The 69025-nt window shown below is 47.8% G+C and overlaps 4 protein-coding genes and 2 non-coding genes across 7 annotated transcripts; 3 read left to right on the top strand and 3 right to left on the bottom strand.

The window, feature by feature from the left end:
• Positions 1 to 11716: 11716 nt before the first annotated feature.
• PNLDC1 (PARN like ribonuclease domain containing exonuclease 1) lies at positions 11717 to 34834 on the bottom strand. Its single transcript, XM_068985306.1, has 19 exons — positions 34759 to 34834; positions 34293 to 34350; positions 33942 to 34015; positions 32063 to 32102; positions 31193 to 31316; positions 30927 to 31015; positions 29684 to 29784; positions 27992 to 28068; positions 27196 to 27339; positions 26612 to 26681; positions 23422 to 23507; positions 21088 to 21143; positions 17331 to 17395; positions 16880 to 16933; positions 16643 to 16685; positions 14842 to 14941; positions 14198 to 14373; positions 14014 to 14112; positions 11717 to 11853 (listed from the first exon to the last, which is right to left on the bottom strand). The coding sequence occupies exons 1-19, from the start codon at positions 34832 to 34834 to the stop codon at positions 11790 to 11792; spliced, it is 1596 nt and encodes a 531-aa protein (XP_068841407.1). The 3' UTR covers positions 11717 to 11789.
• Positions 34835 to 36845: 2011 nt separating this feature from the next.
• Positions 36846 to 42114, bottom strand: MRPL18 (mitochondrial ribosomal protein L18). Of its 2 annotated transcripts, none has more exons than XM_068985445.1 (4): positions 41981 to 42114; positions 41280 to 41466; positions 37694 to 37925; positions 36846 to 37144 (listed from the first exon to the last, which is right to left on the bottom strand). In XM_068985445.1, exons 1-4 carry the CDS (start codon positions 42030 to 42032, stop codon positions 37073 to 37075), a joined length of 543 nt encoding a protein of 180 aa, XP_068841546.1. In that variant the 5' UTR covers positions 42033 to 42114; the 3' UTR covers positions 36846 to 37072. The 2 variants fall into 2 exon arrangements, with proteins under 2 accessions (XP_068841546.1, XP_068841547.1); XM_068985446.1 differs by having other exon boundaries at positions 37843 to 37925.
• Positions 42115 to 42978: 864 nt separating this feature from the next.
• Positions 42979 to 53539, top strand: TCP1 (t-complex 1). Its single transcript, XM_068984850.1, has 12 exons — positions 42979 to 43220; positions 44541 to 44626; positions 44832 to 44960; positions 46025 to 46122; positions 46494 to 46604; positions 46908 to 47089; positions 47475 to 47601; positions 51467 to 51642; positions 51969 to 52092; positions 52375 to 52567; positions 52662 to 52825; positions 53264 to 53539. Exons 1-12 carry the CDS (start codon positions 43157 to 43159, stop codon positions 53478 to 53480), a joined length of 1671 nt encoding a protein of 556 aa, XP_068840951.1. The 5' UTR covers positions 42979 to 43156; the 3' UTR covers positions 53481 to 53539.
• On the top strand, positions 46283 to 46419 carry LOC138090038 (small nucleolar RNA SNORA29). The gene has a single exon (XR_011145861.1). It is a non-coding gene; the product is annotated as a small nucleolar RNA SNORA29 (small nucleolar RNA).
• LOC138090037 (small nucleolar RNA SNORA20) lies at positions 52154 to 52283 on the top strand. Its single transcript, XR_011145860.1, has one exon. It is a non-coding gene; the product is annotated as a small nucleolar RNA SNORA20 (small nucleolar RNA).
• On the bottom strand, positions 53385 to 63366 carry ACAT2 (acetyl-CoA acetyltransferase 2). Its single transcript, XM_068984851.1, has 9 exons — positions 63250 to 63366; positions 62384 to 62518; positions 60043 to 60224; positions 58493 to 58610; positions 56888 to 57031; positions 55971 to 56093; positions 55159 to 55313; positions 54592 to 54702; positions 53385 to 53868 (listed from the first exon to the last, which is right to left on the bottom strand). Exons 1-9 carry the CDS (start codon positions 63302 to 63304, stop codon positions 53698 to 53700), a joined length of 1194 nt encoding a protein of 397 aa, XP_068840952.1. The 5' UTR covers positions 63305 to 63366; the 3' UTR covers positions 53385 to 53697.
• Positions 63367 to 69025: the final 5659 nt, after the last annotated feature.

Here is a 69025-nt window from a genome sequence, read left to right as displayed (position 1 = left end):
AAATGGATCCAACTAGCCTTGCTCCCATTGTTTGAAAACAACCCATACGACAAGCTCATTATTGGTAAGTCAATATGTGTATGTTGCCCCCAAGTAGGACACTCTGCGGTGTCTGCAGCCAGAAGAAAACAATAGTTAAATGTCTCCTGCAACCATGGCTGGGTTAGACCTACTCAGCTGCCCCGTGCTTGGTTATAAAAATTGTATCAGACAAAAACACAAGTGTCCAGCTTAAAGTTGGGACAAATTAAGGCTGATTTTATTTATTTTGCCTAACTCACACCAGAGGTCTGAGGTCACGGTGCCGGCAGGGTCAGTTCCTCCTGAGACCTCTGTCCTTGGCATGCAGACAGCCGTCTTCTCTCTGCCTCCTCACGTCACTCTGTGTGTGTCTGCGTCCTAATCTCTTCCCATAAGGACCCCAGTCATCTGGATCAGGGCCCACCCTGAGGACCTCATTGTAACTTAAACACCTCTTTAAGAGCCTTGTCTTCACATACAGCTATATCCTGGGGTGCTGGGGCTCCGACACATCAATCTGGGGGATGTAACTCAGCTCGCAACAGTGACCAGTCAGGTAAGGCCCTAAACTGTCACAGGAGAGGCCTCTGGGCAGGGGCGGGGGGGTGGGGTGCTTCAGCAGCTGACCACCTTGATCCTGTCCTGGAGGCCCTGGCTCCCCAGCAACACCCTGTGTCCCAACAGCCCCCAAGCCCTCCCTCTGGCCCCCAGCCTTCACCTGTTCACCTCTGAGCAGCCCCGGGACGCATCAGCAGCTCCTCACACAGTTCTTGTGTTTATCCCTGAAAGTAGTTGCCGCTGGGTTAGGATTCCGCATCTCCACTCCTTCCAGATGGAGATGGGCAACCTAGGTTTCCCCCACGTGAGATGTCTCCCAGGGGCATTAAGGACACACAACCGTCCAGCATCTTTGGGAAGTTTCATTAAATCTCCCCAGTCAAGGCCGTCTTGGGAGCAGTTGGTGGATGGTTCTAGATCTCCACCCTTCCCTGGCTGAGGCCCATACTGTGTGCATCACCCCTGTGTGAGAGGATTCTTCTAGCAGGAGGCCCATACCCTGAAATGTTAGGAGTCTGGCCCAGGGGGAGCCCAACCCACACAGGACATGTGGCCTGGGCAGACACATCAGTGCATGCCCAGGCTCACGCTCCCAAGTCCCTCCGATAACCAGTGTGGACAGACAATACCTGTGCCGTGCTGTCTCGAACCGTCAACTCCTAAGTGTCCCTAAAGTCAATATCGCCCTCTGGATATAGCAGTCTAGAGGCGTTCAGCGTGACCACATCCTGCCCTCTTGGACCAAGAATTCTCAGCAGTCTGCAATCATCACTGATGTGTCCAGAACAAGGAGCATTTATCAAGAGGAAAGGCCACCCTGGACCAGGGCTGTGCAGCACTTAGGTCAACACCGCCTTCTATTCTACTCTAGTTTGCAGTGAAATGTTGAGGCTCCTCGGAGACACAAGCTTTCCTAAGGCCCTCAGCTCTGGGCCACCTCACCTACATCCTCCTCCATCTCCTGCCCTGGCTGAAGCAGGCCAGAGCTGCCCGGGGCCATGCAGGGCTCAGTTTTGCAGTGGGGCTCTCTCCCTGGTGGCTCAGACAGTTAAGAATCTGCCTGCAATGCAGGAGTGTCAGTGTTAGTCGCTCAGACTTGGGATTGATCCCAGGTCTCCTGTGTTGCCCTGGAGAAGGGAATGGCAACCCACTCCAGTATTCTTGCCTGGAGAACTCCATGAACAGAGGAGCCTGGTGGGCTACAGTCCATATGGGGCCACAGAGTCGGACACGACTGAGCACACAGAGACAGCCCCCACCTCAGACCGTCAGCATCTGCTTTGGTTTCAGTGAGCAGTCATGTGAGGGGACCACGGCCAGTCCTTACCACAAAGACAGCCCTATCCTCATCCTCTTGCAAGCAGTTTCTAGGGGCCCTACTTGAAGACTTAGGAAATCTAATGTGGGTTCAAGTTTCACGATCAGACAGACTGATACACAAAACCTTCTCTCTGGAAGACCTCTATTTTGGTAATTTTTATGCTAAAATATACATAACATGAAATGTACCATTTTAACCATGTTTGAGTGTACAGGTCATTGGCGTTAAGTACATTCACCTTGTTGTGCAACCATCCATCTCCAGAATGTTCTTCATCTTCGCAAACTGAAACCCTGCCCCTTACACAAAGGTTCCCCATTAGCCCTTTTCCCCAGGCCCCGGCTGCCATCCTTCTACTTTCTCTTTCCATGGATTTGACTGCTCTAGCGACCTCACACACATGGAATCGTACAATACGTGTCCTTCTGGGTCTGCACAATGTCCATCCTGGCATGAGGTCTTCAGGAGCACCCATGTTGTCGCGCGTGTCAGAACTCCACTCCTTTCAAAGGCTGCATAGTGTTCTGTGTGTGGAGGGGAAGGTGTGTGCAGGACGTTTGATTTCTTCATTTTGGAAAATGTCCTTTTTAAGAATGCTGCATTATAAATCAAAACCCAAATACCCTTTTTCCTACCCAGTTCTCAGGCACATACCTGCAATCAATAACCTGGAAGGCTTCACTTAAAACTACACAGAAAGGGGGCCTTCCCTGGTGATCTACTGGTTGAGAATCCACCTTGCAATGCAAGAGACACTGGTTCGATCCCTGGTCCGGGAACATGCCACATGCTGTGGAACAACTAAGCCCAATCGCCCCTACGACCGAGCCAGCCCTCCAGAGCCTGGGAAAGCAACTCCTGAAGCCCGTGAGCCCTGGGGCCCGAGTTCCACAAGAAGAGAGGCCACCACAAAGAGAAGCCCGTGGACCACAACTAGAGGGGAGCCCCTGCTCGCTACAACTAGAGAAAGCCCATATGCAGTAACGAAGACCCACCACGGCCAAAAATAAAAATAAATTTAACAAAAAAGAAAACCACACAGAAGCTACTTCGCAGGCACTTCTAGCCCCTAAATTCCACGTGTGCCCAGGGAGCTGTTATCAGTCTGGTTTCTTAACTGGCAAACAACAGAAACAGACTCCAGCTAATCTGAGTAGAAAGGCGATTTATTAAAAGCACATTCACCAACTCACAGAATCTCCAGGAGGACAGAAAAATCCAGGCTAAGTTAAAGATGCCAAAAACAACTGCGCGACGCTAAAATCGTGTGGCAGAATTAGCTCCATCAAGACACGCCACTGCCTCCGCCAAGCCCTGGCGATTCCGTTCTTCCCTTGCCCTCACAGCCCTGATGCTGCTGCCCTGGGCTCTGGGTCCTCCCCTCGGCACCTGCCCCCACCAGAGGGGACTCTCAGTGTCCACCCTCCTTGTCACCAGCAGCCGAGGCAAAGCCCAGGCAGGCTGAATCTGGCTGACTGCTCTCCAGGGTCAAATCTCTCAGCCCACTGGAAGGGAGGCTGGGAAGGGGCAGCCTCATGAGGCAGGGAACCCTCCTGGGGTGGGGGGGGGGGGTGGGGTGGCCAGGGACCCAGATTCTGCAGGGCCAAAAAGAGAAACAGGGATTCAAGTCAGGCTGATGGCTTCTCTAGCCCTTGCCCCATCTCAACACAGATAACAGTGGTCCCCAACTGTCTTATACTGCCCTAGGCCTGAGAAGTGGGCCCCCTACCCCAAGCTCCACATTTTAAAGGCTCCAGTGACCCGCCCCATCAGGTCCCAGCCAACAAAGTTCACAGCCACAGGCCCTGGGCCAGCCTGAAGCCATAGGCCGTGCTCTAAGCGCCCAGGACCTGGGTGCTCCGGGTCAAACAGCTCTGAGCCTGCCTCCAGGGCCCGGCCCCACCTCCACGAGGGTCAACCATGCTGCCAGGAGCCCTCATGTGGGGCGAAGGGCATCTACACGGCCGTGCATGAGGCCCCTCAGGGTCAGGGATGGGGCCCAACGCAGGGAGAGAGGAGAAGGCTGACCACAGGTCAGGGCCCAGCTCCCCAGTGTGGCCGTGTTCCAGCCCAGAACTCCAAGGAGTCCACCAAGTCTCAGCTTGAACCCAGCTGGCCTTCCAGTTGTTACTGAACTATATTTGTCAAGGTCGAACAACAGAACACATTATATTGGACAGTTTGGTACCTTGTGTTTTTTTGACGTGGTTAAATATGCATGACAGAAAATGTACACTTGAATTTAAGCGTACAGTTCAGCAGCACTAACCGCAACCAACAGTACTGTGCAGACGTCACTATTTCCAGTGCTTCTTCATCTTCCCAAACTGACACCCTGTACCCACTGCACACCAAGTCCCCACTGCTCCCTCCTCCAGGCCCTGTAACCTCTACTCTGCCGAGTTTCACTGCTCTGGAGACCTCATGTGAGGTACACCTCATGTAAGTGAGTCACACAACACTGGTCTGGAGCTGGCTTATGTCACTTAGCATGATGTCTTGGTTCTTGTTCGCTTTTCTGCTGTGTGGCAAGTGGAACCTGAGTTCTCTGACTAGGGATGGAACCCGCTCTCCTGCAGTAGAAGCGTGGATTTTTAACCACTCGACCACTACGGAGGTTCCAGCTTGATGTTCTTCAGGTCCATCCAGGCTGTACCATGTGTTGGAATGTCCTTTTCTTCTTCTTTTGCCCCCTAGAAGGCCCTTTTCAAGGCTGAATCATATTCTATGGATAGCCCTCATGGTGTTGAGCCATTTGGCAGTTGTTCCCAGGTGGACGAGTTTGAGCAAGCTCCAGGAAACGGCGAAGAACAGGGAAGCCTGGCGTGCTGCAATCCATGGGGTCGCAGAGAGTCGGACAGGACTGAGTGGCAAAGCAACACAGTCCTGGAGGCCAGAAGCTTGAGATCCAGGCGCACCCAGGGCCTGCGGCCCACGGAGGCTCTAAGAGAAAGGCCTCCTCCAGCTTCTGGGCCCCCAGCACCCTCTGCTCCCTGCCCCTGTCTGTGGCCTCCTCCCGTGTCTGTCTCTTAGGAAGAGACCCTCAGGGATTCAGGGCTGTACTTTAATCCAGGGTAACCTCAGCTTGACCCTCAGTTACATCTGCAAAGACCTTATTTCCAAATAAGTTCACATCCCAAGGCTCTGTGTGGACGTGACTTTGGGAGGGACACTGTTCAACACACTCTAAGAAGGAATTCCCCTCCCAAAGCTCCATCCCACTAGCAACACAGAGCCAGCCCATTACAAAGGAGCTGCTGAGGTGAGTGGTCACTGGGGCGCCCCAGATTCACAAGTCAAGAGCGACCTGGACAGGGCCCCGTGAGCAACGAATCAGGTGTAGCTCGATTCCCTGACTCAGATATGGAGAACTACATCCCTTCTGAATTTTCCAGAGCCGAGCATGAACTCCCAGAACCGCTTTGTTCTGGAAACATCCTTAATTTTGGCGCCTCGACTGTACTCATCGCTTCAGGTTTAAAGAGCTTCTTTCGGGTATGGAGGCAGTTAAGATGCTCAGCTCAGCCATTTCGATGCCCACCCAGTCCTTTCCTCCCTCCCGCTCTGCAGAGTGGATACAGCGCTGCATGTAAGGGCGGCTCTGGGACCTCAGGGTGTCAGAAGTGGGTGTGAGCGCCCCCCTCTCCGGCCTCTGAGAGGCAAACGAGGTAGGATTCACATTCAAGAACCGTGTGAGGGGAGATGCCTGCAAGAGACGAGAGGGGAAGAGAGCAGCCGCTGGGAGGCGCCAGACCCCGGTCGAGTCTCACCCTGAGCGAAGGGGCGGGAGGACGGCTGGCGGACGCGTCTGATCCGCCTGCAGAAGGCCCGGCGGGGCATCCTGCAGCGCCAGCTGGCTGCCAGGGGAGACCCCGACGGGGAAACTGCTCAGGTTTAGCTAGGAGCAGCCTCAGGGAGGCGGGCCTGGGGCGCACACGGAGGTGAACCCCCGGCCCCGGACCGTGCCCTCCCCACAGCCCTCCCCTGAATGCTGGCTCCGCAGGGCCCCCTCCTGGCCTGGCTCTGGGACGTCTCCCTGCGGCACCCTACCTCCACCCCCAGCGCTGGTTCTCGCCCTGCACAGTAAAGCAGGAGGTCATCCGCCCCCCCAGCCAGGGAGGAAGCAGCGTGGGGCCACCTCTCTGGGGGACCCTACCCTTGGGGTCGGTGACAAGTGTCCCCCAATCTGCTGCCCCCCACCTTCCCATACCCTGGGCCAGCTCTGCTAGGACTTCCTGGCCGGCACTAGCCCCCGAGAGTCTGCAGCCTGTCTTAAAACCAATCCTCTAGCCTATGGTCCCCCAGACCTGCGGGCGTTCACGGCCCCGCCTTCAAGTTCCCCAGAAGCACCCCCATCACTGAGCCGCCCCTTTCTAAGCGGATTTCAACTCCAGCCTGGACAACGGTGTCTGTCCTAGGGAGGGGATGAGGGAGGCACAGGTAACAAGCGCTTCTGAGAACAAAATACATCCAAACATTATTTCAAACAATAGCATCCCTCCTCCCTCCCGCTGGGAAAAATGACGTTTAAACGCCTCCTTGGTCAGCAGTGGGAAGCCCTTCTGGGCTTCTTACTCTTTGGTGCCATCAAGTGGTGATTCAGGTTATTACAAAATGGAGATCATTCTAATGAACATTTTTATTCTTCTGTTGCCCTGTTTCTACAGGATGTTGGATTTTTATCTCTTCAACAGTTATTTTAAGGGAATTTTCCCCAAAAGACAAGGGAAGATTCCTTTACCTTGTATGTGTGCGCTTAATTGCTCAGTTGTGTCCGACTCTTTGTGGCCCCATGGACTGTGGCCCACCAGGCTCCTCTGTCCATGGGATTTTCCAGGTAGGAATACTAGCGTGGGTTGCCATTTCCTTCTCCAGGGGATCTTCCCGACCCAGGGATCGAACCCACCATGTCTCCTGTGTCTCCTGCATTGCAAGTAGATTCTTTACCCACTGAGCCATCACCCCAAATTAAATTTTAAAAGTCATGACAGACATTCTGAATTTCTACGAGGCAGCACTCAAAGGGATTCTAATGAAGTTCCTTTGTTTTCTGCCCAAGATAACATCACAGTATTTAGGCACCACCCACACTGCTCCTCCAGCCTTGTGGGTCTCTGCCCTTGAACTTGTTCCGAAGGTCAAGTAGAGATTGGAGCGCTGACGCCCTCAACCACCAAAAAGTTCAGAATGATCTTCAAGGCAAATGCTGATGCCAGAGGACTTAAACAAAATACTGGACAAAACAGATCAGAAATTTCACACGTTGTATTTATCAGAAGACGCAAAACCAGAGTATCTGGCTCCAAACGAGCGCGTGGCGATCTTAAAGGTAAGACTGGCTCATTTCCTCTAGGAGTGGAAAGTGGAGTTTTCAGGTCTTCAGGTAAATAAGACTCTACTTGGCCAAATAAGCCCACAGTTCTGGTTGTGCATCAGTCCCCTGCCTTCTCATCCCCAGCTCTCCTGGGGATCCCTGTCTGCTCAGACCCGTAAGAATATTAGTCCTGTTTCCACAGCAGTTATATTGCTGCAAGGAGTAGGGAGGGTACCCAGTGAAGTCCTATAGACACGAAGTTGTAAGAAATGTCCATCCATAAATATTTACTACTTTGTTTTTTTTCCCCTTTTTTGGGGCTGTGCCATGTGGGATCTTAGTGGTCTGATCAGGGATCGAACCTGGGCCCCCTGCAGCAGAAGCACAGAGTTTCAACCACTGTACCGCCAGGAAAGTTCCTTACTGTTCTTAATTACATAAAACATTCTAGAGGACTTGCATGAATTCTCATAACAAATGATAAAGATAAAATTAAGATCTTCTAATATGGTCAACTAGTATTTGTTAAGGGAGCCAAGAACATATAATGGGGAAAGGGCTGTCTCAACAAAAGGTGTTAGGAAAACTGAATACAGCAGAAAAATGAAATGAACCCCTTATCTTACACCACACACAAAAAGCAACTCAAAGGGGGTCAGACTTAAACCTAAGACCTGAAACTATCAAATTCCTAGGAGAAAAATATAAGGAGGAAGCCTCTCAACATTGCTCTTGGCAATGATTTTAGCATATGACACCAAAAGCACAAAGAAGAAAAAAAAAACCAACACGTGGGGCTACATCACATTTAAACATTTCTGCGCAGCAAAACGGACAATCAACAAAACGAAAAGGCAGCCTACAGAATGGCAGAAATACCTGTACAACCATGGACAGATCTCCCTCACTTTAGGTTTTAAGCCACTTTGCTTTTACAAAAGGCCTACATTAGTACCTGATTTTCCTAGCTGAAAGGAACCAAGTTTTTTCATTTTTATGGCAAAAGATAAAAAGCAGAGACAGCATTCAGTATTTGTTTTGCAGCAAGACGTCCTAGGGGCAGCGTCACCTCAAGAGCAAGACTGGCGTCACCAGGCTCCTCCCCCAGGAGCTACACTCTAGCACCTCAGCACCCCACTCTATGGTTCGCACTGTCTCTGAGCACCTGTGCTTTATCCCTATCTATCCAGACATTTTACGAGCAACATGTGTCCTCAGGTAACTGCTTCTTCACTTTGCTCCACTGGGGCTTTCAGAAGGTTTCATAGGAAAGCTCTGCTTTCAGAGAGTGGGGGAAATCTGTATCAGATAAGGGGTTAACACCCAAAAATATATAAAGAACTGACATAACTCAATGAAGAAAAAAACAAACAGTCTAATTTTAAAACAGGCAGAGAAACCAAACAGACATTTTTGCAACGAAGACTTTCAAATGACCAACAGGTACATGAGAAGTGCTCAGCACCACCGATCGCTGTTCGTTGTTTAGTCGCCAAGTTGTGACAGACTCTTTTGCGACCCCGTGGACCGTGGCCCACCTCTGTCCTCTGTTCACGGGATTTCCTAGGCAAGAATACTGGGAGTGGGTTGCTATTTCCTTCTCCATAGGATTTTCCTGACCCAGGGACTGAACCTACACCTTCCGCATGGCAGGTGGGTTCTTTACCACTGAGCCACGTCAGAGAAATGCAAAGCAAAACCACTCACAATGAGAGAATCCCCTTGTCGGTCCAGGGGTTGGCATTCAGAACTTGACGCTTTCACTGCCAGGGCCTGGGTTCAATCTCTGATCAGTGAACGAAGATCTTCCAAGCCAGTGGCACAGCCAAAAAACAAAACCAACCAACCCACAATGAGACAACGAGATAAACTCACATCTGTAAGAATGGCTATACTCAAGAAGACAACAGGTTGTATTGGCAAGGATGAGGGGAAAAGGGAACCCATGTGCATTATTGGTGGGACTGTAAACTGGTTCAGTCACTATGGAGGACAACGTCGAGGTTTCTCAAAAAATTAAAAACGAAACTACTGTATGATCCAGCAGTCCCACTTCTGGGTATATATCCAAAGGAAACGAAAACAGATTATCAAAGAAAGATATGCACACACACAAAAAAAAAAGAAAGAAAGATACGCACACATACACACAAAAGAAAAAATGATATGCACACCCGCCGTTCCTGCAGCATTATTCCCCGCAGCGAAGACACGGAAACAGTGGAAGTATATCAGCAAACGAGTGGGTAAGGAAGACGTGAGATACACACACACTCGTATGTACACACAGACTGGAGGGGAGTCTGGTTTGTTTCTCGCTTTGGTTCTTCCCTTTGATGATGGGGAAGGCGCGGCAAAAGGTGCACCGATGTGAAGAACTAGCTGAGCTGAGGAGAGGGCGGGGGCAGGAGCCCCAGAACTGCCCCCCAACGCCCCAAGGCTCTGTCTGGGGACACAGGCTGGGAGGTGGTACGAGCAGGGCGCTTCCTGGACTCGGCACCTCCAGCGCGGCACCCGTGGAGAAGCCTCAGGGAAGTTAGTAAAGGGAAGCTGATTGAGGTCATGAGTTGAGCAGCTCAGATTCCACCACCGAAGCCTCCTCCAGGAGGGACAGCAGACCATGCAGCCAGCCAGGGTCCCCATGGACGGAGAGACAGCAGGACGCTGACCGCAGCATGGAGGCCCTGCTGAGGGTGTCCGAGGCACGGACTCCGCAACAACTTGCGAAGAGACCAAGAGTTAAAGAGCAAATGAGTAACGTCTGATAAAACCACTACAGGGTCTCTTGCTCCAGAACTAAGACAGCTCAGTGCCCTGACGCCAGGAGGTCAACATGGCCACTGCACAGGCTCAGCTGAGAAATCTGTTTTCACTTCTCAGGTTTGCTTATTGCCTACACGGCTCACATCCATGAGACGGGGTCCCAACAGCTCATAAACAGTGGGAATTTTCTGTAGCATACACAAAGGAATATCCAACAGGAAGACAAAAACAAAACAAAACCCCCCCGGGACTTCCATGGTGATCCAGTGGCTAAGACTCAGTGCTATCAATGCAGGGGGCCTGGGTTCGACCCCTGGTCAGGGAACTAGATCCTATGTGCTGCCAACTAAGACTCCCTGCATGCCACAGTTAAGACCTGGTGCAGCCAAATAAATTAAAAAAAGAAAAAAATTCCCCTAGGATGCTGTGTGGACAGATGGACAAAGCTCCCTTCCCCCGACCGACCGAGGGAAGCGTTTCACTGGTCTGAACACAAGAGCTGCCCAGAAGGCTGTAGGGACAGCAGCCCATCGGTCAGCGTGTCACTCACACCCCAGGACGACAAGGGTCTTCTGGAATGGCAGCTTCCAAACTCTTCTTCTGGGTGACTGCCATCTCTAAGACTTCTGCTTTTGCAGAGGAAAAAACCTCTTTCGCACAGAGCTCAAGGCTTTGCTGAATAATGAAGTCAAGATCAAGGCTGAGCACACAGCACAGCCAAGTTCAACCCTGTTCTCTGGAACAGCTCCCGATAAAGCCAAGTGAAGTGCACGGCACTGCTGAGGCAGGAAAAGAATCTGATCCTACCTGTCTCGGGACACACACCTGCGCTACAGGTCACTTTGTTTCCAAAGTGAATATTAATGCTTTAGGGTTTATAACGTTTATCTCAAACGTGGACCATAAAACCTTAGTCTGCTCTACCCCTATTTATCTGAGGGGAAACTTCTTAGCAAAACATCAGGGGCCATGTGTAATTTTATAAATGGCAATCCAATTAGAAAACAAAAACTAAAGGACTATCACCGTAAACATCCGAAAGACACGTTCTAACATCTTAGGCATCACAGAAGTTCAATAAACATCTGCTGAATTAGAGAACAAATGAATGAGAAGGAAAATCAACCTGCCTTTCCACTCGCTAGAGCTGAACTACACAAATCTGATGATACGATGTCCTGTTTACTTATTCTACATGGTATTTTCCATGATTCTGATATTAACTGTTCTCTTTTCTAACCTATGAAATACTATATTCTGCAACTTAAACATAAAATTTTAACTACAAGTAGCACATTTGTAGGCTGGAGTCTTTTCTCCTCAGTAAAAGCTATTTTTGACCCAGCAAACAAACAAAAAAAAACCCAAAGCAAAACCCCAAATAAAAACAGACCAACACCTGTGCAGTGGACACTTGGCTTTACTTTTCCCCTTTACTAAAACTGAGGCTATTTCTTAGGCCTAAATCCCTGTTAACTGATTGGCTAATGATTTCTCTCCCAGAGATAACAGAGCCTTTGGCTCGCTCAGGGGCCAGCTCCGCTGGATGCCTAGCTGTCTGTTCAGAAGACATTCTGGAACGTGAGCTTAAACGCCCAGGAGACATGACTTCTCCTCAGTCATTTATAGAAAGAAACGTTTGGGCCACAAAGAAAGCACTTACAGGTGATAATATTTACAGACTTTTTCATGTTGAAAACAGAACACAGTTCCCTGTGAGGACGGTACCGATCCATCTGCACGGATGATGTGAGGCAAACAAACAGGGGGTCGCGTGCAGACAGCACGGAGCTGCAGGCGGCCTCGCTGCCCTCAGGGGCCAGCTCCTCCCAGGAGAAACGCGATGAAGGCCCAGGTGGTAATGACACCGCAGACTCTGCAAGACAAGGACCCGGCTCAGCGGCCTGGCCCGCGCAGAGGCCCCGGCCGGCCCGGCGGGAGAGGCCGGCGCGGGCTCCGCCCCCTCTCCCCTCCCACCTTCGCTGCCCAGATGCCATGTGCGCCTCCGCCGCCCACGTTCTCTCAAGGCTGGAACGGCCCTGGGACACAGAGGGCATCTTCCCTGGTGGCTTACGTTGGAGGAAGAAAGGCAAAGGGGCTGCTGAGCAGCCAAGCATTTTTTCTCTCTCCAGAATTTTCAGCATTTATTTTAATCGGACTTTGTGTGAAGATTTCATTTAAACTTAGTCGTCAACAAAATATCTTGCCTGTTTTGCTAGTTTCATTGCCTATTATCGAAACATTTGCCCAGGCTTCCATCTCTTCAGATTATATTATTTTCCCATGGTTATATTATTTAACGTATCTTTAATTTCATATGTGTAGATGCTCAAAAGGAACATCTACAAATATGATATCTTTTTCATACGACATCTATGACATCTACAAAAAAAGACATCTTATTTCAAAATAAGAAAGGTTTAATTTATAAACAAACAACAAGTAGTATCAATGCATACACAAGCCACAGCGAATAGTTTCTTGGGATTATAACAAAGAACTACTTATACGCCGACGGTGCGGCTTGCATGGAGAAGGGAATGTCAATCCACGGCAGTATTCTTGCCTGGAAAATCCCATGGGCAGAAGAGCCTGGAAGGCTACAGTCTATGGGGTCGCAAGAGTCGGAGACGACTGAGCGACTCCACCACCACCATCACCATGCGGTTGACACAGGAGTTTTTATGCCAACTAGACGACGACGACGTGGTTTTCAGTGGATCTGGCCCCTAACAGGAATCTGAAACCTTTGAAGCTCAGTTAAGAGCAGTCCCATCTTCCCAGTTGCTCGGGCACCACACCCTGGATTTAAACTTGACCTTGCTCCTGTCTGTCGGCTCCCACTTCCACCACTCCCATCACTCCTCTGTCACCAAGGGGCCCAAGCTGCAACGGAACCATGTGTCCTGGTGGCCTGGCTTCCTGAAGACTCCTGTCCTGTGTCCCCCACTGTCTTAGTGAGGAGCAATGCACCACTGCTCTGCCAGGACTGTCGATGGAGACCCAGCTTCCCCAGGTCCTCACCCAGCGCCCTCTGCTCCATCGGGACCTGCCAGCCTTTGCGGCCTCGCCTCCTGCTCCTTCCGCCCTGTCTCAGTGGCTTCTCGCTACCCCTCGACAACACTAGGAGACCCCACTCAAGGGCCCCCCTCCCCGCCACCCCCTCTGCCTGGACGGACGCTGGTCCCTCCACTGTCCGTGGGCTTGGCTCACTCCCTTCCCCTCCTCGCCAGTCTTCCACGAGGGCCCCCACCTTCCCCTTCGAAGAGCAACCTCCCCTCAGGCCACCCCTCCTGCCTCCTGACCCTGCTCATTTCTCTTCCATCATCTACCAGACCACGCGATTCATCTGCTCATTGTCTGCTGCCTCCCACTAAATCTTGAGCTCCACGAGAACAGGGGCTTGGGTTTCATTCACCAACGAAGCCCTGGAACCTAGGACTGCTACTGCTGCTGCTAAGTCGCTTCAGTCGTGTAGGACTCTGTACGATCCCATAGATGGCAGCCCACCAGGCTCCTCCGTCCCTGGGATTCTCCAGGCAAGAATACTGGAGTGGGTTGACACTTCCTTCTCCAATGCATACATGCATGTTAAGTCGCTTTAGTCATGTCCGACTCTGTGCGACCCCATGGACAGCAGCCCACCAGGCTTCTCTGCCCAGAGGATTCTCTAGGCAAGAATACTGGAGTGGCTTGCCACTGCATTGCAGATGCTTGAGCAATTATCTGCTATTCCCTACAGGAGGGGCTTCCCTAGTGGCTCCGATGGTAAAGCATCTGCCTGCAATGCAGGAGACCTGAGTTCGATCCCTGGGTCGGGAAGATCCCCTGGAGAAGGAAATGGCAACCCACTCCAGTGCCCTTGGCTGGAAAATCCCATGGACAGAGGCAGCTGGTGGGCTATAGTCCATGGGGGTCACAAAGAGGTCCACCGTGCTCGTCTACGACTCCTTCACGACACACCCCAGCCAGCAACCTGTGTCGACTCATTGGGGATCACCAGCCCCGTGAGGCAGGCTCCGTGCCGGCCACTTACTGTAGCAGGCAGTTGACGTTCGGGGAGTGTCTCCAGTAGCGGTACAGGGAGATCCGCAGTGTCGGGTGGCACTTGTACTCCTTCAGGATGCTCCGAGTGCTGCCAAGGGAAGGGCGCGGTCAGGGACATGGGGGCCGGGCCTGCTCCCTGGGGGCTGGGGCGGGCCGAGAGCCCAGGCACCTACTCCTTGAACTTATTGGTCAAGAGCAGGAACTGGCTCTGAGTGAGCCTCCTGACGTCGAATTTGCAGAAGTTCTGAAACTCGCGGTAGACCTGCTGCTCGCTGACCCCTGGCCACTTCCTGACGGTGAGGATGAGGATGGGGGGGCGGATGCTAGGGGAGTCTGGGCCCGCAAAGTTCTAGAAGACAGGGAGGAGAAGCAGAAGAGATTTCCCACAGCTCCTAGGGAAGGACCACCCACCCAGCTTGTTCTAGAAGGCAGGGAGGAGAAGAGATTTCCCACAGCTCCTACTGAAGGAAGGACTACCCACCCAGCTTGTTCTAGAAGGCAGGGAGGAGAAGAGATTTCCCACAGCTCCTATGGACTGACCACCCACCCAGCTTGAACATCCTGAAAGAGAAACTAGGAAAGGGCCTGTCTGCCGGGGGTGGTGGTGGTGGGAGAGAAAGAAGGAACAAGCGAGGTCACCTTGCTTCTAGCAGGGAAACACGAGAAAAAAAAATAACAGGCTCAGCGTGAGCACCCTTCTCGACTCTGAGTCTGGCTGCTGCTGTCAGAAGCCCTAAAGAGAGCCCAGAGGAGCATGCTGCATCCTAGCACGAGCCTGTCTCCCTCCCCTACAAAGAGCAGAGTGAAGTCTACTTACGATTTTGGGGACCCCGGCTCGGATAAGATTCACCTGGTTCACATAGGGCGCCAGGACGTCCAGGTAGAGCGGGAAGCTGGGCTCGGGGATGGGAACAGCGCTGCGAGGGCGGAAAACGCTGCGGCACTCAGCCTGCTGGCGCCGTGCCTGGCCCTCAGCCGCAGCTGGGGCCTGGGGACAGTGGGAAGGCGCTGCCCGACACCACCCTCCTACCCCTCCTCGTAAGCCCTAGGGCTTCTGTTGCTGGACGTTCCCCCAATGACCAGCAAGCTCTCAGCATAGCCCCAGGCCAGGGGGAGCATCCAGGGGTCAGCATCTGCAGGCGACACTTCGGTGAACACCTCTGGGCTGACGAACACCAGCCACAGGTCAGAGAATGAGAGGCAGGTCCCCTCTGTCGCCCCTCAAGAGGGCATCACCCCCCACTTTGTCCAAAGGGCTGTCCCTCCCCCCCCACGGCCTGGTTCCATCACCAGCCCCCACCACACGCCTGAGAAAGGGGGTCGTGGGGTCAGGCAGGCCTGGGCTGCCACAGAACCCCTCTACACCAAGGAGGGTGGTTAGGTGGTAAGGAGTAAAAGAAATGAAGGAAGCAAGGCCCAGGTACCAGGGCACCAAAAGGCTCCACTGCTCCCCGCTGTCAGGGTGCAGGGAAGACAGAGATGGGGGCAGGGAGGGGGTGGATTTCTTAAGCTATCAACGTCTCACTTAAGCTACAAACCTCACATCGGCATGTCACGGGCTATTTTATGTATAGTGCATGCGTGCTTAGCCGCTTCAGTCGTGTCCAGCTCTCTGCGACCCTATGGACCATGGCACGCCAGGCTCCTCTGCCCATGGGATTCTCCAGGTGAGAATACTGGAGTGGGTTGCCAGTATGGTGAAAGTGAAGTCGCTCAGTCGTGTCCGACTCTTTGCGACCCCGTGACTGTAGCCCACCAAGCTCCTCCGTCCATGGGATTCTCCAGGCAAGAATACTGGAGTGGGTTGCCATTTCCTTCTCCAGGGGATCTTCCCAACCCAGGGATCAAACCCAGGTCTCCCACATTGCAGGCAGACGCTTTAACCTCCGCACCACCAGCTGCTGCCAGTTATGGTACTCTCTACCAAAATGGACAAGTGCAGGGAGTACCCAGATGAACAGGGTACAGTCTGAAAACGTTTAGGTCAGCCCCAGAGAACACAACTTTGTTTGGCTCCTGCCCTGGGTGTGCTCTATCCTACCAAGCACACGTGTGCGGCAAGGGTGGTGCTGCTGAGCATGAGGCACACGTGTGCAGCTGGTGCCCATGAGCCGAGCCCTGCAGGCGTCCGGGAGGCTGAGGCCCTGAGAACACGCAGCTCTGATTCCAGTTTGGGGTTTTAAGGACCTCCCCTGCAGGTGCCTTATCCCAAGTCCCTGGCCTCTCCTGCAGCCTGACTGTGAACCAGGCATGGATTATCTGTCCCCCGGATCGGCTGTTTTCTCAGCTCACTGTGATTCACACGGTATGAGGAAATAGGAGGGTAATCGATGGAGCAGGCACACAGTGCTAGGAGCCCTGGGGCAGGGGCTGGAACCCGAGCCTCACCCATGGCCTGGCCTGACAGGGGCTTTTCCCAAGGCCGGGACAAGAGGCAGGAGGGCAGGGGCCAGCCCAGGGGTCGAGGGGAAAGGCCGCCCATGGAGGCGAGCTGCCCGCCGCTCATGAACGTGTCGTTTACACAACACGTGTCCTCCTCCTCTGGGAGAGCGTGAGAGCCCCGAGGCCCCGGCTTATCCCCGACCATGGACCAGTCACGGGATGAGAGCAACACTCACCTGTGTACCTTCCACAGGAGCAGGTGCGCCACTTTCAACAGAACTGGAAGAGAAGAAGCTAGCAACGTGACACACACCAAGGCGCGCCCGCCCACCTTACGTGATACACAAAGTCAGGCTTTACTTCCAAGGGGCCGCCCACCTGGAAGTAAATGGCGGGGAGCCCAGGGATGGTGAGGGATTATTGCAAAGATGACACAAGGCCCCCCAACTTTGGAAGGGGGCGGCGGTGCTCACCTGACCCGCACAGGAAGGCGTCGTACGCGGCTTCATGGGGGTACTTGGTCTCCACTGCAGAGTTTCCCCAGAAGCACGAGGGACAGCGGTTACAACGCAGCCTGGGAGAGGGCACGCCCCCAGGCCCACACCCACGTCGGCCGTGCACACACAACCCACGCACGGCTATTCCTCCAGAGACCATGACCCTTGTCCCAGCCTCACGCCACCCTGACCTAGATACCCCCACACACACGGTGGCAAGAGCGCCCACAGAAGCAGGAAGCACAGGGCTTCCCGACAGAGCCATGGCCCCCGGGACTGCTCCTTTCGAGGGAGGGGCCACAACGTGGACAGGGCACCGGAGAAGCCCCACCCAGACCCCCCCCGCCACTTCCGCGTGGGGACCGGCCTGAGCGCCAGCATCTCAAAGCCGTGCCGACCACGTGGGAGCCCGGCCAAGGGGACCTACCATACTTCTCACACCTGCTGGCGTGAATGATCACCGGCCCGGAGTTCTTGGTGGGGTTCAAGTCACTACGAGAGAAGAAAATGGTCCCTCTGTGTGCTCCCCTCACCCTCTCGAGTTAACCAAAAGTGCCCTCTGTACTGGGACTAGGGGGAGAAGTTGGGAAAGAACCTGCCTGCTGGTGCAGGAGACATAGACACATGGGTTCAGTCCCTGGGTCGGGAAGATCCCCTGGAGAAAGAAATGGCAACCCACTCCAGTATTCTTGCCTGGAGAATCCCATGGACGGAGGAGCCTCGTGGGCTACAGTCCATGGGGTCATAATGAGTCAGACATGACTGTGCACACACACACAGTAAGTACCAGGACTCCTTTTAAATCACAACAAACTGTGCTTCTAATAGAAAGTAAAATTTAAGCAAACAAAAACCAGGGATCTAGGCATGGGCAGATGGGTCTCGGTAACCCAGCAACAGGACAGATGAAAGAACAGCGACCGAGAAGCTGCACCTGCATCCTTCTGAGCATCTATCAGACATGTGACCCCAGCCAAGGCGCCAGGACCAACTCCAGGCCAGCTCTGCCCTCGGCGCCTTACTGTCCAGCGCACCCTAGGAATGCAGTGCCCAAGGTGCTGGTCTTACAGGAGAGCCTTGAGCCCCAGGAACTCGGTGGGGCTGAGTGGAGAGCAGACAGCATCAGGTGTTGGGGCCGAGAGAAGAGCAGGCGGTGACGCGAAAGAAAGGGCGGGCCCTGACCCATGACGCCGAGACGTTGAGTGTGGCCGCAGCCCGCAGTGAAAGCAGGGGGTCGGGAAAGAGCTCGGGTGATGCGTGGGGGCATCAGGAACCACAGAAGACAGGCCAGAGACAGGGTCCAGTCGAATTCATGGCGTAGAAGATCACTGCAGTGGTGATCACTCAGCACAGGAAGTAAAGTAGGTCAGGGGCACCCAGCCACCAGGTGGGGCCCCCGACACCACAGAAACGAAAGGTGAAGGCCTCAGTGAAGGCAACGACTCTTGAGGACGCCAAAAAAGAAACAGAGTGTAGGACATTCAGGGAGTGAAACTCACAGGACTAGACTAGAAGGTACAGGAAGTCCGGCTCCAGGACACGTTCCAGGGCTCGGTCCTGGCACGTGGGTGAACGAGGGCAGCACTCAACAGGGAAATCTTCCTTTCGTTTGATTCCCAACAAAATCTACTGGCGTCTCTCTATTCGCTTAGCAGCTGTGAAGCCCAGTTTCCTCATCTGCCAAGCAGCATGTGCCTGGGGCACAAGGTGGCTGTGGAGCTGCCCCGGCAGTGGACGTCCCGCTAAGTGTGGATGACACGCAGGGCACAGCCCCAGCTCCCCTCCCACGTGCGAGCTCGTGTAACCCTCAGAGCCAGTGTGGGCATTCCGTGCAATGACTCCCTCTCTTCAGGTGGTAACACTGAGGCACGCAGAGGTTAAGCCGTTCTCTCAAGGTCACGCACAAAGCCAGTGAGCCACAAAGCTGGGGTTTAAGCCCAAGAGGTCTAGATTCAGCGCCTGCAAAGATGCCGTCAGCCCGGCACTGGGGTGGCAAAAGTTGCTGCAGACACAGCAGCAGGCTTGACGGACGGACAAGGGGACAGGGGGGCCAAGCAGAAGGTGCCTGCAGGCCTTGTGGGGCAGGAACAAGAAAGGACAGCAAGCTGGAGTCTGGAGCCCCAGTGGGACAGAAGTGGTCGCTGAGGCTGACGAGGTGGACTCGGTAACCTGGGGCACGGTTAGGAGGAAGAAGAGAGCTGCGGAGGGGCTCTCGAGAGATGAAGGGATGACAGGGGAGCGCGCAGAGAAGAGAAGAAAACCCTCAAGAGAAAATAAGAGTGATGCAGGAAAGGTCTTGACAGAAGGGAAGGGGGAGTGGGGCCCACTGTGTCAGACGCCAGCGAGGCCCCCCCCTCGCCCTGGTCCAAACGCCTCTGTGCATCGTCCCACCGGATGGGGAAACTGCGTGCCCTGGAGAGAAGACAACTGGCCTCAGAGGGCGGGGGCCTCTGAACAGACTTGCTGTAACGAGGACAAGGACCGTAGTGGAGGGGTGGGGACCAAGGACAGCGTCATACTTTCTAAGCTAGAAGAAGGGATGCTGAAGCTGAGGACGACAGAGGGAGGGGCTGGGACATGGCAGGCTGTTGGGGTGAGGACGGTGGGGGCGGGGCCGAGGGGACCGGGGGCGGGGCCAAGGAGGGCGGGGGTGGGGCCAGGAGGGCGGTGGGCAGGGTGAGGAGGGAAGGGGTGGGGCTAGGAGGGCGGGCAGCCGTGGGAGGACAGCCCTTCCTACCCTGCAGGACACGGGAGGGGATCCGATGTGATGGGAGAGAGGGTGCTGAAGGTGATAACACCGCAGACAACGTCTGCAGGGGAGGAGGGGACGTTGAAAGAGTCCCCCCTCTGGCTTCACGAGGACCAGGAGGTCCGTGTGAGAAAGCAAAAAAAGATGAAGCCTAAGAGGCCAGAGGAGACTGTCACGTCAGAAGTAACTGATGCTGTGAGTAGAGGAAAGAGCTCCTCCTGGAAACTCGTAAGACGCCAGTGGGGACCGGGCCAGGCACTCATGGGCATGGCTGGACGACGGTGACCAACAGAGACTGGTTCTTCCCTAAGAGGTCCCACTTCAACTGCCCCCAGCCACCCTCTGTGCCCCAAACCTAGGCAGCGTACTAAAAAGCAGAGACATTACTTGGCCGACAAAGGTCCGTCTAGTTAACTATGGCTTTTCCAGTAGTCATGTATGGATGTGAGAGGTGGATCATAAAGAAAGCTGGGTGCTGAAGAATTAATGCTTTTGAGGTGTGGTGTTGGAGAAGACTCTTGAGAGTCCCTTGGACTGCAAGGAGATCCAACCAGTCCATCCTAAAGGAAATCAGTCCTGAATATTCATTGGAAGGACTGATGCTGAAGCTGAAGCTCCAGTAATCTGGCCACCTGATGTGAAGAACTGACTCACTGGGAAAGACCCTGACACTGGGAAAGATTGAGGGCAGGAGGAGAAGGGGATGACTGAGGATGAGATGGTTGGATGGCATCACAGACTCAATGGACATGGGCTGAGCAAGCTCTGGGAGCTGGTGAAGGAAGGGGAAAGACACCAGGTGGGGAGGGAGGAGCCGGCAGAGCAGCCCCCAGCCACTCCTCCTCCTTGCAGACAACACGTTCCCACCGCACACGTCCGCGGTATGGCCAGGCATGAGGGAAAACTGGACTGCCATTCCTGTGGGAAGGTCAGGAACCTGGCCAGGTACCAGGTTCACTCAGTCGCTCAGGAGTTTAATGTGCACCTACTGTGCCTCGCACTGTTTAGGCCCAAGAGAAAGAGTGCAAAGGAAGAATAAAACCTGTTCCCATGGAGCTTATCACTCCAACAATCAAACAGATCACAGGAGAAATAAAACCCTGACCAACAGAAAACACCACGGTTCATGGGGTCGCAAAGAGTCAGACACGACTGAGCAACTGAACTGAAATCAAACAGCTCTAAGTTCCCCCCCAGGCCCTCTCCCCTCTAGAACAGGGTTCCTCAGCTCAGCACCAGTGACATCTGGGACTGGAGAATTCTTTGTGTTGAAGGTCCTCCTATGCATCCTGGCCTCTGCTCACGGGGTGCCAGGAGTGCCCTGAGCTGAAACAAACCAAAATGTCTCGGTGCTGCCAAAGGTGCCCTGGGGAACAAAACTGGCCCAGCCGGGAACCCCTGCTCTCTAAGCACCCCCCGAAAACAGTCTCCTTACCTGTTCAGGACTTCATAAACTTCTGAGAGATTTGAAACCCTTGGGAAATTGAGTTCCTGTAATTATGGAAAACAAATGAGGTAGAGTAAGACAGTTGAGGTTTTGTTTTCTCTCTGCTTAATGGACTTCCCAGGTGGCTCAGTGGTAGAGTCCGCCTACAGTGCGGGAAACGAGGGTTCAGTCCCTGGTTTGGGAAGATCCCCTGAAGAAGGATATGGCTACCCACACTCCAGTATTCTTGCCTGGAGAATCCCATGGACAGAAGAGCCTGGTGGGCTACAGTCCATAAGATCACAAAGAGTCGAACACGACTGAGCATGCAAGCACCTCAGGTACTACCAAGTGGCCACTAAAAAGACCTTGAAAACTCTAGGTCATCCTGTCGCTCCTCTCTCTTCACGCACACCTGGTCCTTATTCCTTAATTCTGATGACAGAGTACCTAGTGTACCTGCTTGGGACCCAATAACCCAGCCTAGAAAAACACTGCCACATACATATATACAATGGAATATTAACTCAGCTATAAAAAAAGAAATGCATGAGTCAGTCCTAAGGAGGTAGATGAATCTAGAGCCTACTGCACAGAGTGAAGTCAGTCAGCAAGAGAAAGACAAATACTGTATATTAGCACATACACGTGGAATCGAGAAGGATGGTATTGATGAACCTACACTCAGGGCAGCAAAGGAGATGCAGACTGAGAAAACAGCTGGTGCACACAGTGTGGGAAGGAGAGGGTACAACAGATTGGGAGAGTAGCATGGAGACAGATGTATCACCGTGTGTAAAACAGATAGCCAGTGGGAGTTTGCTGTGGACCAGGGGGCTCAACCCAGTGGCCTCTGACAACCTAGAGGGGTGAGATGGGGTAAGAGGTGGAAAGAAGATTCAAGAGGAGGGGACATGCATACCTGTGGCTGATTTATGTTGATGTATGGCGGATACCAACACAATATTGTAAAGCAGTTGTCCTCCAGTAAAAAAAAAGAAAAAAAAAAAAAAAAACTTGCCACAAACACAACTCTTACCAAAGACAAGTGTTTAAGGACTCCAAGGCATCAGACTGTGGCCAAGGACTCATGGTCGCTGGGCTGTCTAAGAACCTGGCAGGTCACCAAGTCCCTAGAGTTCACCTTATCTTCAGTCCCTCAGATCAGCCCCCACATCCTCCCCACTTTGCCCTCTGACTCGGTTACGTAGAGACGGGCAGCGTCACAGCACACTGTCAGAGCTGCAAATATAGGTACGAGCAGTTAAGTGTGTCCCTGGGCAAAGGTGTACCAAGTAACCCAGTCCTAGTTCTGTGGCGTCAGCGTAAGGCTCTATTTAAAACACTCGGTTTAACTTTTAAGCAGGATCTTAACTAGCTGGTGCTTCTCTTCTCCATGGGCAGTGCACAACCCCAGCTGCACAACAGAAGTCACCTGGCAGCTGGAGAAACGCCGCTCCCAGCCCCTCCACACCAGAGGAGCTAAAGGTGCTGCCCAGGTATCACTATTCACCTTCTCAGGGGATTTTGTTATCTGGGTTGAAATTCCTTGACCCGAATGCTCTGTAAAAATTTTCAAGTGGGGTCCCTGCTCCCCAACCCTGGCAACTTTTAAGCACATCGAAAACACGCATGAGGTATCTACCAAGCTCTAAAATAAGTTGTTCTGTTGACCCATCTAAATAAGCCCTTGACCTAGACAGCAATAAGTCAAAGCATGAGAACTTGAATGAGGGAAAGAAAAAAAGATCACACATAAGCCAACTGAACTCAGTTCAGTTCAGTCACTCTTTGCGACTCGTGTCTGACTCTTTGCGACCCCATGATCGCAATAAAACGAAACAGGAATTGAAAACATCCTTGGTCCTCATCATTAAGGATTTCTGAATCTTAAACCAACCCGACATTACCCTTTGTTACAGCATAAGTCAAACAGTTTTCCATTAAATTCAGACTATTGTCTACGACCAACCTTAGTCATGTCTGACTCTTTGCGACCCCATGATTGCAGCACGCCAGGCCTCCCTGTCCATCACCAACTCCCGGAGTTCACTCAGACTCACGTCCATCGAGTCAGTGATGCTATCCAGCCATCTCATCCTCTGTCGTCCCCTTCTCTTCCTGCCCCCAATCCCTCCCAGCATCAGAGTCTTTTCCAATGAGTCAACTCTTCACATGAGGTGGCCAAAGTACTGGAGTTTACTCACAGGTAGTCAAATAAAAAAACCAATATTGGCTATAAAATGTGAGAGAAGGGTTCATGGAACAATTTCTGAAAACAGTGAGAAAGCTAAATGTTCCTGGGACTAATGAAGTGTTCCTTCCCCAAAGGAGTTTAATTACCTTCCAGATATCCTTTGTCACATTCTTGGTGTCAATGAGAACAGGAAATAGGTTGTGGATATTCAGCTTAAATTCATCGTAGCTTTCTGAAGGGAAAGACCGAGGTAGTCAGAAGTGAGATCACTGGTAAAAATGGGAAGAAATTCTCCAATCTAGCTTGTCACCAACACTGGTTAGTAAAGCAAATAAAACCAAACAGGAATTGAAAACATCTTTGCTCCTCATCATTAAGGATTTCTGAATCTTAAACCAACCCGACATTACCCTTTGTTACAGCAGAAGTCGAACAGTTTTCCATTAAATTCAGACTATTGTCTACGACCAACCTTAGTTAATGCAGTTTGCAAAGTTGTAGTCAATGGCAAAAGGGAGAAAGAGATATTACCGAAAAGACAAATGTGAAATCTGTAAGTAACTGTTCAGAGAAAAATCCAGTAAGTTAAAAATTGTAAGTGTCTTGATAAAAATCACCTATTAATTTGCATATTTGTCAAAATTATACCGCATACCTTTAAAGAGGCTCACTGCAAAACCAACACACTGAAATCTCTCTGCCCACACTTCTCCTCACTAACCTCCCATTTCCTATTCCCTGAAGGCAGTGATCTTCAATTTTTTCCTTTGGTGCGTATTCCCACCATTGCTAAACAAAGCTTATACTGCTCAGTGGTCTCCCAGTTTGGGGCATTAACTCTGGACCCCCACAAGGTAAGAGGATCGCCTGCCCCACCCTGGGCCACTCATCACCCCCAGCACCTGCACATCACTCTCCACGGGGCCAGCTGGTCGCCTCCAGGGGCCTTTCTGCCACAGCTTTCGTTTCAGCAATTTGTTTGTTTGCCTGTCTGCTTAGTTTGGGGGGAGTGATTATTTGACCCTTAATTCTTCCCCAAATCTCTCAAGATGCTCAAACTGAGGTGTTTTATTAATTCATTTCCTAGGAAAATCTTAGGGAAACTGTTCACTCCTTTTCAGCTACGCTAGTGTTTCCTAATACCTTGGCCACCTGATGTGAAAAGCCGATTCACTGGAAAAGACCTTAAAATGCTGGAAAGAATGAGGGCGGGAGAAGGGGGTGACAGAGGATGAGATGGTTGGATGGCATCATTGACTCAATGGACATGAGCTTGAGCAAACTCTGGGAGATAGTGGAGGACAGGCAAGCCTGGTGTGCCACAGCCCACGGAGTTGCAAAGAGTGGGATATGACTGAGCGACTGAACAACAGTGTTCTCTGTGCATTGTCAGTTCATTTAATCCCCAATTCTGATATTAATACTATTATCACCCTCATTTTACAGACAAGGAAACAGAACAGCTACATTAAAGTAACTTGCTCAAGATCATGTGTAACAAGGGATGGAATGAGGATTCAAGCGTGACTCTTGAATGCATGCTGCTAACACTCCATCACACTGCAGTGTGTCCAACGGCATCCATCATGGAAAAGACCGGGACAGCCATTAGACACTACGGTATGGCCACTGAAATGATTTCAGGTTCAGTTCAGTCGCTCAGTCGTGTCCGACTCTTTGCGACCCCATGAACTGCAGCACGCCAGGCCTCCCTGTCCATCACCAACTCCCGGAGTTCACTCAGACTCATGTCCAACGAGTCAGTGATGCCATCCAGCCATCTCATCCTCTGACGTCCCCTTCTCCTCCTGCCCCCAATCCCTCCCAGCATCAGGGTCTTTTCCAGTGAGTCAACTCTTCTCATGAGGTGGCCAAAGTACTGGAGTTTCAGCTTTAGCATCACTCCTTCCAAAGAACACCCAGGGCTGATCTCCTTTAGAATGGACTGGTTGGATCTCTTTGCAGTCCAAGGGACTCTCAAGAGTCTTCTCCAACACCACAGTTCAAAAGCATCAATTCTTCGGCACTCAGCTTTCTTCACAGTCCAACTCTTGCATCCATACATGACCACTGGAAAAACCACAGCCTTGACTAAACGGACCTTTGTTGGCAAAGTAATGTCTCTGCTTTTCAATATGCTATCTATGTTAGTCATAACTTTTCTTCCAAGGAGTAAGCGTCTTTTAATTTCATGGCTGCAGTCACCATCTGCAGTGATTTTGGAGCCCATAAAGATATTTCAGGTAAAAGTGAAAGTGAAGTCACTCAGTTGTGTCTGACTCTTTGCGACCCCGTGGACTGTAGCCCACCAGGCTCCTCTGTCCATGGGATTCTCCAGGCAGGAATACTGGAGTGGGTTGCCATTTCCTTCTCCAGGGGGTCTTCCTGACCCAGGGATCGAACCCAGGTCTCCCACATTGCAGGCAGACACTTTAACCTCTGAGCCACCAGGGAAGCTCTGGTTAAGGACACAAATAAATGCTTTGGGTATGTGGGAAAAAAGCCAAACGGAATAAAATACATCGTGTAGTCAAATATGTAAAAGCCAAAACAAAGGAAAAAGCAAGAAGTGTTAAGATTATGTGAGTGTGTGCGACCGACTCTTTGCGACCCTGTGGACTATAGCCTGCCAGGGCCCTCTGTCCATGGCAATGAAACCCAGGTCTCTTACATCTCCTGCACTGGCTGGCAGGCTCTTTACCGATGTGACACTTGGGAAGCCCATGGAAAAGCCAAAACAGAAGAAAAAGCAAAAAGTGTTAGAATTACAGCTGTGATTAAAGCTAAGTTTGTTTTCCCTGCACATCTCTGATTTCACTAAGTTTTACAATAAGACTGAACAACTTCTGTAATGCGGGGGGGAGTATTAATCAAATATAAGTTTTTCTCCCTGAGAAAGTCACCTGCTGCTGCTGCTGAGTCGCTTCAGTCGTGTCCAACTCTGCATGACCCCATAGACAGCAGCCCACTAGGCTCTCCCATCCCTGGGATTCTCTAGGCAAGAACACTGGAGTGGGTTGCCATTTCCTTCTCCAATGCATGAAAGTGAAAATTAATAGTGAAGTCGCTCCGTCGTGTCTGACTCAGCGACCCCATGGACTGCAGCCTACCAGGCTCCTCCGTCCATGGGATTTTCCAGGCAAGAGTACTGAAGTGGGTCGCCATTGCCTTCTCCGAGAAAGTCACCTAGTTCCAGGAAAACAGTAACAGGCACAGATGCGCCCAACCTCTCTGGAAACTCGATGCCTGTAGGGGCTGCCTCAGGAGCACAAAGCCGGGCCGATCCCCCTGCCCGATGGCAAGCTGAGGTCAGAGGAAGGAGAAGGACGGCCCTACCTGGGAGAGGCCTGAAGAACTTCTCGTGGAGATGCAGCAGGTCCATCATCATGTTATGTCCCACTAAGGGCTACTTGGAGGAAATAGACAGGTAAGAGAAAGGAAATTTTAAAAATAAAACAAACGCCGTGGACTAACTGCTGTCTCTGGCAAAGGGTGTAGCTTTAAAACCCACTGGATTCTGGTGACATGGTAATTTGATCCCCACTCCCATGAAAGGCAGCCTGACTGCTTAAATGCTAGAAAGGCAAACCAGTGGGTCAGAGCAACTCGAGGCCCCAGCCACACTGGGATCTAAGCTGTGAAGCAACACACACGGTCCCCAAGCAGTTTTAGGTCCATTTGTATTGAAATGCCTGTGTGCCCGAAAGGAGCAAGGGAATGGTAATATTTCACAGGGACAGTCTTTCCCCAAATTGGTCTATCATGACTTTGTAAAAGCAAGATTAGATACACAGAGTTAGCTAACAAAAAGAAACCACTCATTTTAAGGAATCTGAGTTTACTGTTGAAGGACTCATCTGTCTCTACAGTCAGATACAAAACACTGCGAAAAGATCAAGGAAAGAGAATTCTCTCCCTACCTTCCGGGCTTTCACCAGCATCTGGAAAAACACAGAAAAGCCCCTCGCAGAGAGAAGGATCTTCTCCTTCCAGCAGCTCTCTCGGTCACAGGAGGTGTTCTCAAGATACCAGCGGTGCTGCGTACTCACCTTCTTCACAATCACCTGAGAGCAAGAGGAGGAGACAAGCTCCCACATCCTGGGAATGCTCCCAGACGCCACTGCTGTGGCGCACACTGGTTTAGGCTCCACCGTGGTATGTGGGATCCTGCCGGATTGGGAATCAAACCCATCTCCTGCGATGGCAGCTGGGCAGGCCCTTTACCACGGAGCCACCAGGCAGATGCCCCGAGGCCTCTCTGGGGTTCCCAGGTGGCGCTGGTGGTGAAGAACTCGCCTGCCAGTGCAGGAGACGTAAGAGACACGGGTTCCATCCCTGAGTCAGGAAAATCCCCTGGAGGAGGAAATGGCAGCCCACTCCAGTATTCCTGCCTGGAGAATCCCAAGGACAGAGGAGCCTGGCGGACTACGGTCCATGCAGTCGTGAAGAGGTGGACACGACTGAAGGGACTTGGCACGGAGCATCCCGGGAATGGGGTCAAAGAAGTAGCCCCTCGTGTCGAACGGGAAGGAGTCGGGGGAGAGCCTCTCACAGAGGCCAGGTTCGGCCACACGGGAAGGAGTCGGGGGAGAGCCTCTCACAGAGGCCAGGTTCGGCCACACGGGAAGGAGTCGGGGGAGAAGCCTCTCACTAGAGGCCAGATTCGGCCACACGAAACAGAAATGATGGGGGCTGGCCCCTCAGGTGGGAACTCACCCCTTGGTCTCTCAGCACCGTCCAGATCTCAGGGAGGGCCTTCCTCAGTACGAGCTGGACCTCGAAGGCCTGGAAGCCTGCAGCAAGGAATCAAGGCTTGCACGGAACCACGAGAGACCCTGGCAGGGGGAGAAGCCTAGCAGACAGCAGCAGCAGAGAGATGGAGGGAGCACGTGGGAAGACAGCTCTTCACTGTCCCTAGGCCGAGTGACAGGGCGGCCCGGCATGAACCAGGGCAGCTTTCTCTGAGTCTCTGATCTCAGGGCCACTCTCAAACGGAGGACCCCAAAGAGCCTTTGTGTGTGTGGGTTACAGGTCTTGATGTCTACCATGTCAGAAATTAAAACCATACACATGAAACTAAAAACTGTAAGGTTTGAAAAATAATAAACCCCGTACACTTTTGCCTATGATTGTGTGACACGATGCACTGGTTATCTGGGGAACGTTGGTTTCCTGAGTTATACACACCACCTTCCAAAGGCTCACATATCATATGATCCCATCAAGAGACCCTTGTACATGTGGCCACTGATCTCATCAGAAAGGTCTCATAAAGCTGTCGAGCTAATCGTGAGAGATGAAGTCTCAAATTTCAGTTTCTGACTGAAAGCTCAAATTTCATCTCTACTAAACACTAGGGATTAGTTTCCCTGAAAACAAGGCTCACTTTTTTCACTTGAGAAGATGACTGAAAATACCCACATCGAAATAACCAGTCAGTTCCTTCAAGTAAAAATTATATTTCTTCGGGGAATTCCCTGGCAGTCCAGTGATTAGGGTTCCTTGCTCTCAATGCCAAGGGCTCAGGTTCAATTCCTGCTCAGGTGACTAAGATCCTACAAGCCTCACAGCATGGCCAAGAGAAAAAAAAATTACTTTCTTTAAAAAAAAAAAATTAGAAAAATAGAAGGCAGCTAACTCAGCTCTCAACACAAAATCTTGCCCAAGCGCTTTTCCTCGAGGTAACCACTGTACTTCAGGAAACAGCAGCCATATTTCATGCACATTTATTTCTTCCATACTTCTACTGATGCACAGAACGTTGTAAAAGATGAGCAATGAAATGTTGTAATTTAGTAAAACTAAGAATTATTATTTCACTCACAAGGTTCTTAAGTCACAATTTTTTTTAAACTGGACGTGGCAACAAAGAACATGAGTGCTGTGTGGCCAGATGCTCCCATGCCCACCTGTGTGGAGGCACCAGGGGCATCACTCACAGGGGCTGCGGGACCACCCTGCAGATGGCACAAGGACGGCGGCAAGCAGCAGCCAAGCGATGTTTTCATAACCATTCTGACCTCATGACCCCGTGGAAAGGGTCTCAGAGACCCCTGGGGTCCAATGACCAAGGCTAAGAACTGCTAATGTAGGGCAGCAATCCCACACTGTACTGTGGGAGAAACATTCAGAGATTAACGAAAGTAAATAAAGGAGGAGTCCAAGGGGCACTAAGGATTGGGATGAAAAGGATGGTGCTGAGTGGAACCTGACTTCCTCAACCTTAAAATTCAGAACAGGCAGACAGCCTTCCAACCTCCCACTCAAGGTCAGAGCTCCATCTAATCACAGGGACCACATGTCTGCTGAGCCGATGCCCAGGGTCCACCGGAGGAGAAGGGAGGGATGCTCCCCCCAGGTGACAGTGTCGGCTCCCAGCTCCCACTTGGGGGGCCACCCCCTGCCTACCAGCGATACCAGGGAGGGTCATCCAGTCCCCTTCCTCCGCCAGGTCCAGCCAGCGTGTCACCTCGTCAATCACCACCTTGATCTGGTCTTTGTCCAGAGAGCTGAAAATGGGCATAGGAGACAACACTAATGCGGGAGGGCATCCAGAAGGCGCCGTGTTCACCCTGTGATCCTGGCAAGAAAACGGACCCCAGAAAGACCATTTCTTTTTCGAGTCTTGTGTCGCAAGAGGAAACCAAACACCTGGCCTCCACCCTCGGGTCCGTCCACAGGGGCACGTCCCCCTCCTGCTGACAGGCCTATGGGGGGAAGGGGCTGGGAGAGAGCCAACACTAAGGGGCCCTATCAGGTCTGTCTCCTCAGTACCCCTCTCAGAGGTGGAAAAGCACCATCTGGTGAAGAACGGAAAAGAAAGGAACTTTGGTAAGTACATCTTCTCCTGCATTAGAAATACAAGAACACTGTGTCATGTGGAGAAAAGGAAAGCCTTTTCTCCAACGTTTGAACATAACAGAAGATTAAAAATTCAAGTTGCTTTTCTCTTCCAAAGCGGTATTTTTATATAAAACCAAGAACAAGGATAAAATTCCAACGTTACATAATGATTTGGACTAGACAATCATAACATTCCAGAATTAAAAGCTGTCTATTTTAACCCTCTCACCAATAAAGGCAAAGAATCGAAAGCCCAAGGAGCTTAAAGGACTGGTTCAGAACCACACAACGCTCAGCAGACCTGGGCCCTGGTGGCCGGCTCCTTCCAGCGCACAAGGCCACTGAGCAGTCCTGGCCCAAGCCCCACAGCATGACCGGGTTAACACACAACAACAGGCACTGGAGGCCAAAGAGAAAAGGCAGAGACCCTGCCCTGGGGGAGCACAGCAGATCAAACTCATGGGGCAGCGTGCCCGAGCTGAGCCACGTGGCCACACGGTCAAGGTCACCTGTGACTTGCCTTGAAAAACCCTAAGGCTCTCACAGGAAGTCCCATAGAGCCATTTCCCCCTCGAGTTCCTGCCTCTTTGAGGACCAAATTAAGAGTCAGTTCTTTTGCCCCTTCATCCCACGCTGTGCAGTGAGAGGTTTCTGATCTCAGGCGTAGGAACGGCATGCCAGCACTCTGGGCTGTCATGTGTGGCTGAGCTCAGCTTAAGTGGACGGTATGAGGTCACCATGTCCAGCAAAGCAAGAAACACACCAGCAACAAAGAACCCCACAGAGCACCCGGAGAAGCGGGCTTTACCTGCGAACTTTCCAGTTCCCAGTCAGGATGTTGTGCTTAATTTTCTTCTCCTGTTCTTCGTTCATATAGGGGATTCCATTTTTGAGAAACTAAAGACAGGGAGAGACCAGGAAACAAGTCAGTGGCATCCTCTGTGCAACAGGAGAGAAAGAAACCTTTGTCGTCCGCTTGTACGTGACCAAGTCAGAAGGGCGACAGGAAGCAGACTCGGACCAGGTGGACACCCGGCCCCTCAACCTTCCGGGCCCCCTCCTCCCAGGCCATACCTTGTTATAGTCGAAGCCATACTGATTCAAAAACTGAACACTGGAAGCCTGGAAAGAGAACTCTGAGTCCAAAACCCCAAATGTTGTAGGGAAGAGGAAGAAGTTACAAGAATGAGCTACATACCTAGAAACAAAAACAAAAGATAGAGAAAAAGACAGAAAACACTTTTAAAATTCTGGCTCACAGAGCAGGCTTCCGAGTGGGCTCCTCCTTGCCCTTGAGAAGTCCAATTGACCCCTGAACAACACAGAGGTTAGGGGCGCCAGCCGTTCTTACAGCCAGAAATCTGAATATAATTTAGAGCCCGCCCTGGGTCTAGCCACAGGCCCTCTGCACCCACAGACTCCACTGTGGATCATAGAGTACCACAGTGTGTATTTAATATAAGCAGACTCATGCAGTTCAAACCCTGCATTTTTCAAGGGTTCGCTATATTTGAATGCCAGCTGTGTTTCAAGTACTATGGCTGGTGCAGGGGGCCAGTGAAAAAAGGCAGACCCCCATCTGAGAGAGAGGGGCTGCCATTCACATCCTTTCTGACCACTGGGGCCTAGGAGCTACGTCACCCTCATTGTAACACTGCTGACTGCAAGCCTGAAGATATACACAGGAGGGAAGGACGCGTGGCAAGGGGCACTGAAGGTCTGCGGGTGTTGGGAGAGGCCCCCAGGGATGGTGCTGCTTTGAGAGACTTGAAGGACCAGCCGGCATCTGCAGGGGACGCGGGGTGGAGGGCCCGGAAGCAGGAGAGACTATGGGGCATCCAGGGCCAAAGGGGTTCAGAGCCTGAAGCAGAATTTGAAGGGGGAACAGGTAGAGAAGAGAAACAGGCGAGAGCCAGGTGTTTTGCCAAAGGTCTTTATACATACTTGTTCGACTCGCCTTCAATACTGGAGAACACAGACAATCCTAGAAGAGTAACAGTGGACAGAATGAATACCAAGAGAAAAGCTACCGGAAGCTAACTCAAAAAACATTCTGAACACATCCCCTCTAGCACTGGAATGGGGTTCTTGCCGCTCTGAGTATCAAATCAAGAGTCAGTTCTTTACACCCAAAGTTACTACACAGGCTTTAGGATAACTTCTCAAAAAGAAACGAAGGAAGAAAGGAATGAAGGGAGGAAGGGAAAGAGTCAAAACAGGAGAACCGTCGAACTGTAATTCACACAAATTCCTGAAATAATTGTAAATGGCTGTTCAAACACAGAATATTGACACAGTTTTATTATTTTTTAGTTTTTTATTAATTTTTATTGCAGTATAGTTGCTTTATAGGACACTTTTTATAGTTTTAAAACAAGAAGAAACACTAAAATCTATGAAGGTTTATACAATGAATAATTTTTAAATGTTTGTGTTGTTAAAAAATCACAAAGTAAAAGACTTTGAAGAAGGGGGAAAACAATACGAACGTATTCAAGTGCTGTTTCCCATACTTTCAAAGAGGCCTCACAATTAAGAAACATATCGCAGCAGAAAAACAGCACGACTTCCCTCATGGTACAGTGGATAAGAAAGTGCGGGCCGATGCAGGGGTCATGGGTTTGGTCCCTGGTCTTGGAAGATTCCACACGCCTTGGGCAACTAAAAGTCTGTGCTCTGCAACAAGAGCATCCTATGCTCCAAGGGATGCACAAAGAACAGCCCAGGGCACTGCAACTAGAGAAGGCCCTCCAGCACAACAAAGATCCAGCGCATTCAAAAATAATAAGAAAACAGCAAAGGACAAGTAAATAAGCAAACAGCAGACAGACAGCAAACACACACAGGTGTTACTCATTCACAGGAAAAGCAGCAATCAGTAAAATAGCTCAGGACCTGTTTTTTTTTTTTAAACAAAGTTTTACTGAAATACAGCCATGCTCATTTATTTACATATTAACTACAGCTGATTCCCTATTAACAAGGGCAGCACTGAGTTGTTGTAACTTCATAGGTAAACCATATCATCACCCACAAAACCTAAAATATTTACTTTGGTCCTTTACAAGTACACCAAACACATACACTCAGGAGTGCACAGGAATATATAAGAGCTAAGACAGTCAACGAAACCTTGTTTCATCACATACAAATGGCAACCAAAGTACTCATCATTAGGAGACAGAGCCAAAAGATACACAGTTAGGAGTGCTAAACAAATAAGTTACCACATGTAAAGTAGACAGCCGATGGAAATTTGCTGCATGATACAGGGAGCGGAAATCAGGTGCTCCGTGAAAACCTACAGGGATGGGGTGGGAGGTTCAATACGCAGGGGACATTCGTATACCTATGGCTGATTCATGTTGATGTATGGCAGACACTGATGCAATATTTAATTTCCTCCAATTAAAAAAATTTAAAAAAAAATTTTTTTAACTGAACCAGAAGTCTGTATAAGTTGATTTAGAAAGAGCTCTAAATCCCTTTGTTGGGGGGGGCGCTGGTGGGGAGATGCAGAACAACATATTTTTAGTATGATCTTGCTATGTATGATTTTTGCTTAAAGGAAACATACACATTTTCCCCTTGAAGATGGTCCCAGTGCCTTAATGTTGATTCCGGCATGGAGATCAAGTTTCTGCTTATTCTGAAGAGTTAAGTCTCACAGGCACGACATGGACAAAAACCAAACGAGCATGCAAAATGATAGCCAGTATCTAAGAACGGCGCCAAAGAGGTTTTACCGGTAGGAAACACAGAGACAATTAAAAAAAAGTTTTTTTTCAATAACTCGTAACAAACAGCTGAAGATTAAACTCACCGATCTGACAGACAGTGAATTGCTGAATACTCTGACGGGTCTTTAGATACCACTCTGATGGCAAGTCAAACAGACTGTGAAAAAAACAGACATCTCAGTCCAGAGGCAAGGAGATGCTATCAAAGCAGCAGCCTCCACGCTGGGTTAGCAGCTCTCAACCAGGGCAGCGCTTTCCTTGTTACAACTAGGGAATCTGCCTTTTGTGGAAAGCCAGCCAGGTCCGCAAACCCCCACACAAAAAGCTGTCCTGCCCACCGGCTGCCAACAGGGTGCCTGCTAATAAGTAACACTGGCCAACCAGGGCACAGAAGAGGCTTTCCAAGCCCAGCTCTAAGGCAGCTTTAGCTTTACCTGATCTGCTGGGGCCCACACAGGTTAGAACGAAGGCCCGTGAATTCTATGTCCAGACCTGCAGGGGAGGCAAAAAAAGACAAGAGTCCCCAGGCACAGACTATTGCAAGGCTCTTCATGCTATGAACGCTGCAGGTGGCAAAAGTACTGGCTCACCTTCTTGGCGCTCGAGAAGCCAGGTGAGGTCGAGAAAGAAAAACAGAGGGAGCCAAAGCGAGGATACCAGGCCACCCCATTCCACCTGGACTACACGGGGGATACGAGTGAAGTGCTGACCAACATCCCACCGCCCAAACTTGAGGAGTCCCACTGTCCTTCCGAGGGGCCCTGCTTGAGTCTCCTGCGGCCTGGAGACCACCCCGCTGGGCCTCACCTCTCTCACCCGGTCCCGCTAGAGAACCATACCTTCCCCAGGCGCACCAACCAGCCGGCTCCAGCGCCAAAGCCTGAGATCCCGGGGCCTTACCCACGAAGTCCGCGCCCAGGACGAGCTCCTGCAGCAGAGGGAGGCTCTGCTCAAACTCATCGGCGCCTATGTCCATGGCCACGCAGCAGCTCGGGGGAGGGCGCCCAGTGAGTGCGGCCACGTGTCGCTTCGCTATTACACGCAAGCGCCGCGCCGGCGCCTTAAAGGGCTCTCGGAGAGCGGGTGGGGGAGTGAAGAAACGCACAGCCCCCGCGCGCGCCCACCAGCCCCGGATGTGCAGCGGGCGGCGCGGCCACCTGTCTGCCCACAGGTGTTTCATCTTGTATTTGATCCCCTAGGGTTAAGAATCGCTTAGACCCTCGCCCTAGCAATCAGAGGTCGTTTATGCTCCGCAGCAATTCCTTTGCAATCCCTATAAGAGGAGAATGTCATTTACGTAGACCTGGAATATTAAGAGGCAAGGTAGGACAAAGTAGAGTCCGAAAGAGTAAAAATAGACCAGTCAACAGCGCCTGAAGAACTGCAATAAAGCAGGTACTGCAGCCAAGGTGCGCGGATGGGGGCCCGCATCGCCTCTGGTTTTTAAATCACTTCTTCCCACCTTGGCCATCACTGTTAACATACGTCTGCCCTGTACCCTCCTCTCCTCCCCGCCCCCTTTTCCCTACTTGGCATCGCTGTTGCCTTTGTAACATCATTTATCAAACCTGCTATACCAAGTCTCAAAAATTGCCCAGACTGAAGGAATTCTTGATACTGAGATGATCTACATCCTATGCCTCGTAGAAAAAAATCCCCACCAGGTGGTGCAGTGGTAAAGAATCCACCTGTCAGTGCCAGAGAGGTGGGTTTGATCTCTAGATGCCCAAGATCCCCTGGAGAAGGAAATCACAACCCATTCCAATATTCTTGCTTGGGAAATTCCACGGACAGAGGAGCCTGTCCAGCTATATATAGCCCACGGGGTGGCAGTCAGACTCCACTAAGCAACTGAACCACTACCACTCACAGGTGAACCCTGTTTTTGTCAATTTCCAAAGCCACACTACCCCAATCCATGGTCTTGTGTCCTCCCTTGAATTCTAGACTCGTTCAACAGCCTTCTAGAACTGTGGTCTTTAAGATGAGGGAAGAAAATATTAAAATCATCATGGTGGTGGTGTTAAGACACTCAGTCGTGCCTGACTCTCTGCGACTGACTCCATGGACCTTGCGAGGATCCTCTGCCCATGGGAATCTCCAGGCAATACTGGAGTGTGTTGCCATTCCCTTCTCCAGCGGGTCTTCCCAACCCAGGGTTCAAACCCAGGTCTCCTGCATTGCAGGCAGATTCTTTACCATCTGAACCACCAGGGAAGCCCAGAACTATTAATATATACCTATAAATGTCTTTACCGTAATATCTACAGATCAAAAGGGAAACTACTAAGCATTGCATTCTGAAGGCCTCTTAGAATGTCAAACTTTAAAAAAACGTTGATTGCATACGTTTTCCCTTTTAAAATAGTACCCTGAATACTCAGATTGATGATAGCATTATTTCACTTCTATATACAGAATTGGAGTACACATTTAAAATGCGGGGGGGATATGCTAGAAGCCACTCTGCTTACTTGCTCTTCCTCACCACGTTTCTTAAATAGCCAGTTAACAACTTACTCTGATTTAATCACTCATTTAAGAGACCTGCCATGATTCCCATCTACCCTACTTCAACTTTAACCCAAGTGCACTTCAGGCTCCATCTCCCAACAGCTTCCCTAGATGGTATAGACACCTTGTTTCCTTTTCTCACTGCATTCCTTTCTTCAGATCGGGTTCTGTTGGGATTCAGGAGCCCAATAAGGTTAGGATTTGCTCTTATCTTCGCATTACTGTTTATAATAAACTGATACTGACATCTATTTAAAAAAAAGCCTCCACACCTGAGCAGCAACAGCTCTCATTAACTGAGACCACCTGCTATGACCTAGCCACGGTGACAAGTACACAAACCTTTAATGTGTATCCTTGCCACATGGAGTTCACAGTTGGAGAAAATGTCATATAACTAGAAAATAACAGTCAATAATATACCTTTATTCTTTAACTTATAAACAACAATTTAATTTGTCCTTCAGAAGTTAATTACAAGTTTTTCTCAGATACTTCTCTCATGTCCAGGGGGGGAAGAATTCAGCACTGGATTTAAGACAAACATACTGAAGGGGAGAAGACGACGAACTTAACTAATAACATTCTGCTCTTAGATTTTTGTATAAAATGTCCAAGCTGGCAGTTCTTTCAGAGGCTCTCTTCTGAAGAAAGAAGAGCTGACAGCTTTCATTTACAAGCTCCAAACAATGCTTCTGCTTCATTCATAGATTCTCCGAGGCTCCTGCAGCACCACACCACCCTCTATCATGGCAATCTGTAGTCGTTTCATCTGGTTTTGAAGATTAAGAAAGAAGGAGAAGATGAAGTTAACACTACAAGCTGACTAAGCGACCGAACAACAAGCTGACCATAAACAGCTCACTTCATAAGAGGAAGAGAAATAAACCACCAATCTGCTCCTTGCTAACTTCCCAGCCTACAATGTTTTATTCAGAAAGTGATCTTAATAATGACACAGATAAAAGAAGGTGTAGAGATGTTAAGGATTAGCAGTATTTGAAAATATTCTGTAGACAAAATGATACTATATGAATGGCAGAGAAGTCAACATTACAGCTATAGAATTGGTCGTGTGGGTTTGAACCCTGCCCAGCGCCACACTGAGCCAGTCAGCCAACCTCAGCTACCTTACAGAAGAGAGACCATGAGTCCTGACGCCAAGGCTGCTGTGAAGCTGAAGTGAGGTACCACGCATCAGGACACTCAACTCAGGGTCAGACACTTGGAAAGAACTTTATAAACAAACTACAATTATGTAAGTATCTAATGTCAAGAATTAACATGACATCTTTTAACTAAGTAGTGAGAACAAAAATACCGAGTCTGATGTTGCCTCCCAAGGAGTGGGTTGGTAGACCATGAAGTTGATTCCTGCTTCCAAGCACCGCTGTGCCAGCACTCGTCCTACACTCTCACAAGCCACCACACTTTTGGTGCTATACAGGTGCTTCTTAATGGCCCATTCATGAGTGGATGCCGAAACCACAACCTGGCCATTGCGATGCTCAACAAGTGCTTCTATGTGATGCTGACTCCTTATAACTCGCAACCTAAACAAGGTGAGAGGAGAACAAAAATCATAGAAGAATTCTAAAGACAAATGACTTCAGGTGAATAAGTGCAAAAGTATTTCTCAAGAACGCAACGTCTGGTTCATTTATGTCAACATACCCAACCTGGTTTTTACTTGGGAGAGGTGTTTTTCCTCTGCCTTTATGAGGATATCCTCAATAGTAAACCAAACATTTCTACTTAGCCTCAAATATCCAGAAGAAAGTTGGCCTTTCTTTAGAGCTGAGATTTACACAGTATCTACTTCAAAAAAGGAACTGAGGAGGCAGAGCTAACTTGCTGACTCTTAACTGGATAAAGATATACTTACTCTGTATTTTCCAAAATAAATGTAAGATGGATCAAACATTTAAATATAAAAAAAGAAGTCATGTGAGTACTAGAAGACAACATATTTTTAAACAATCTCAAAGTAAGATAAACCTATTTAACTGTATCAAGCTAGTTAACCTAACATCAAACTATATCATATGGTTTTTATAAAAAAGAAACAGTGACAGTTTTCTGCATGCTAAGAAAAACAAACAAAAAACAGTAAAGTCAACAGGCAAACAAAGAAACAAAAAATACTTTAAAATCATATATTGTTCAAAGGGCTAATTTCCATAATATATAAAAAACCTCCTATAATCAATACGAAAATGACCAGTAACTTACTAGGCAAAAGATTTGGACAGACTGTTCAGAGAAGGAAACTATTAATGACTCTTAAAACCCATGAATATATGCCCAATCTCAGTGCTAAACTGCATGCATGAGACAATTAACTGCAACACTGGTTGAAATGATAAAAGATAATCATCAATCCAGAATCAGTGAATTAAAACAGTCATGCAATGGTACTTTACAGTAACTTTAAACAGTTATTTTACAAACAAAGTAGCACTTTATGCTGCTACTGCTGCTGCAAACATTTATTGAACACTGACTGTACCAGAGAGTCCTAATTGTTTATAGGTATAGCTCATGTCTCAAACTAATCCCATTATCCTTTCTTTCCTTTTGGGCTGCAGAAAATGACACAGAAAGGTTAAATAACTTTAGCAACATTACAACTAATGGTAAGAAATGGTCATAGGCAGGATTTAAGTCCGGGAGACTGGCTCCAGAGCCAATGTTCCCAACCAACACAAAACGTCCAAGACGTATTCTATGGTGGAGGTGGGGGTAGTGGTGAAGGAATGGGTGGGGAAATGCAGAACAACATATAAGGTAAGGTAAGATTTATATTAAAAAAAAAAATACAAGTTTATACTTATATGCACAGACTACCTATAGAAGGGTATATGAGAAACTATTCCTTTTTGGAGTTTATAATATCTGCATACATTACACATTTAGAAATAAAGTTCATGATAAAACGCTGGGGGGGGGAGAAAACGCTGAAATTAGACTATACTTAGGTTCTTAGTATGAAACAGCATTAAAAGCACTAGATTTAGAAATGTGGGTTCTACTCCTGGTTTTGCTGTTAGTCTTAGTGAAAAATCACAAACTCTTAATCCAGTGGTCAACACACTTTTTCTATAAGGGATCAGACTGAAAGCAGAAAGGGTAGTGGGTCCCTGGAGAAAGAGAACCAGGCGTGGCTTTCTTGACCTAAGAGAATACATTTTTGACCTAAGCCATTTTGTGATCTAAGATTGGCCACTGTACCTGCTCTTGAACAGGTCTCAGTAATTAATGATCTTCAGGGAAGTAAGCGAATGAAGGAACAAAGGAAAAACAGTCAAGAACCAAGAGTAAGAGTCCTGATTCCTCCTCAAGGGACACAGAGAACAATCTGACACCGCCTTTGAGTTCTGCACTCAGGTGGAGGATGGAAATGACAATGTAGACCCTGTGACTTCAACAAACTAAACCTAGGGCTCTGTAGACCTTGGTCCTGATTCTATACTGAGTGCTCCTTTGCTCAAGCCCCTTCATGAATGTGTGTGTAACCTTAACTTGAAACTTCCCCAGCTATGCTGTTTAGGGAAACAGTGCTTTGAGAAGACACCCAGTGTTCTCTTTACTTGCTGCAAGTAATAAACCCCTCCCTCTCCTGATCTTGGTTGTGCCTTCTGGCCTTACACCCACCAAGAGGCGAACCTAGTTTTCAGGTAACAATATAGATCAACTGCTCAACTCAGCCACAGTAATACCAGAACAGCCAGGTTCTGGTTTTTATTTTATAACATTCTGGTTTTTCTCCACCACCCATTCTGGAATGGGTGGTGGCTGTGTGCCAATAAAACTTTCTTTGTGGATAAAGAAATTTGATTTTTACAGTTTTCATGTCACAAAATATTCTTTGTATTTTATTTGAACCTTTCAAAAATGTAAAAACATTTAGCTACCAAGCCAGCTTTGGCCCAGGAGCAAAAGTCTGCCGATCCTTGTCTTAAACCATCTGTGCAATAAAAGAGTGGGACTCATTATCTCCAAGGTCACTTCCAATTTTCTACTGGTAGTACTGTGAACAGGACAAATGGGGGGAAGGGGGAGGTAGGTCTCCAATTATTTAAATATCCAAATATTAACAGAAAGTAATAGTTTGAGTGTTTCAAAAAAAATTCTAGACTTAAGAGTCAGATTATTTCAATATGAACTGCCCTGCCCTCCTTCTTTGAACTCTCCTGTTTCCATCCCCAAGCCTCAATTCCCCTGCTCTATAAAATGGGGGGATTTACTGCACTTGCCTCAAAAAGTACTTTTAAGGAGTAAATGAGAAAATGCATATAAAGTGCCTAGCATCACGTTCCTGGCAAATAGAAAGTATTCAATAATTAGCCATCTTTATAACAAAGAATAAACCCCTAACTGCTCTCCTACCTTTACCACTGCCCCCTTAAAAATCTGATCTCCTCAAAGGAACCAGAATGATCTTCCATTCAGGCTTAAACTAAAGGAAATCCAGTCAGTTTCCGACTACAATAAAAATAAAGCCTCAAGCGCTTCCTTGATTTACAAAGCTAATAATGTATGTCCTACCTACTTCTCCATTCACCTCTTGGCCCAGAGCTCTAGGTACACAAGCCTTTCGGTTCCTCAAACACACCAAGCTCATTCCCACCCTACCTGTTTTCCTCTGCTGGGAACCCTCTTCTTGGCTGATAGTTTGGCTTTTATTCTATTTTCGGAGGGTTTTGCAACCAGTCTCCTATTCTTTACATTTTCTCCATGACACCTATTTATTTACCGTTTCCCTCCCTCTTCCCCTCCTAGACCCAGCACAAGTCTGAGAGGAGAATCGCCAGCAGTTACCTGGCCCGCTCCTTAAACGAACTGATGAAAACAATTTGAAGTTCACCGTGCAGGGCTGTGTGGTCAACACGGAGCAACTTAATTACCTGTGCCAGAACTCACGGGAGGGCCACACGGTCCCCCAACCCCGCTCTTTCCTGGCTACAGCTAAGAGCTCCAGATTCCGGGGGTTCCGGTTGGTGAACTCTGGGGCGACGGCTTCATTTCCCACGGGGTCCGCCTCAGGCTTCACCGCTGGCGTAGCACTGGTCGAGAACGCTGCCACCAGACACCCTAAAGAACAAGAACCACCACATGGATCTTAAAAGAATGACGAATACGGACAAATCAGGAATATGATATAACTTGTGCCCATCTTACCCCCCTTGGGCCTCGCGCCCTGGAAGAAGTACAAGAGGTATGTTCAGTAACGGGGTGTCGTCACCACAGACCCTGGTCCTCAATTTTCTACTAGTGTCGTCATCACGCTACCGTTAGCTCCTTTACTTTTCCGTCGGAAATGATGGCTTCCCAGGTGCCTAAAGAATCCGCCTGCCCGGGCAGGAGACGCCAGACAGGCAGGTTCGATCCCTGGGTGGGGAAGATTCCCCTCGAGAAGGGAACGGCAACCCACTCCAGTATTCTTGCTTGGAGAATTCCATGGATAGAGGAGCCTGGGTGGCAACCGTCCACGGGGTCGACAGAGTTGGACTCGACTGAGCACGCATAACGCATGCTGCATATATAACGACCACTTGCCACTGCAGACCCTGGGGTGTAACCTGAGAGAAGTGGTAAGACGAATTACCGGGGTTTCTGCAAACCGGCAACAACTCCCAGAACCGCGACTGAAGCGCCATCGCTGAGGAGAATCGCAGCCAAAGCCTCGGACAGACCTCGCCCTCCTCTCCTCAACGGCGTCCCAGAGAGCCGCCAGCCGCAGCCATACTAACTCAGGGAAAAGCCTTCGAATGACGTAAGCTCATAGATGACTAGATCGCCGCGCTAACAAGCCCCTGCAGCTGAGTGGTGGAGAGTGCAATCCGTCATCTCCGTTCCTCCAATCAGCGCATACGCTGTGGGGCACGGAGACGCCGGAGCCAGCCAACCACCTCGCAGTGAGCCAGGAGAGGGGTTGGGCACGGTACGTTAAGCCAGTCCACGCTTGTCTGCCGCATCCCGCTTCGCTGGCCCGCAAGGCGTTTTGGTACCTTACTTGGGCTCGATAGTTGTCGGGCACGCGCACACACATACACGTTGGTCTCTGCGAGGAAACGGCAGCGCGAGGCGGTTTTCTCTTCAGATGTTATGGTTGTTTTCTCTAATGACTCATGGAGAACCCTTACGCGGTCCCACTCAGGCTCCCAAGCCTAAAGGCCGGGAATAGAGCGCTTGTTTTGCGCGCTCTCCGCTCGAGCTCATACACTTAAGGAAAACAAGGACGCCGATTTGTAAATAACCAAAAACCGTACAGAACCTCGGTCCTACCTCAGACACACCACCTTACCCTACCCGCCCGCTTTCCGTCACACTCCAAGCTCCGCCCTACCGCCCACCTTTTCTAGAAGGTACCAGAATGTGCAGAAGCGCACGCGCAACTTGTACCTAGGGGGAGAAAGCATCAGTCGAGCACCGCCTCCTCTAGCGGTCCAAGATACTGACTTCCGCTCTCCTACCTTCGCGCCCTTCTTATTAGCTCTCTAATTGGGCGAACGTGTTGGGACCGCCCCTTCCGTCTGTTCACTTCCGGCGCGCTCTCGCTTCTTCACCCTCTTCCCCGTCCTGCCCCGCGGCGCGGCCCGGGAAGGTCTGTGTCTGCGGAGGGGAGAGGCTGGGAGCGGCGTTCCCAGCAGCCCCCGCGAGAGACGTCTCTCGGGTCTTTTCCACGCCGTCGCGGCTGCAGTGGCCACTGCCCGGCCCGGGGACCGTGAGACGCTGGTTGTCCGCGGTGTGAGGGAAATTCGACGTGCGCCCCGCCGCCAGAATGGAGGGTCCTTTGTCCGTGTTCGGGGACCGCAGCACTGGGGAAGCGATCCGCTCCCAAAACGGTGAGGGTCTGAGCGAGGCCTAAGGCGGGCCCGCGGCAGTGCGCGTCCCCCTCACCCCCGCCTCGGCCTTGGCGGCCGTCTTCGCGGCTTCCCTTCTGTCCCCGCCGACAGGGACCCTGGGAGTGGTGGGTGGTCTTTCCGTCCCTCGGCGGGTCTCGGCCGAGGGCGCAGCGCGGTTTGACCGGATGCTGCGGAGGCCGGGGCCTGGGAGAGCGAGTTCCGCGCACCGGCACGTGCCGCCGCACCTCCAGTCCCTGCCGGCCGGGGGCTCCTGTGCTCGCCCTTTTGTTTCGGTTCTAGTCCAGAAAGGCGTCTCTGGGCCTCGTTTTACGGCCGTTAACCAGACAGAACTATCTCTAATTGCCTTTTTTTTTTTTTTTTGTATTATTGAGGAGTGCGTGACCATAGACCGCTATTCAGATGACTTGCGCATTGTTCTGTTCCGTCGCTCAGTCGTAGCCCAACTCTTTGCAGCCCCATGGATTGCAGCACGCCAGGCTTCCCTCTCCGTCACCAACTCTCGGAGCTTGCTCAAACTCATGTCCATCTATTTGGTGATGCCATCCAACCATCTCATCCTCTGTCGTCCCCTTTTGCCTTCAATCTTTCCCAGCATTAGGGTCTTTTCCAGGGAGTCAGTTCTTCGCGTCAGGTGGCCCAAGTATTGGAACTTTAGTTTCAACATCAGTTCTTCCAGTGAATATTCAGGATTGATTTTCTTTAGGATTGACTAGTTTAATCTCCTTGCAGTCCAAGGGACTCTCAAGAGTCTTCTCCAGCACCACACCTCAAAAGCATCAATTCTTCGGTCGCTCAGCTTTCTTTATAGTCCAACTCTCACATCTGTACATGACTACTGGAAAAACCGTAGCTTTGACTAGACAGACTTTTGTCGGCAAAGTAATATCTCTGCTTTTTAAGATGCTGTCTAGGTTGGTTATAGCTTTTCTTCTAAGGAGCAAGCGTCTTTTAATTTCATGGCTGCAGTCACCACCTGCAGTGATCTGGGAGCCCCAAAGAATAAAGTTTGTCACTGTTTCCATTGTTCCTCATCTATTTGCCAGGAAGTGATGGGACCGGATGAGGACTAGTAGGTGATTGTTTTTTCTTTAAAGCAATGAAGTGAGTACTCTTAATAACACTTGGTATCTGTCTGCAGTTTAATTAAAACTGTATATTACTAGGTGCACTCTCTCCTTACTTTTCAGATTAGGACAGATTAGATAAATTTGAAAATCCAGAGGCTGTCATTTACTTCTTTTGGACTGAAATGATTGTCTCTTGGGATCTTGAGTTTTCAAAATTTTTTTGTGTCTACAGTCATGGCTGCAGCTTCAATTGCCAATATTGTGAAAAGTTCTCTTGGTCCAGTTGGCTTGGATAAGATGTTGGTGGATGACATTGGTGTAAGTATATGTCTGCATGTAATGTTCGTTACTTTAAAGAATTAAATTCATAAATATCTCACTTTGTAAATTGTGTTTGTCAGAGTGCTGGTATTGGAAGGTATACAGAAGGTGAATGTATCATAACAGGGTTGGGCTAATTTAGGGGATAGTCTGTTTCTGTGGGTGATGATGTCATTTTTTTCCTCCCCTGGAAATTTCTTAGGATGTAACCATTACTAATGATGGTGCAACCATCCTGAAGCTGCTGGAGGTAGAACATCCTGCAGCCAAAGTTCTCTGTGAGCTAGCGGATCTGCAAGACAAAGAAGTGGGAGATGGGACCACCTCCGTGGTAGGTAAAGACTGCTAGCTGAGGACTAGTGTTTTTTCCCCCCTAAAATCAAAGTTTCGGAAAATGAAGCCCTAACCATAAGTAAGTCATTTAAAGGAAAAGGAAAATGTTTTCTTTCTCTCTCACAACCTGAGGCTCAGAAGAAATTCCTAAAACCTTACCAAATATTAAAAAAAAAAAACCAAGATGTTTCTATATTTTAAATGCTGACAAGTGAACTCATGAGTTCAAACGGGAGTTTGAGAGAGTTGGTAAACATGATCAGTAACATGATATAAACTCGAAGATCACCCAGCACACTGATGTGGTAGAAATACTTATTATTTGATGAGGGAAAAAATAATAATTTGCTCTCTTAAAAAAAAAAGCAATGGTTTGTGGGGAAATGTTTAATCTCTAAGCCATGGAAGAATAGAATCCACCTCTTCTGAAAGAATGATCTTTGCTAAGTCACTTGTTCATGAAAGCAAAGCTTTTTAAATACAATTAATTTTCCCCCCAAAGATGCAGGCAAGAATTTCAAAGTCTTTTTGATATAATTTTTGGTCTCTGTAAAAGGATGGTTTTCTAAATAACAATCTAAAATAGTACAGATCAGGCATTCCCTGGTATTCTAGTGTTTAGGACTCCAAGCTTCGCTGCTGAGAGCCTGAGTTCAATCCCTGGTCCGAAAACTAAGATCCCAGATGCTGAGTGGAGTGTCCAAAATAAATAAATAATGAAACAGTACAGATCATTGAATCGTCAGGCTCTTCATTTAGCTTATGTTGAAAGCTTGGTGAGCACTTCATCTTCAAAAGTAATGAATGTATCGTCTCTACTGTTCTACTGCAGAACTAGCTTATTCTAGTTAAGAGCCAGAACACTTTGCTGACTCTTATCTGGCTTTATCCATTTCCATATGAAATACTGTGTAGGGTTGTCTTTTTCTGATTTCTAATAAGGAGTTAATCTCATCACCCCTATCATTCTGATTATTATTATCTGATGTGTGTTTGTATTTGTACATATGTGTTGCCCATAATGTCAGGCTAACATGAGAGCAATGGATGTTTTCTCTGCAGGTTATTATTGCAGCAGAACTTCTAAAAAATGCAGATGAACTAGTCAAACAGAAAATTCATCCCACATCAGTTATTAGTGGCTATCGACTTGCTTGCAAGTAAGATCGTTACATTCAGAAAAAATTTTATTGGCTGTTTGATGTAATAGTTGAGTCTGTGTTCTTTAAATTTTCCAGTTGATGACTATACTTTGATAAAGCTGTGTTTTAGTGTATGTGTAATAACACTTGAAATAAGAACTAGGGCCAGTATCCCTTTTTTCCCATTTGACTACCACATTATCTCCTGATAGATTTTAGTGGCTATGCTTATGGGATAGATGAGAACTGCCGTGATCTGAAGAGGGAGGATTTGCTCGTGTCCTCCTCCTATATGAAATGGCTGAACAGAGCATTGATGCCCTAAATATTGTGACACACTAAACAAGATTCTGAGTAGTAAATTGTTTTCTCCCCCACACTTCAAACAGGGAAGCAGTGCGTTATATCAGTGAAAATCTGATTATTAACACCGATGAGCTTGGAAGGGATTGCCTGATTAATGCTGCTAAGACATCGATGTCTTCCAAAATCATTGGAATGTATCCTTGTGATGGTCCAATAAAGTTTAGGCTTTTTAAAAGTAGAACCCTGTGTTAGTTTTTGTGCCAGATGATACTGTATTGAAGTTGCCTATTTTCCTTTTTCCGCAGGGAAGGGTAATATAAAGTATTGTGAAAGTAGTGTCTAGATAGTGATAAACAGTTTTCTAACATTCAGTGGCATATGTAATGCGTGTTTCTTTGGTGAGATTGCTAAAGGGAAGTGCCTCTGTGTTACCCTTGATTTTCACGTGCACCCGCTCTCCATCTCAAGTCGCCTGTTTTCCTTAATTGCTGGCTTAGAAATGGTGATTTCTTCGCTAACCTGGTGGTAGATGCTGTGCTTGCTATTAAATACACAGATATCAGAGGCCAGCCTCGCTATCCAGTCAACTCCATTAACGTTCTGAAAGCCCACGGGAGAAGTCAGATGGAGAGTATGCTCATCAACGGCTATGCTCTCAACTGTGTGGTGGGATCCCAGGGTAAGGCTTGTGATTTCACTTGGTCATATAACCAGAGTACTAAAGTATACAGCTGGCTATTTGTGGATTATCTACTCCATCTTCAGATGAACTATCCAACATGTGCACTTTTGTTTAGTGAAGTCCAGAGATAAAGGAAATGGTACATCGTGTTGCCAGTTTCTTTGTAATGTAATTGCATATGATTAAGACAGACAAATTAAAAGAAAGCACATGTGTCTAATGCCATGAGTGTTAGTTTATAATGTTAAAAGCAATAAAATCTAAATTTGTGTTTACCTATAACGATTTTAAATCTCTGTACAGTTCTTTATAAAGATAGGTATGTTTTATAAAATATAGCACTGTTAATTGTAAAGGTACTTAATGCTATGTTCAATTTTAGGCATGCCCAAGAGAATGGTTAATGCAAAAATTGCTTGCCTTGACTTCAGCCTGCAGAAAACAAAAATGAAGCTTGGTGTACAAGTGGTTATTACAGACCCTGAAAAACTGGACCAGATTAGACAGAGGTATGTTGAGAGATTCATATTTGATCTTGGGAAAGGCGACTTTGTAAATGGCCCTTTTTTAGAGCAGGTGACAATAAGCTAAAAAGTCTTAGTGGGTAGCAGGGTATGATGGATTATGCAATTGGACCTTTTTTTCCCAACTGTGAGTGTCTTCAGTTCAGTTCAGTCACTCAGTCGTGTCCAACTCTTTGCGACCCCATGAATCACAGCACGCCAGGCCTCCCTGTCCATCACCAACTCCCGGAGTTCACTCAGACTCACATCCATCGAGTCAGTGATGCCATCCAGCCATCTCATCCTCTGTCAGCCCCTTCTCCTGCCCCCAATCCCTTCCAGCATCAGAGTCTTTTCCAGTGAGTCAACTCTTCGCATGAGGTGGTCAAAGTACTGGAGCTTCAGTTTTAGCATCATTCCTTCCAAAGAAATCCCAGGGCTGATCTCCTTCAGAATGGACTGGTTGGATCTCCTTGCAGTCCAAGGGACTCTCAAGAGTCTTCTCCAACACCACAGCTCAAAAGCATCAATTCTTCGGCGCTCAGCCTTCTTCACAGTCCAGCTCTCACATCCATACATGACCACAGGAAAAACCATAGCCTTGACTAGACCGACCTTAGTCGGCAAAGTAATGTCTCTGCTTTTGACTATGCTATCTAGGTTGGTCATAACTTTTCTTCCAAGGAGTAAGCGTCTTCTAATTTCATGGCTGCAGTCACCATCTGCAGTGATTTTGGAGCCCCAAAAAATAAAGTCTGACACTGTTTCCACTGTTTCCCCATCTGTTTCCCATGAAGTGATGGGACCGGATGCCATGATCTTCGTTTTCTGAATGTTGAGCTTTAAGCCAACTTTTTCACTCTCCTCTTTCACTTTCATCAAGAGGCTTTTTTAGTTCCTCTTCACTTTCTGCCATAAGGGTCGTGTCATCTGCATATCTGAGTGTCTTAGAGGGCTTTAAAAATTAACATTTCTAACCAAAGCCTAATTATGTTACCTAAACTGCCAGGGAAATTAGAAAATGTGACTGTCTTAAGAGAGATTGGGGTAATACATGAAAACTGACATTTTGTGAAATTTTCGTTTTATGAGTATAGTAATTAGGTCTTTGAGATATGTCCAGGAATGCATTTCCTCAAACAGTACAAGAACCAAGCATATAGTATTGACTGCCGGGTACTAGGCAGTGCATATGCCCTAAACTACTGGTTGACATGCTAGAGAGCTAGTTGTGAAGGTGTACCTTTTTTTTTAATTTTTTTGCTGTGCTGGGTCTTCATTGCAGTGCCCCGACATTGCGATGGTTTCTCCTCTGGTATCTGCACGTGTGCTCTTTCCTTCCTTTTAATAACCAAAGGTGTCCTTTTTTCCTTGAAAGGCAAGTCCCTTTAGAATAAGTGTGTGAGATCCTGTTCCCTTCTGCCTTTACAGTCTTGCTTCATTGATGATTCTTGCTCAATTGCATGTTCAGTACTGACTCTACTCTTCATTCCTTTCTAGATTCCTCTTGTAGCGCTCTTATCCTTAGATATTATAAAAGCCTCTTGAATCTGCCTGCAGTGCAGGAAACCTGGGTTCAATACCCAGATTGGGACGATCCCCTAGAGAAGGGATTGGTTACTCTCTCCAGTTTTCTTGCCTGGAGAATCTCATGGACAGAGGAGCCTGATGGGCTACATATAGTCCATGGGGTCGCAAAGAGTTGGACATGACTGAGCAACTAACACTTTTACTTCATTTGTAGCTCTTTTATCCTTAAATACAATAAAAAGCCTCTTGTGTACACATCCTGTTGCAGTTACTCCCTGTCTTTCCTCATTTCTGTATAGCCAGATGTTAGAAGAGTGATTGGCACAAAAACTTTTTGGTGTTTTATTCCTTATGCCCTTTTCAGCTCCTCCAGTGGAGAACCGCTTGCTAAGGTCACTAGTGACCACTACTGTGAAGCTCATTACACACATCCAGTTTCACTTGACCTTTATCAAGCCTTTGGCTACTTTTTGAAAGACTTGGAGGATGGAGCAGCTTTTGCTTCTGCACCATCTGTCGTCCTGTGCCTGGGCCACGGCATCCTCTGTGCTGGAGACTTGGAGTCTTGTTTCTTGGAGCTTGAATTGATTGAATGCTTCTTAAGCATCTCAAAGTCATTATGTCTAAAATTGAACTTGTGATGATACCCACAAATCTGCTCTCTGCTGCTTTAGTACCTCTCTAACTGAGGAAGACAACTAGGAAATGTCCTTAACTCCTTTTTTTTCTTTTCTCTGCAAGACCACTTGATATCTCTCTATAAATTAAATCTCAAACTCACCCACTTTTCGTTTCCATTTTCTTGCCCAAGCTGTTGCAGGGGCATCAAGCTGGTATCTTGGTTCCAGTCTCATCACCTCCAAGGCTGTTTTCTACACAGCAGCCAAGTTAATCTCACCCCTTGCAAGGCCAGAGCCTTCTGGAGATTTCCCATCACTCTGGGTTAGTTCAATTCCTTACCTGCTCTGCACTGTGGTCTAGCACAGCCGAAACCAGAATCCATCATGCTCCTTCTCGAAGAGCTTCAGTGCCTAACAGTAGAATGTTCCTTCCTCTGCCCAGAGCATTCTCTGCCTGCTTGTTTTGACTGGCTAATTTTTTTACTTGTTTTTCAGTTGGTAACTTTCAGAAATGCTTCTCTTTCCCCCTCAGTCTGAATTATGCTGTCCCTTGAGTTACTGCAGTTTGTCTTCTGGGGCTTACCACATTTTCTAACTACGTATTAATACTGAGTGTAAGCTCTATAAAGGTAGAGGCTGAATGACTTAGTTTCATGGCTTTGACATACATACAGTATTTGTCTAGTAGGTAGAGAGGTTTATTGTGAGGTTCATCTTTAACTCATTTCAATTTATAAAGATTCTTTGATCTTGAGACTTGCAGTGGTCCAGTGATTAAGACTCCAAGCCTCTAATACAGGGGACTCGGGTTTGATCCCTGGTCAGTGAACTAAAAGTCCACATGCTGCACAGTGTGGCAAAAGAAAAAAAAAAGATTCTTTGATCTTACCTGCTGTTCTTTGAATAAGTAAATGGACTCTTTTTCAGATCTGTGTATCCCGTAGGTTGCCTATAATTCCCGTGCAGCTTCACCTGAATATCATGGGGGCTTCAGATTCACCTTGTTGAAAACCGAGCTCTTTTTTTTCTCATCTTGCCCCCCTGTTAGTATTTATTTACTCCAGAAATCAATCACTGAATCTCCCAGTCACCCAAGCCATAAGCTTTGCCTTCTCTGTTAAGGCCATCTGTTCACATCAGATAGACTCATCTCCAGTTATTGCCTCAGAGTGTCTTCATTCTTTGATCCTTTGAAAACACAGATTAATACTACTCTCACTTTAAAATATTAAAAAGAAAAAAAAAACTTCTCGATTCAGACTCTGACATTGCTACAGGGGTCTTCATTTTCTGTTTAAACCTGGAGTTCCAACTCTGGGCCCCTCTCTAACTCCAGACCTTCAGGCTTTCCTTGTCCCACCTGCCAGCCTGGACCCGTGCTCTCATGTGCTCGTCCCCTCTGCACTGCGCTGTGGTGACACTCGCCTTCGAGTTTGGTTGACGGTCTGTCTCGCCACCAGCTCCGTCAAGCTTCCTTCTTAGGCGCCATTCTTGGTTAGAAACTAAAGTTGGGGTCGGGAGAGCTAACTAGTATTTAATTCCTTGAACTTTTCTGTTAACTGGACTGATGTAAGTTCTGCTCATAGAAAGGAGAGACTTGTTAGTATCATTTAATCTGTGGTTATTTTATGAAAAATACTTAATGGAAGTTCAAGCTCTATGTAATAGTAAAAATACAGAAGATAACTTTGGGTTACTACTCAAGTACTGCATTTTTATAGAGAATCTGACATCACCAAGGAGCGAATCCAGAAGATCCTGGCAACTGGTGCCAACGTTATCCTAACCACTGGTGGAATTGACGACATGTGTCTGAAGTATTTTGTGGAGGCTGGTGCTATGGCAGTTCGAAGAGTTTTAAAAAGGGACCTTAAACGCATTGCTAAAGCTTCCGGAGGTATGTCTCCTGCCAGCTGTCATGTTCCTTATGTTGGATGGTAAAATAAGCAGATCCAGAAAACTTCCTTAATGTTTTGTGTACAAATACCTGTGTGAAATCCTTTTTGTGCATTTGTAACTGGGAAAGTTCTTCAGTGTTCTTCACCTCGAAGTAACATAGTTCGGTTAGGATACGGCGGTTCCTTGAATGTCCAACTGTAAGCCTTAAACTTGAGATTACGTGTCACTTCTATGGTAAATTCCATGTTTCTGAATGTTGAAAGCAGGGTTGAAAATACTCATGAGAGAACAGTGCTTACAGATGTTTATAATTATTTTTAATAGCAACTATTCTGTCAACGCTGGCCAATTTAGAAGGCGAAGAAACTTTTGAAGCTTCAATGTTGGGACAAGCAGAAGAAGTGGTACAGGAGAGAATTTGTGATGATGAACTGATCTTGATTAAAAAGTAAGAGCTCCTTTCTAAATTGTAAGGCTGTACAGATTTTATTATTGAGTAAAAACACCACCTTCCCATTTATTTGCTGCTATAGTCCTTCGGTGATATGAGCAGTTATACGCATGGGATAAAACAATACTGGGCCCTTGTAAATGGAGGTGAAGTTGCCATTTCATCTCTTCTCCATGGTCTAGACATTGCTTCCCTGTCTAAATGTCCTGTGTAAGTAGAAGTTAATTTCTTCATGGACTTACTACTGTTAAATTAGACAATCGCTGTTGTTTTAAATAGCACCAAGGCTCGTACCTCTGCATCCGTCATCTTACGTGGGGCAAATGATTTCATGTGTGACGAGATGGAGCGCTCCTTACACGATGCCCTTTGTGTGGTGAAGAGAGTTTTGGAGTCAAAGTCTGTGGTCCCAGGTGGGGGTGCTGTTGAGGCGGCCCTTTCCATTTACCTTGAGAACTACGCCACCAGCATGGTGAGAGCACCCTGAAGCCTGTTTCGGTTCATCAGCTGCTGCTTTGGGTTTTCTTTCTTGTTTTGTGAAGACACCTCATTGTCTTTCTCCGCAGGGCTCCCGGGAACAGCTCGCTATAGCGGAGTTTGCAAGATCTCTTCTTGTTATTCCTAATACTCTGGCAGTTAATGCTGCCCAAGACTCCACAGATCTGGTTGCAAAATTAAGAGCTTTTCATAATGAGGCTCAGGTTAACCCAGAACGAAAAAATCTAAAATGGTAAGCATACGTTCCCCTTTTCACTGTCATTTGTGTATCATGTACGGTAGTTTGGTTTTTCTTAACTCATTAAAGGGATGGCTAGTGATTACTAGCATTGGTGTGTCTTAGTTATCAAAGGATTCCTCACCTCTCTCTAGGTAGTCATTTACGTATAGTAGGAAGGTTCCCCAGAGAGAGGATATTACTTTTGGGTGGTCCATGCCTATTTTTAAGCAGCCTCCCTTTAAGATACTAAGTGGCATTTAGAAATATTTTACTACACCCAGGCTTTTTATACCTGTTTCAGTGATGAATTTGTATATCCATAATTAAGTTACTTGAAGGGATCTGCCCTCAGGTTTCTCAAGGATATGTAAGCCAGCTTTTAGAGGGGTAAAATGGGATGGATATGAATTACAGAAGAGGCCATTTAATTGTTTTTTCCCTAAATTGCAGGATTGGTCTTGACTTGGTCAATGGTAAACCCCGTGACAACAAACAAGCAGGGGTGTTTGAACCAACCATTGTTAAAGTTAAGAGCTTGAAATTTGCAACTGAAGCTGCAATTACCATTCTTCGAATTGATGATCTTATTAAATTACACCCAGAAAGCAAAGATGATAAGCATGGAGGTTATGAAGATGCTGTTCACTCTGGAGCCCTTGATGACTGAGCTGTTTTATTTATAACAATGTTAGATGCAGCTTGCTTGTACCTTGAATATTACACATTAAAGTGCAACAGGCTGCCGAGTCTTGTGTTTATTGTGAAGGGAGAGATTGTTCCCACCCTCACTTTGGTCCTCTGGTTTCACATGACTTAGTATTATTAGTAAATAAAGCAGTTGTGGTTTAGTTTAACTCAGCCTAATTAGCTGTTGGGCAGCAGTTTCACCCTCTCTGAACACACATTGCTATTCCCATCCCACCCCCAATGCATAGGGCAGCAACACCACGATGTCCACCCTTGCGTTCCAGTGTGTGTAACAGGGTGACAAGGATCCGACAGCCAGATGCCCCAAGAGGATGGCCCAGGGCTATGGCTCCTCCTTCAGTGTTGACCTGAGGGGCAGAAAGATTTGTATCATTTACAGTTTTCTCTGGACATAGAGTTAAAATCATTAATGTCGTACCAGTAAACTACCTTCTTAAATTCTGTTTTTACTTCAGTTGCTTAGGAAGTGATTTTACCCTCGTAACATCCATTCTGACTAGTTTAAAGGATTTAAAATATGGGATTTCTTCGGCACTCCAGTGGTTAAGACTTCCCCTTTCACTGCAGGGGGTTGCTGGTTTCAATCCCTGGTCAAGGACTTAAGATCTCGCAACAAAGATTTAAAATGCACTCTTTTCTGTGGGAAGTGAACTAACGCAGGTAAGTCTTTTGCCTTAGGAAACAAAAAAATGTCATCTTCCCTGAGAGTCCCAGTAGGAACCCACCCAGTGCCCACCCATTACTGTATGGCCAAGACTTGGCCACAGCCTGTATTTTGGTATTGACAGCCTTAAAACTGGGGCTTCCCAGGTGGTGCTAGTGGTAAAGAATCCACCTGCACTGCAGCAGAATGCCAGAGACCTGAGGAAGATCCCCTGGAAGAGGGCGTGGCAGCCACTCCAATATTCTTGCCTGGGGAATCAAATGGCCAGAGGAGTCTGGTGGGCTACAGTCCATGGGGTCACAAAAAATCAGACCCAACTGAGCACGCATGTACACACAGTCACATGCAATTCTTTGCACTGTGAACATTCATTTGCAAGTTCTCAGGATGGCTTGCTTATGCTTACCTTGTCTGGGTTTAATCCAAGTTCTTTAGCTATTGCAACAGAGAAGGCTGCAAAGGCTTCATTGATTTCGAATACATCAACATCCTCCAGTGACCACCCTGCTTTTGCCACCTAAAGGAAAGGTGAAATGGAACAGAGGTTTAAGAACTCAGGCGGAACCATTCTTTGTTGTAGATGTAAAAGCAGGATATATACTGTATGATGTTGAAGGATCTCTTAAAAACCGCCCACTTAATCTGAACCAGTTACATTTGTTAGAGGTTATAGAGCATGTGATCCAAATGTTGCCTGCTCTTTTAGTAAAGAACAGCGAAAACTAGATGAATAAGCTCATTTAAGGCTAATGGAAAGGCTCAGAGAAATGCAGGTGAAACCTGATAGGAATAAAGATGAAAACAAAATCAAGCCTCGTCTCAGCATTTTGGAGTGGGAAGGATCTGAGCAAAGGTTTGAAGGCAGAAATAAAGCATTTACAGCTTCTTCCTTGAAGTCTTAGGGAGGTTGGGTGTGCTCCCATAGAGGTTTTGGCGACAAAGGACAGGTACCAACATTCAAAGTTAAACTCACAGCTTGCTTTATTGCTGGAATTGGTCCTATTCCCATAATGGAAGGCTCCACACCTGCTTGTGCCCAGGAAACTATCTGTGCTAAGGGTGTGAGCCCACGGTTGCCAGCTTCCGACTTCTTCATGAGAACCACTGCTGCAGCACCGTCATTCATTCCTGTAATAGGAAACCGTCTTCGTTAAGTACCTGTGTCTACTTTACCACCAGCAGACATGAGATAAGTAAACCTTAATACATCTTGGCAAAGTCATTTACTGTTTAGGCTTTACAGTGTAATTAGAAACGGTAGGTTTGACAGTCGGATATAACCGACTACAGAATATTTCTGTGGGAGAACAGGAAGATGAAAGCAGTGGAGGACGGATTAATGCATTGGAAGAAGTAGCCCTGACATCACTGAAGGTAATTGGAGTTTCTGGTTTTGGAAAAGCACAAAGGTAGTAGATAAAATCTGACTGGCTTTTTTCACTTGTATGTCCCGTTAGGATACTGCAGGGAAGCCAAATCCATTTTTTGGTATATTACATGAGTCTAATATAAAGAAACAAATGGTCAAGACTACATTTTTCCCTAAAGCAACTGAAACAAGTTTTTAGAATAACCTGTACAGAAACCTCCTTGGTGGTCCAGTAGTCAGGACTCGGTGCTCCCAATGCAGGGGGCATGGGTTTGATCCCTGCTTAGGGAACTAAGATCCCATGGGCCATAGGCACAGCCTTCCCACCCCCACCCAAAAAAAAAAAAAAGAATCTCAGTACATGGTAGTCCTTGCAGAAGATAGTATTCCCCAAACTGCCCTTCTGATAATCTAACCTGAAGCATTAGCTGGGGTGACAGTCCCCGTTCCATCCATAAGGAAGCAAGGCTTTAGCTTAGACACAGCCTCCATGTTGCTCCCATGGCGAGGAAACTCGTCTGTTTTAACTTCAGTAAGACCTGAAAAAAAGGAAAATAAATGACCCAAGGTTAGTACAGAAATGGCAGTCAGGGTACTAGAAACGATGGATTCCTCAAATGTGATACAGAAAGTTCACATTTGGAAGAAAAATTTATTATGAAATACTTCTAATAGGAGAAAAGTCCACAGTAATACAAATTATTGTGACATTATATTGGCACCATCTTCAGTATTTTCCATCCCAATACAGCCCTTTCCGAGGAAGGCAGTCACAGGGAATTCGTATAACAGGTTGCTAAGGTTTGGGGTCTAGGTCTTGGCTGGTTACAGCTGATTGGGTCTAGGGTGTCAAAGCCAATCTCACAAAGGCTGGACATAATTGATGTCAGTCAGTAAAAGAACTTGACCGTTGTGTTCCATACTGGAGAAGAGCTAAGTAACCCCAAAAGATGACACCCTCAAGAAATATGAAGCGCACACAGAAGCAACAGAAATGAATGGACACTCGCTTCTGAAGAGAGAACCGGTAGGGGCAGAAAGGTGGGCTTGCTGCCTTCCAACACCCGGGGGCCAGCACGCCTGTCTCATTAAACGCTGTACCTACACAGCCGCATGGAGACCGCGGGCCAGGAGAGCCTCCTCCCCACCTCATGTTCAGATCGATCCTGAACACAGCTTTTCTTTGCATCCCGAGAGACATAACTAAGATGACAACGCACAAACATTCTTGTATGGTGTCCTTTGGACTATTAATGATATCCTTATAGACTAGTAATAACTGCCTTATAGACAGCCCTGTTGACCTTTAAACCTTTACAACTGACACACCCACCTTTTTTAGAAGATACAAAAACTGGTACGATCTCTTTGTCAAAATGACCCGCCTTCTGTGCATTCTCTGTCCTGTTTTGGGACAGAACTGCAACCTTGTCCTGGTCTTCTCGACTCACTTGCCATTGTTTGGCCACATTTTCAGCTGTGAAAGAAAAAAAACAAAACCCAAACATTTTCAGATGGCTTCTGGAGGTGGCTCAAGCGCTGATGGCCAACACCGGCGGGCCCGCTGGCGGGCCGAGACAGTCCTCTGTGGCACTCCTGCCTCCCACCGGGTGTGGAAAGTTTGCAAGGATTCTTAAGGAGCCGTTTTCTTTCTTTGCTGCCTTCCTTCTCTCTTCCTTTCTACAAAATACCTCTCAGAAATTTCCTTTTCACTGCTTCACCAATTGTTCCTATTTTTTGGCCCCATCTGCTTTCTCATTCGGTTTCTGAACCATTTTTGGAAAGTTGTAGGTATCATGCCCCTTTATCTCTAAATTTTAATGTCAGTGTATATTTCCCCGCAAGAAAGGCCAGCTTCTTACATAACCACAGCTACCAAAATGAGGAAATGCAACACTGATAAAATACTGTTCTCTCCACGCTCAGTCAACAGTCAAGGTCCACCTGTTGTCCCAGGGGTGCCCTTTATGGCTAATTTGTTTGTTCAGTATCATCCAATCCATGACCACACACTGCATTTCACTGTCAATCTCTTCAGTTTTTATTTGCAACTAGTCCTTAGCCTAGGTCCATGTTTCTTAACCTTGGTATTTTTGAAGGGTAGGGGCCAGTTCCTTTGTCAGATGTCACCAATCCTTCTAATGCATTAGAATATAATGTGGGAAAGCATCGGATGTTGATGATGATATTTTTTCATTGAATCTTATCAGGATACATGTTGGAGTTTATCTCAGGTTATGTCAACTTTGCTCACTTAATTAAAGTGATATCCACCATATTTGTACACTGTAAAGTATGTGCAGTGTATTAAGTGTGCAATAGCACTATATCTAAAAAAACAATGTACATACCTTAATTTAAAAATACCTTATTGCTAAAAACATGCTAACCATCATCTGAGCCTTGGAGCAAGCTACAGTGGTAATACCAAAGATCAAAGCTCCCTCTGTTTCCTGCTTTGTCGAACTTGTTTTGGCTTATTCTAGGTCAAACGGTTATTCAGATCACCATAATGAATACAGTAATGAAAAGGCAGTTGAAATACTGCAAGCCTCGTGGGTGGATGAAAACCTGATTGTGTAGTGTAACGAATAGAGTTCGATACCGGAAGTACTAGCTTATCTCTGATCTTGCCTTTGCCACAAAAGCCACTATTTGTGAGCCCTGTTTCTTCATATGATAAAATGAGAGACTGACCCAGAGGAACTCTGAGATTCCTCCCACCACCAACTTCCCTGACAATCAAGGAGTCACAAAGGAGAAAGGGAATATTTCCTCAACTTGGCTTCATCAAATGGGAACTATCCCCGTCATCACGGATACAAAGTGATGAGGACTCGGTCCTTACCCTTAAAGAGGAAAAGCACCTGCAAAACCAGCTGTTACAGACCTTCTAACCTTTTCACAGTCGGTATGTTCTCAGCCATGTCCACCTCACCTGTAATGCCCATGTGGTAGTTGTGGAATGCGTCAGTGAGCCCGTCGCAGAGTATACTGTCAGCCAGTGGCTTTTCCCCAACCTTGACTCCCGTCCTCAAGTGAACCAAATGAGGAGCCTGGAAACAAGAAATACAGATGGACCAGGCATGGTTGTAACTAGTCCTCTGCTTAGGCTCCCACTCAAAACCACCCAGTGGTTCCTCAGTCTTCACTGAGTCCCCCTTGTGACCCTTCTCCTCCATCCCAGCTCATCTTCCTCATCACCAGCGCCCAGGGCCTGAAGACCCCTGGAATTAATAGGCTACTGCACCCTACCTGCCCTTGGAAACCCACCTGTAACTCTCTTCCCTATGCATTTGCAGCTTTCCATCAAATAATCCTGTGAATTTTGTCCTATTTCTTTAAAAAGCTCATTTATTCTTTCCACAGCAACCAGCAATCTGTTACACAAAGGGCTGATCAATGGGCTTAAGTGATGCTAACAATGTATTCCTTATTTTAATGGGACGTACAATGCCTAGAGTGAGAATAATCAGGTTGCCTGATTAACCAATGGGAAGAGATTTCTCAGTGGAGGGATTTCAAGGGATTTCCTCTTGAAAGTGAAAGTCGCTCAGTCGTGTCCGACTCTGCAACCTCATGGACTATACAGTCCATGGAATTCTCCAGGCCAGAATACTGGAGTGGGTAGCCTATCCCTTCTCCAGGGAATCTTCCCAACCTAGGAATCAAACCGGGGTCTCTTGCACTGCAGGGGGATTCTTTGCCAACTGAGCTATCAGGGAAGCCCCCTCTCAACTCCTACCAACTCAACAGCACCTAGAAAGGAAAGACTGAAGAGCCTGAAGATCTCTATTTTGAATCCTGGCTCTGGGCCTCGGTTTCCCTACCTGTAAATTGGGAATAAAACCCAAACCCAGGGCTGTTATGACTGCCTGTGTGAAAGCACCCCATCAAGCACCACACAGGTGCTGCTACGGCCCCACTGGAATCTCTGTGCTTGCTACTCTCGCCCTGTCTCCTCCCAAGCCTGAGCAAGGAGGGCTGAACCAGCCTCTGCCCAGGGGTTCCCCAGGGGAGACCCTGAATTGCTGCAGGAAGCAGGGGTTACACGTTTTCCTTTTTCCCTACTGTGTCAGCGGGAGGGATGGAACTTGACGAAGCCAATCCCACCTGGCAAGCCCACTGGAGATGGGCACCGCTCAGTGGGTCCTCTCTTCCACACTGTGTACCTACAAAAGGTCGACAGGCTGTGGTCCCCAGGAATACCCTTTGTCCCGTGCAGGAAGGTGAGTGCAACATCTGGTTTTTGACTTTTCCTCACAATGAGAAAGAAATGTAAAACTAAGGACATCACACTGGTTGACCGGCTTTTTCTTTAACTTGAACTTCCCAATCACTGTGAATAATTAACATGCAGGCAGGGATCAAGGTTCGATCCAAATTTTCCTTGTTCCCTGTTTGGTTCCAGCTCTCAGACCATCAGTCAACCCTGCTGTGGCAATGGACAGGAGCGGTCAGGGAGCGCCATCTCTTCAGAGGCCTTACCTTGCTCATATTTTCCATGCCTCCTGCAACAACAATGCTGGAGTCTCCTATCCTTATCGACTGGGCTGCGAGGCACACGGCTTTTAGGCCTGACCCGCAGATCATTTGGCAGCTCCACGCAGGAACAGAGTAGGGGATTCCTGCACCCACACTGGCCTGTCGAACAGGGTTCTGCCCACAGCCTGGAAGAAGAATCAGAGGCCTCTCAGCAGCCAAAGAGAAAGATAGCATGTTGAGATGAAAGTGAATGCAAAGTTCAAGAGGCTGCCAACTGCGTCTCCCACCACTTCCCAGTCAAGTCAAGTTCCTGAAACAGGCAGAGAATTGTGTGGACCTGTCCTGGCCTGACCCTTGAATACATATTATCTTGTGCTGTTCCATAGAAACTTCATGAATATACGCTTTCTCCTCCACAAAGAAGTTATTAATACTGTAAGAAGGAACTGTCTTCTTGATCTTTTGCTTGATCTTTTGATCAAGTGTGTACTTGAATGAGCACACATGAAAAAAAAATAGGGCAGAAATTTGCCATTATTCCTGTTTTTCACTAGGACTATTTGCTTTCTTGATCATGGCTTGAGATACCTGGGAGGATAAGCGTGCATGCATGCTCAGTTGCGTCAGTCGTGTCCAACTCTTTCCGAGCCTATGGCCTATAGCCCACCAGGCTCCTCTGTCCATAGGATTCTCCAGACAAGAATACTAGAGTGGGTTGCCATGCCCTCTACCAGGGGATCTTCCCAACCCAGGAATTGAACTTGCGTCTCCTGCATTGCAGGCGAATTCTTTACCCACTGAGCCTCCTGGGAAGCCTGGGAGGATTAAGACGGTTAATTCAAAGAGGAAACCTCTGCTATGAAGCCCTCTTTCCTTGCTTAATATTGATCACACCATGATTAACTGGTTATATAACAAGACGTACAAAATCAGAATTGACAAATACTTTTCCATAATTCAATTGTGGGCACTATTTGTTCATACATAAGTATGTATAAATAAGTATGCATTTATTCATAATCCCCATCTTCAGGTGCATGCATGCTCAGTTGCTCAGTGGTGTCTGACTCTTTCCAATCCCATGGACTGTAGCCCACCAGGCTCTGTCCATGGGATTTTCCATGCAAGAATACTGGAATGGCTAGCTATTTCCTACTCCAGGGGATCTTGCTGACTTAGAGTTAAGAAATGAGTGCCAAACAAAATTAATTAATGGTCTGCATTTAGCAGAAAGTGAACTCTGAGAATTGAGGATTTCCATCTAACATGAACATTGTTTGTCAGCTGACAGAAAAATGTCTGGGGTGCAGCAGTTGCTCAGTAAATATTTATTAGTTACACAATCCTGGAGGGGACTGGGGCTTAAAGAGTAGGACAGATGTGGGTTCAAGGCTGTGATCCTGTATTCGTCACTCAACCTCTCAAGAGGAGAACAGTGATGTGGAAGAGGTAACAGAGAAACCCAGAGCGGAGGATCCTACCGCAGCGGAGCAAGTCTGAGCCTTGGGTCTGGGAAGAAAGGAGGGAGTGTTCCAAAAGATTAGTTAACACCTGAGGGTATGACTCAAACACTTCAAAGCCTTGGACAGATAGGAGAAAAGTAATGTGCTTCAACCTTAAAGCCCATGAGGACAAAGTGAAAAAGGAGAACTAGGAAGAGGAACTACAAAACTACAAAGTCAATGTACAGAAAAATGGGTCGGGTCTCAGATACGGTAAAGACAAAAGTTGGCAGTAAGTGAGTGTGACACCATTATCACTAGGAATAATTAGAATTTATCATGCTTCTGAATGAGCATGAAACTCGTTATGGATAGCTAACTTGGAACTGTCAGTGGGTGTGGGCCTGTAAACCTAGTGGGAATCAGAAGTGAGTTGGAACACTTCTGAGATTCATCTACAGCAGCCCCTCCAGGGGTGATGCGCCCTTCTCTGGGAGCCACCCACCATGCCAGCACAGAAGTGAGCCCAGTGCAGGCCAAGGACTGACTTGTGTCGGTGAAGCCCCGTCCCAGCACCCAGAACAGAGCGGGACACAGAAGAACTCAATGCATTTTTATTGAACGTGAGAAACTTTAGGGAAATACAGAAGGCTCTGCATCCTCTCCCATACCTCAGGCTGGTCCTGCCTCTAAAGAATGAAAATGCAGCGGAGGACGGAGATGTAGGATCGATCAGGAAACGTGTATTAAAGACGCTCAGGGTTAAGTTGGAGAGAAGCTACTGATGGGGAAATGCAGGGAGGCAAGAACACATGTTTCTGTGTGTGAAGTAGGGAGCAGGGGTAGGAGAGGTTATTGCTTCCAATAATCCTGATCTAGGCTGGGGGTCACTGTGGAGTTACCTGCTGCCAAAACGTGTCCAAATATGACCTCCGAGACCTCTTCGGGAGCCACAGCGGCCCTTTTCAGGACCTCTCTGATGACAGTTGAACCCAGGTCATGGACAGGAACGGTGGATAAGGCACCATTGAAGGAGCCTAGAACAGAAGGGAAGACGAGGTCAATGGAGAGGGAGCCCGGGGCCGTGGAGAAGCCGGCGGGCCGGGGCTCTTTCCCCCGTAAAAGACGCCCCACTACGGGCACAGAGAGGAGCGCGGGGGACGTGCAGCAGTCGAACCCCTGGCAGGCAGTCCCCTTTGTGTGCGGGGAGACTGCGGACCCGCAGGAAACCTATCCATTCACTCCCCCAAATCCGAGCTTGATGGGCGCGGCCAAAAGCTTCCGTAACAAAAGAGGGCGCCCACTCCAGCGTGCCCAGGGCCTCTGAAATCTATATACCGCTAAGGACATTCGAGCAATTCTCTCCAACTCTCCTTTTAAGCTACGCGACCCCCTCGCCCGGCGTCCCCCCACCCTGCAACTCAGACCACCCAGCGACCCCGCCCCCGGTAGCCACAAGGCTGAGGTGGTGCCTTCCGAGGCTGGCCAATCAGGGTGTTCGCGGCAAAGCGTCTCTACCCGCCAACCAATAGGAAGCCAGGAAGGCGCGGTGGCTCTACCCAAGACGCCAATCAGAACACTCAGATGAGAGCGAGCGAGGAATGGGCGGGGAAGGCAGGCCGGCCTCAGAGGCGCGAGGCGCGGGGTTCTGAGCGCCCGGGAGGTCCTGTGGTGGGTGGGTTGTGGGGGCGGGGGGAGGGGGTCCCCGCGAGCAGGCCAGGCCTAGCTCACGGCTCAAACCCCACGCCAGGTCCGTCTTTCCACTCACCTATGATGGTGCGCGCCGCCGAGACGATGACTACCGGGTCCGAGTCTGCACTCATCCTGCCGAACTACCGCCTCTCGAGCAGCTCCTGTGGGCCCCAGAGCTTAGTGAACAAAGAGGCCCAGCCCCGCCGCAGATATACCGCGCTGTGGGGCGGGGGCTCTGGAAGCCCCGCCCACTGCTTCGGCGGCCGCCGGTGCGCATGCGCGAGGCGGGCGGGGGTGGGGCTGAGGGTTGCGGGCGGCAGGGCCTGGACCGGAGGGTGGGGCCTCTGGGCCCGGAAGCAGCCGACCACATTTTAGCTGGATACCCACAGAGCTGTCGTTTCTGCCTTGACCATTTTTGTCTTGGGGGATGGTGGTGGTGGTTTAGTCGCAAGCCATGTCCGACTCTTCCGACCCCGTGGACTGTAGCCTGCCAGGCTCCTCTGTCCATGGGATTTCCCTCGCAAGAATACCTGGGTGGATTGCCATTTCCTTCTCCAGGGGATCTTCCCGACTCAGGAAGGTTGTCTTTTTTTGAATTTAAGGGTTTTTTGGAGTCACTGACAAGTGAGGCGGCAGGCGTATCCCGCGTTCAGCCCACGCTCTGGATCTCTGCAGTGAGAATTCGGTGCGAATCCAACCAGCTGCAGGCCTGCGGACCTCTCTGATGCGTGGTTTTTGCTCTCTGGGCTTCTCAAGTTCCTCTTTGTTTTTGTCTGGGCATCCATAATCCATCATTCATTTACGTAGGGGGTTAGCTTGGCTCCTCTCTGCAAACAGTGGGAGGACTCCATGCCCTTCTGTGGGGTTGGCCCCCTTGCCTTTCTTATCCTGGAGGATCAACCATAGCAGCGCGTGTGTGAGCAAAGTATTTCTGCCCCAGAGATCAAAAGGATTTCCCCTAGTTGACCGTGTAGACAGTCTGAAAGGCAAGGAGCATGTACAATAACAACAGTTGGATGACATGTTTTAAACCCTTTCCAACTTCCTATCCCTTGTTTGGCAAAGTTCAAAATCCTTCAGAGTTCTAGGAACCTCAGTACCTGGCCGCGCTTTCCAGCCTCAGCTCTGGCGATTTTGCCCGGGACTCATTCCAAAAATGTAGTCTCCCAGAGAGAAGTCTTGCTTTGTCTTATTCTCTCTAGCAATAGAACAGTGTTGGACACACGATAAGGGCTTACTTAATGCTTGTCAAATAGATATTAATGCATTTTTCATGGTATTATCCGAGAGCTTTACCCATGCCCAAGGGTTGCATACAGAGGTTAGAGTTGGCAATAGACACGGAGTTTTACAAGTATTTGTGTAATAATTAACACTAAACCACCATTAATTTTCTGTATTGACAAGGTGTTTGAGTAAAGGGTACTGGTGGGATAATCAGTGATGGCTGGGATTTCCAAGCTGAATAGACTTATCCTGTTTAAACTATTAAAAAAGATATTTTTCACCTTTTTCCCATGAGCCCAGTTTCATAGTGATTGGATCCTAAACATTCATTTTACTCTAAATAGTCTTAGCCCTGGCCAGTGGTTTTGGAATGTACAGTGGCCTAATCTCAGCCACAAAAATGTGAAAGGAAACTTGCTGGGTTGCTCTGGGAAAGATTCTCACTTCTGAGAGATTGAGATGGATCCTTTTTCCCTGTGGACATTATGGTGTCTGGGTGTGAAGCCTGGAACTGCACCCACATTTTGATCACGAGAAGAGCCAGCATGATTGCAAGGCCAACTCTCTGAAGATCTGAGCAGAGATGAACAGAACTATGGCCTTTGGAGGACATCTTTGAGAGCAACTCCAGACTTCACTCAACCTCTGATCTTCCAACCGTGTGAGAAAAGTTTTCCATATTGTTTAAGTCCTGGCTTCCCTAATGGCTCAGCTGATAAAAGAATCTGCCTGCAATGCAAGAGACCTGGGTTTAGTCCCTGCGTTGGGAAGATCCCCTGGAGAAGGGGATGACAACCCTACTCCAGTATTCTTGCCTGGGAAATCCCACGGACAGAGGAGCCTGGCAGACTATAGTCCATTTGGTCGCAAAGTCAGACACGACTGAACGACTAACGCATACTATTGTTTAAGCCCGTCTTAGGTAAGCTGTTCTGTTAAATGTAACTGAAAGCATCCTGATTCATCCAGGCTGACTCCCTAGAAGGAAGTTACTCTGTGCGGTAAATCAGAGAGAAATGCCTAATATACTAGGAAGCATAGAGTTTCCAGGCAGGCAGTGCAACTTGTTGAGAACACTGGAGGAAGAAAATTTAGTTACAGGTTGTGGAGGGAAAACTGTTGACAAGACGGGGGAATCCTCCTGAAGAGCTTTCAAGTAGATTGAAAATTCATTAGCTGCTGGGAACCCACATTAAGACGTTGGAGAGATATGCACTAAAGCACAGGCCCTGTGGAGAAGGAAATGCTTGGATAACAGTGGTCAGGAGAATCCTCAGCGTCTGGAATCCTGATGGAATCAGCAGTCTTCTGACTGGAATGTGTTCTGTCCTGAAACATGAGTCTCTAAGGAATTTAAGGAACCTGTCCTTCGATGTCACGCTCTGTTCTATACCAGTGTCCCCTTACATCTCTGGCCACTCTCAGCCAGGCTTACTTTGCCCCTTTACTGACTGCTTGGAAATCTCTAATTTGTCTTCTGAGCTGACAGACCCTGTGAAAATTTGCCATAAGCACATCAAATTTAACATGCCTAAACCAAACCCATTTTACCCACCTCTTCAAGTCTTTATTCTATTCAAATCTGAGTTTCTGTTTACCAGCCTACCATGTAGTACTCCACTTAGACATCTCTTCCTCCAGGAAGACTTCCTATTTAGTACCTCTGAGCATGTTCTATCTTTGTCTTTCTACTTACTGTATTAAATTTCCTACTTCTGTCTTCGCAAGATCTTGCTGTACTGCCTTATGCACAGCCCCGGCACATATAATTAAATATAAATGAATACTAATATTCTTTAAGCCCAGGGCCTTATACATCAGAATGACTATATTCTTCTGAATGCAAGGAATGTATTCACTTGTTTCCCACCTGGAGGCTCTATTCAGAACCCACCAACCTAACAGCAAAAGTTGAGAAGACAAATTTTGTTGAGTGGCCACTCAGCATCTATCCTCAGGGGAGTCCTCACAGTTCTGTCTACCCCAAAGCTATATATGGGCCAAATAGGGAAGTGGCAGCAGAGGAGAGCAGTAGGCAATGGTTGGGCACAGGGAACAAACTGCTATTAGTGAGCAGTAAGAAACATCTGAGCGAAAACTGCCAGAATGACTTTACGTTGTTTGCAAAAGTGTCCCAGAAACCTGAGTGCTCTGTTGCATCAAACATAGCTGAGAGGTCAAGAGAACTAGTCTAGTGAGCCCTATGTAACAAGCACTTTTACATTTTTTTTCTCATTAAAATCGTCCCAGCAGTGGTACTCACTAAATCTTCTATGAAGAGATGGCAATTGGTGTATCCCCTAGTAATTTCAGATGCTGTGAAATAAGTCTCAATCCTTTGGTCCACAAACTAGTTAGTATCATTTTCTTCAAGGGCTCAAATTAACTACTTCTGAGAGATTAACTAAACCGTCTCACCTTAGCTAGCATCTTGAACTATATACTCAGAATCATGGTTTGCATTTTTTCCATACTGCATTGCCGTTTGGGGACTGTTTCCGACCCGTTTACCACAGTGACCATCCAGGCAGCTGGTCAAGTGTCCTCCTTAGAAGCTCAGGTACACTGTTCTCCTTACTCGAGGATGAAGGGAAGCAGAATGGCAGTGTCAAGAATCAGCTCTTGGCATCAGACCTGGGTCAGCGGCCAGTTTTGAGGTTGGTATGTCCAGACAGCTTTAATAACAGCACCTGAAGGGCAGCTCGAATGTTTGCCAACCCTTTGCTTTTTACAGGACCCTTTTATAAGCACATTTACTACTGTGTAGGAGGGGATAACAAGCGCCTGTCTCATGGAGTGATGATAAAAATTATAATGCATATAAAATACCTGTCAGTTTCTGGCATGTAAGTACTTAGAACATGTCAAAGAATGTTAAGACCTTTTTTTTTGCTACCTTCATAGTAAACACACTGAAACTAATGTTCAAGTAGAGACACAGAAACTTTCTTATCATCTTGGGCTTTAACTAAGTTGTCTGCCCATAAATTACCCTTCTTTGGCAGTACTCAGCAAGCTTTTTGTCAAAAGCTGGGTTCTCCATTTTCAAGAATTCTTAGGCACCTGCACTTGTCCAGCATTAAGAAGACACTTGAAACTCAGGAATGAAATAATAAACACAGGCGGCTTTTGACTTTTCCCTCCAAGATACAATACATTAAAGCTATTGTCCTGTTCCATCAGTGGAAACTACCCAAACAATAAAAATTTCTATGTGGAGTATGACTAAAGGAGATGGTCTGTTATCAAGACTGGAACTTTAAGGTAATAGTCATGTGAACATTTAGTGAGCAGTCACTAGATGCTTGGTGCTGTTGAGAGCATTTTACATGTATTAACTCATTTATTGCTCTTTACCGGGAAACACTGGAGCCACAGAGATAAAGTAGTTCACTCAAGTCATGAAGTAGATAAATGGTAAAGCCAGGATTCAAACCCATTAAAATCTAGGTCACTCTCAACCTCCATTATGATTTACCATCTCTTTAATCAGGTACACCAGGCAAATAAAGCATCCAACTCCAAAAATGAAAAATACCAACTGAACAACCTTGAGTTCTCTCTGGCCAAGTCATTCATCCATTAACGCAGATTCAACAGAAATCTGAAAATTGGTAATGATACATAATAGGCCTATTAAATTTAGTCATACAATTCTATTTCCTGCACACACCAATGATTACATACCACAAAAAGGAAGAGAAATTCCATTTGTTTAAATTCAGCAAGTTAAAAGAATATACAATTAAAGCCAAAGTTCACAGTACTTAATACACCAAGGAAAGTTATTTCAGTACATACCAAAATGTGTATAAGCAAATTCATTTAAAATTGTGTAGGATCTTTTTCAACACTTGAAGACTGCACAAAAGGTTAATCAAAAGACAAGTTCAGTATTTTACTACACCATGAAGACCAGATGTATTTGTATGCCAGTTAAGCAAAACCAAAGGAGTGACTTTCAAGTTGTTCCTCAGTTTCAAATGCCGTTAACTCTCCGTCTGAGGTTCCCTGATTATATTACAGATAAAATATAAAACAAAATATTTAGCTTTTAGCAAAAATCATACTTCATCTTAACCACACGTATGAAAAGCTATTTTAGAGCCATTCCATTCCAAGACCTTGATACTTTAATTGGAGAATTGCTTTACAATTTGTATTGGTTTCTGGTGTACATGAATTAGCTATTAAGTATACATATATATCCCCTCCCTCTTGAGATTACCTCCCACCCCCAACTGGACTTTGATACTTAATGTTTAAAATGTGACAGGAAATGAAGCAAACTGTCTTACCTCTTTAAAACATTTCGCCTTCATTCTAACACTCCACACTGTTATTACATAATATTAGCAAATGTTATTAGTACAAATCCATATAAGTGGACAAGATTTTAAAACATCACTGACTACACGATAACTTATTACCTGAAATCGTTTCACAAAGCCTACTTTTTCAATTATAACCTAACAAATACTTAGGTGACTATTTCCTTCTTTACACTTTTCTAAATTCTCAAATATTTTAACAATTGTTTGTATAAGGCAGGAAAAAAACAAACTGCACAATTAAATTTATGCATGGACTTAAGTTCCACCTTTGTGGTTTGTGGAAAAATGGAG

The sequence above is a fragment of the Capricornis sumatraensis genome, chromosome 13, assembly GCF_032405125.1.
Source record: "Capricornis sumatraensis isolate serow.1 chromosome 13, serow.2, whole genome shotgun sequence".
Lineage (NCBI taxonomy): Eukaryota > Metazoa > Chordata > Mammalia > Artiodactyla > Bovidae > Capricornis > Capricornis sumatraensis.
Note: the sequence above shows the minus strand (reverse complement) of the source record. Positions and strands in the feature narration are given on the sequence as shown.

What these genes read in the sequence shown, in the direction of transcription:
- PNLDC1 (XM_068985306.1), bottom strand. Translation starts at nt 34,834, where the DNA reads ATGGACATAGGCGCCGATGAGTTTGAGCAGAGCCTCCCTCTGCTGCAG. An exon ending in CCTGGGCGCGGACTTCGTGG is followed by an intron (nt 34,351 to 34,758) that starts GTAAGGCCCCGG and finishes CCTCCCCTGCAG; the next exon opens with GTCTGGACATAGAATTCACG. An exon ending in CGGTGCTGAGAGACCAAGGG is followed by an intron (nt 27,340 to 27,991) that starts GTGAGTTCCCAC and finishes TCTTGCTCTCAG; the next exon opens with GTGATTGTGAAGAAGGTGAG.
- MRPL18 (XM_068985445.1), bottom strand. Translation starts at nt 42,032, where the DNA reads ATGGCGCTTCAGTCGCGGTTCTGGGAGTTGTTGCCGGTTTGCAGAAAC. An exon ending in GCCGGTTTGCAGAAACCCCG is followed by an intron (nt 41,467 to 41,980) that starts GTAATTCGTCTT and finishes CTTGTTCTTTAG; the next exon opens with GGTGTCTGGTGGCAGCGTTC. An exon ending in GGGAGGCAACATCAGACTCG is followed by an intron (nt 37,145 to 37,693) that starts GTATTTTTGTTC and finishes CTTCAAAACCAG; the next exon opens with ATGAAACGACTACAGATTGC.
- TCP1 (XM_068984850.1), top strand. Translation starts at nt 43,157, where the DNA reads ATGGAGGGTCCTTTGTCCGTGTTCGGGGACCGCAGCACTGGGGAAGCG. An exon ending in CATTGCTAAAGCTTCCGGAG is followed by an intron (nt 51,643 to 51,968) that starts GTATGTCTCCTG and finishes TATTTTTAATAG; the next exon opens with CAACTATTCTGTCAACGCTG. An exon ending in GAACGAAAAAATCTAAAATG is followed by an intron (nt 52,826 to 53,263) that starts GTAAGCATACGT and finishes CCTAAATTGCAG; the next exon opens with GATTGGTCTTGACTTGGTCA.
- ACAT2 (XM_068984851.1), bottom strand. Translation starts at nt 63,304, where the DNA reads ATGAGTGCAGACTCGGACCCGGTAGTCATCGTCTCGGCGGCGCGCACC. An exon ending in GGCGGCGCGCACCATCATAG is followed by an intron (nt 62,519 to 63,249) that starts GTGAGTGGAAAG and finishes CTTCTGTTCTAG; the next exon opens with GCTCCTTCAATGGTGCCTTA. An exon ending in TTCCAGCAATAAAGCAAGCT is followed by an intron (nt 54,703 to 55,158) that starts GTGAGTTTAACT and finishes CCTTTCCTTTAG; the next exon opens with GTGGCAAAAGCAGGGTGGTC.